Source organism: Hippoglossus stenolepis, chromosome 1 (genome assembly GCF_022539355.2).
Source record: "Hippoglossus stenolepis isolate QCI-W04-F060 chromosome 1, HSTE1.2, whole genome shotgun sequence".
NCBI classification, from domain to species: Eukaryota; Metazoa; Chordata; class Actinopteri; order Pleuronectiformes; family Pleuronectidae; genus Hippoglossus; species Hippoglossus stenolepis.
This window is the reverse complement of record NC_061483.1, coordinates 7,924,994-7,997,082: the sequence shown is the minus strand read 5'-3', so window position 1 is coordinate 7,997,082 and position 72,089 is coordinate 7,924,994. Positions and strand designations below refer to the sequence as shown.

Sequence of the window (72,089 nt, the reverse complement as noted above, 5' to 3'; positions counted from 1 at the left end):
CTCACAGATCTCCTCACGCAACTGGAAAAATCTTTCCAGCACCTTTCCCTGGCTTAGCCATCGCACCTCTGTGTGATAGGGCAAGTCACCATATTCTGTACTTAACTCCTCCAGAAAAGACTTGAACTGGCGGTGATTTAAACCTTTGGCTCTGATAAAGTTAACCGCTAATGTTATGATGCTCATCACATGTTCCATTTTCAAGGCTTTGCCACACAACGACTCCTGGTGTATGATGCAGTGATAAGCTGTCAACTCACTTGTGACGTTTTCCTCCTTCATCTTTTCTCGGATCCTCCCCACCAATCCACTCTTTTGACCGCACATCGCAGGCGCTCCATCTGTTGTCAGTCCCACAAGTTTATCCCACGGCAGCCCCATTTTATCTACACATCTGGACACCTCTTCAAAGAGATCTTTCCCGTAGTTCTTCCATGCATTGGGTGTAATCCCAAAACTATTCTGTTACGCACAGGCTTGAGTCCACTCCACGGATGAAAATTGACAGCTGGGCAGTATCAGAAGTGTCGGTGCTCTCATCCGCAGCAAGGGAGTATGCGATGAAATCTTTTCCCTTTCCCACAAGCTGTTGTTGGAGATTGGCAGCAAGGTGACGCACACGGTCAGCAACGGTGTTTCGGCTTAGGCTCACATTTAAAAATGCTTGCCTTTTTTCTGGGCACACGGCGTCGCAAACTTTAATCATGCAGTTTTTGACAAATTCCCCCTCGGTAAAGGGCCGGGCTGATTTTGCAACCTCTGCTGCCACAATAAAACTGGCCTTAACAGCAGCCTCGCTTTGTGATTTGGCTTTAGTGAACATAGCCTGCTGTGACACCAGACTTCTTTTTAACTCCTCTACCTTCTGTAGCCTTTGTGTCGTGTCCAGATGCTTGTATCCATCTTGGTGCTTCGTTCCATAGTGTCTTCTTATGTTGTATTCTTTCATTACAGCCACACTGTCTCCGCACAGAAGACACACAGCTTTGCCCTTTACATCCGCGAACATATACTGTGCCTCCCACCTGTCTTGAAAACTCCTGTTTTCAAATTCCACCTTTCGTTTAGCCATTTTTTGGGGAGAGGGATAGTTGAAAGTTGACACAAGTGGTATGTAATACAGACTGTGAGGCGCGCGTTCGCGGGCCCGCGAATGACGTGCCGACACACGGGCAGTGCATTGTGGGATTTGTAGTATTATCGTGGTGCGTGCGATATACCGGCGGGCCAGCTCAAATAGTAAATAGATTTTATCATGCGGGCCAAAGATAATTCTTTCACGGGCCGGATGTGGCCCGCGGGCCTTGAGTTTGACACATGTGCTTTATGTTGATCCACTGGTGCAACGCTGCCGAAGATACTGGAAATCAGACTATAATACGAATGGAAAAGCATCCTCCTCCGCTCTTGTTTTGTAAGAGGGCCCGTTTGTTTGCAGGGATGCGACGTGAATGAGCAGTTATACATCATAATTGTTGAATACACTGAGGCTGATTAAAGAGGATGAGTTGAAGGCCCAAAGCTGCTTTTCCTAATCCTTGAGATTAGTCCAATAATAAGAGGACTGTCTTCCTGCTCACACTCACACAGAGACAAAACTGTGGTTTTGGCTTGTCCTGAAAACAGAGCTGGTATCTCCACTCTCTCAGAACGGTCCCTTGGCCACAGTAGTGACAGTCCTGACTGGGGAGAGCCACAGCGAGCCAGTAAGGCTTTTTCCCAGACCAGTGTTTCCAGTGGGAGCTGTGTGTAGCCCAATGCTAGGTTGGAGATTAACCTACTGGCACAATTGAAAAAGTTCCAGGCCTTTTTCTTTCAGACGCTGCTGCTGCATGTATTGTGCTGCAAAGTCTTCTCTGCGTACTGAGGCTCACTTATTCAGATTTGCCTGGGAACATGCACACAGTCACAACAGTGTGTACAAACCTGAATTCGCACACAACTCGAGGCCTAATTGCTAACCTCAGGGGGCACGACTCAGTTATATCACCAAACACAAAAGCTACATGAATTTAAAGGTTTAATTTTAGTCAGTGAAGCAGCTACACTTTCTCTCAAAGAGGTCGGAATATACATGGTGGACAAATCCTTTGTAGGAAATAAGTAGATGTTGGACATTTCATTCACTAATTCCTTGGACAAAGAAGGCAACACTGAAAAAAGGAGATTTTAATGCTCAACACAAACAGCGAACCTGTGCAAACACAAGCAAAGAGAGATGCAAAGCAGAGAAAATAGAAAATACAATTAGCCGTGTCTGCTTGACCCCAGGGGATCCACAGTATAAAGGATCTAATTCACTTGCAGAGGAGTTGAGCGGGATGTAAAGCCCGATTCACCGTGGACTCAGACCATGAAAAAGCCTCTTTTCCTCCAACCTTTCACACGGACAAAAAGCTGAGGCATCTCCACTCTTTGTGAGGAGCGCAGCTTTCAATCTGCATGTCGGACAGAGGCTCCCCGGCTAAAAAACAAACACTCACCATGAGCGAATATATACGTCTGCTTTATCCTGAATGTCCTTTCACGGCGGCACTGTGAAAGCGGGCAGGACAGCATACGCTTCTGAGGATCGGCTACTTGCCCGACATTAGAGGGAGATCAGGGAGTGCATCTATTAACGTATTCTTTGAGAAACAGCTACTCAGTGGACTGTGAATTAAGTCTTTTCACAGGCGTCCATCTCATACTGGTGTGAAATGAGGTGAAAATAAGCGGACTTGAAAGAGACAGCTTCGCAGGACGTCTACCCCAAATGTCTGCGGAGGTTTGCAGAGGTGACCCAAACAAATCAGCTTTTGAAGGGAGTCAAGGGTGAATTCAGCGCACTGGGAAACAAACATACACACACACAGAGGCTCCTCTCGCTGTCAGCGGATATGCATGTCAGAGCCAGCGCTGTCATTTTCTCTTCGCGAGGCTTCTTCGTCACGTGGTTCCCTATCGGGGCCCTGTGTGCTTGCAGGACTGCGCTCGTCCCTGCACGGCCAACTGCAACCACATTAAACTCCAGCCTGTCAGACTGATGCACATGCACACAAAAACAAACACGCACATACACACAAGCAGTGGTGTGGTGGTGCCTGGAGTGCCTTCAGTCAGTCCAGCACAGAATAAATGTTTTGTGTTATAAACAGTGACATGAAAGATTATACTAATGCAGTTTGTTCACCCAGAAATGGGCAAATTGTAACTTAATTTGTGATGCAGATGCAGATTTAGTATGAATGCTGGCCCACAGACTTTAGACTGTAAGATGATGCATTTGTGTACCACCTTAATAAAGTTAACATTATTTGTTATAGTTTGGAAATATGACTTTATAAATATTACAGTTTGCAAAAATTACAGTAATTACTATATAAATAACTTCAACATAATTTACAAGGTTCGGCCATTCAAATCTACTCACCAGTCAGAATCTCTGTCACCATCAGCTTCCTCTCTGAAGAGGGGTGGGGGACGTGTGGACGGAGCGCGTACCGGTGTGGGCGCTGAACTACCACCCTGCTGACATTTTAGTTTGGTAGTGCGCTTCATATTTGAATTTCCTTATAGGCCGAATTTATGATTGAAGTCATATTTTCTTACCAGGAAGATATGACCCACTCTACTTGGCCTCTGATTGGCTGACTCTGATGTTCTTATCCTAACTAACCAATCAGAGGCAGAGTACGACAGGTGATGCTTTCAATGTCATAGACTTCAGGACGCAAATTAATGATGCACCCAACAGGCGATTTAGAAGTGGGTATAAATTATGCTGATTGAAATATAAATGGGTAAACTGCACCTGTGTATACCCTTCACTACATTTCTGCACACAAGGAATACCAACAAACACTTTCCCACTTTGCCTCTAAACTCCAAATATTCACGACAATTAATAAGTTCTGGGGAACATAATAAACTAAGTGGGACCTTCTATCTGCAGCAGAGAGCAGTTCCATACGAGGGCATCTGTGTGCTACATATTTATCAAAGTGACAGCAGGCATCAGGGATACAGGGGCTCCAACATAACCACTTACTCACTAATGGCTTACACAGCCACGGATCATTATCCCTCACAGCATTGCACAGCACAACACAACACAACCGAGCAGTGCACAGCAACCCCCTCGGTCCCTGCGTTACACTGACTTGACTGCAGTGTCAAGTGTGGAGGAGGTTGATTAAATCTTTCTCCAGGATGTTTCCTCAGTTTCAGCATCAACATGTTAACATGGGTTAGTGGAATAGCTCGAACTTGACAGACCTGCTGTTATTGATTTAAAAAATATATATATTTGTAACTTGGTTTTGGCAACGATCAGTTAAAATAACCTTGGAGTCATTGAAAGCTGCATTCAGACAAATCATCCGGAGGGGCTGTTTGTGAGGACGCAAATGTCTGAGTCAGAGGCTCCAGATACTCTCTCAGGAGTTTCTCTTGCCCCCGAGTGAAGACTCCTGATAATGAAATCTCATTCTTAATTCTGATCTAAATCTAAGTCAGAGGTGACATTTTGTTGTGCAGCAACAAGTAGAGATATACACTTCACGTCAAATCAATAATAGCAGCTTTTAAATTCACACACTCAATAATAAATGACACGTATGTTTTTTTTTTCTTCCCTTCTTCTGTCTCAGATATAACAATGCACCACCTCAGGCCCTGTTAGACAAACAAGCTCACAATACCGACAATACACACACGGACACACACACATACACACATACACACATACACACATACACACACAGATGTCAAAACATATTCATGGTTCTATCAAAATATGTTTTTCACTGAGAGCTACAGTAATAGTCATGTTTTTACATGTATGTTGAATTCTATCTGGTTTTCATTTGTTCCGTGGCCTTTGAAGGAAAGTGGATCATTCAATTCAAAAGTCTCAATTAAATTATTCTAACATAAAAAACCCTGTTCTTTTTTATGAGAAACTACATTTTACTAAGGTAGTGAAGGTCATTAAAACTCCTTTTATTGCTGCCTATGCAGTTGGAAATAGTTTCTCTTGGCAGACATTAAATACTAAAGACGTTTTCCAAAAACTTAACTCGATCCATAACATCATAAAAGATAGATTCCAATTTAAAACTTTTATATTTAGCACCAGTGTTTGGAAGGTAGATTCAGCTGGAGACTGTTATGGACAGTGTGAATGGGATAGAAGATGATGTGTGAGTGGACAGAACAAGAATAAAAAGCTAGATTTACATAACTATGTTTTTGTTTGAAAACACGTCAACTTTGCTATTTGATGCGTCTGCCGTCCACTCTACTCTTGGTTTGTTTTAAAGCCGCTAAAATGTGAAGGTTTGCATATGCCGCTGGCCCCGTTTAAGTTTGAAAACCCGGGGCCGCCCTTTGGTCTGGACGGGCAGGAACCAAGATGTTTGGAAACAACCTACTTGCTCATTTGGTCTTTTCGGTCACAACGTAGCCTTCGCTGATAAGGCTCCTATCACATGACCCCCGTCTGTAAGAAAACAACCGGCATTAGCCTTGGTGACAGTGTACAACGCAACATGGAGGATCAATTACGCTGTTTTCAAAGTGAAACGCAGTAGTGTGGATGTAGCCAGGCACAGTGTGTTCCTTCTAGGTAAACAGACTGATGATGCAGTGATCATGACAGGGTTAGATGAGGGGGGACAATGGAGAATGAAACGTGGAGAGAGTGGCAGTGCCCCATCTGTTTGCTGCAGGCGAGAGAAACAGTCATGGATTCGTTGTTCGGCCAATTAAAATTCGGAGGGAGGGAGAGAGAGAGAGAGAGAGAGAGAGAGAGAGAGAGAGAGAGAGAGAGAGAGAGAAAGAGAGAGAGGGAAGGCAGGAAAGAGGAGAGAGAGTGTGGCGTGTTGAAGAGCCCCCGTGAAGAGAGTGTGATTTCACAGGACAAGTGTGAATGGCTAACACTACTGAGCGAGGGGATGGTGGTGGGGGTGGCAGCATTCAGACCCTGAGATGAGAGAGGGACGTTCTGTCGGAGGGAAGAAGTGCTGGGTGCTCGGTTGATGAGGGATTCAGGATGAGGAGAGCGGAAAAGGAGGCTGAGACCATGTTTTTTTTTTTTTCAAAATGGTGGCTCTGTGGTCACCGAAGCAGCTGAGTTTAAAAACACACATCTCAAGTTGTAGCACGGATGAAGAGAGAGTGAGGCCTTTGAAAACAGTGTTCATAATTACATCAGGTGCATTTTGGTGTGGATCTGGATTTTCTTTTATTTCCACTTTCTGTAACATTGTGAGATCACTTTGCCTTTCTGCCATCTTCAATCTGCCTTTCCACCCCTGTAGAGCTTCTTTTAATCGACTATGAACTTGGCATAATATAATAATAATACATTTTCTTTATAGGCGCCTTTCATAGCACTGAAGGTCACGTTACAAGGCAGAGATAAAAAAAGATCAATAAAATTAACGGTGAATAAAACGTTATGTAGTTTGGCCAAATTGGAAACAATCAGACTGAATATGCCAGTTTGAAAAGATCTAGATCCCACGGTGGTAAAGCGGGCATGTGGTACAGTGAGGTGGATGGAAGAGGAAGACCTGAGAGTTCGCACACATGACATTAATCTATTAAAACAACAATATGACTCCGTTGTTGCCATCGCATACAAATAACTTCTCAAAAACAGACATCACATACAAGAAAGTTTGTGTGAACACAAACACACTTCGGTGTCTGTGGGTCTTTTGTAAATATTTGGTCACAAAGGCCTAATTGCACTTGTGGACAGAAATAGAAACTACCTGAGGGAACAGGGACGAGGGGCGAGCGCCAGGGTGTCAGAAGATGATGAGTGTTTCTGCAGGAATGCGACTTGTAAAGAGCGAGAGTGGCAGCGGGACACAGACATTGAGAGAGAGAGAGGCAACAGCCCGGCCCCGTTTCTGACAGCTCTGCCCTCCCAGCTGACCACAGGAGGAACATCACAATATACGCCTCCCCGCGGAGCCGCTGTGTTTACTCTGACTGCTGCGCTGCTCCGAGGCGCTGCCGACTTATTGCTGCCACAGCACTTTCCCACAGAGACTGCCGGTGTTAATTCAATTAACCAGACACTTTGTTATGGGCTCCGCATCACACGTCTGCATGTAAACTGACTTGCTCACCTAACTTATGAATTCTAAATGATTACTTTCACATGCTGTCGTGCTGCAGATGTGTTTCTCCTGATACATATGTAGTCTGGACGTTGCACATGTATTTAATGGCGATTAATGTTTCATAGAACAAACCTCACAGCAAAGAGGAGCCATGTTAGAAAATAATTAAAATAGATCATTAATTACTGAGGCGTTACAACAACCTGCGGGGCGGTTGTGTGTCAGGAGTCGTCCTCAAGCCAGAAGGCCCCAGTCTTCCCAATTCTGAATGCCGAAGTGTCCTTGGGCAAGATACTGAACCCCAAATTGCCCCTTCACATAGATGCACTGAATGAATGTGTGTGTGAAAAACTGTACTGCGAAGCACTTTGAGTGGTCATCAAGATTAGAAAAGCTCTATATAAATACTGACCATTCACAACAGGTCAGAGAGGCAGATCCTTGTCTCTTACCCTCTCAGTCCTTCACTCCTCCATTCAGGGAAGAGGGAATAAAGTTACACCGGCTCTGTCTCTTTACAGGTCTTCAAGGTCCTAGACTGGTGGGCAGCGACGACAGATCCATTTCTGTGACCAGCGAGCCTTGAAGAATAGAGAGAATGACCTCTAAGAGCTGCCGAGACAGAGATGGAGGACAGAGAAAGCAATGAAAAAGTAATGCGGGGAAAAAAAAGTCACAGAGGGAGGGACATGAAATGATCTGGACTCTGTGAGAGACGGCACCGAGGGGAAGTGATATGACACACACTGAGTCACTAATGAGACTGTGGAGCTGATGGAGGCTGACGAGGACGGAAAAAGATATTTCAATATATCCTCGAATATTTGAAATAACTGAGATTCACCGGTTCAATGGATGACTTTGCTTATTTCCAGCCTTTCTTCATGAATTAGTCATAGAGGTGTTATGTTAATAGCATGTGCTGGGCAGCAGCTTTAGCAGTAACTCTCATGCTCTCCTTTTATAAGTGATAGTGTGATTTGCACAGGGTCATCATACACCTGTCTTCACAGACGTGTCCACCTGGTTGCGCACATCAAACCACCACTTAAGAGTCTTCTGCTGTGGCAGACCAGCATCTGGAACTGTCAGGATAAAGAAACTAGAAAGCTTGTCTCTTTAAAAAAAAAAAAGTTTAGTTTTCAAACTGAAGCATCAGGATGATAATCATGCAAACTTTTCCAGCTTTGGACTCAAGAATCTGCAGCTGACAATGTCAAGCACGTGGTAGACACTCGAGGAACTGTGGGCCACGTCTTTCTAATGGACAACATATTGCAGCACAGATGCACGTCCTCAGTGCTGTGCCAACGCTTCCCTTTATTCTTACCAAACACAAACTGGTGTTTCCCCTGATAGAACAGTTTCTTTTACAAAATGCTGCCTTGTGAATTTTTTCCCTCCCTCATAATATGTCTACATTATGATGTTTTGCATCAGTAAAGTGGCATTTTGGCAAGGACACGAGTCAGATACACAGGCACACTCAATTATGTTTACTTTAAATAAGCAGCCCACAGCAATTTTGGAATCTGTCATTTTCTATGCAGTATTCTTGGCTCAATAAGGGACGTGGATGAAAAACATTTAGTCTGAAAGATGTCAAACGAATGTCATATAAGAAGCACAAGTCAAACTGCATGGTGGACGTCCCCTTCCTTACACATATGCAGAACGCAGGAGAATCTCCCATCAGAGGTATTCACAACAACACAGAAATATCAGCAGTGTTCAGGTGAGGGGTGGCACGAGGCAGGATGGAACTTCTACTCTAATTCTGCGTGGAGATGATGTTTTGTTCAGAGCTCATCAACAAAGGCTTTGGCCCTTATCACCAAAAGCTCTTGAAACTCAGTCTTTCTTCCTCCGTGTCGTCTCCTCATTTTCATCCTGAGATATTTATATTCTTTTAGTTTTTTCAGTTTTGTGTCCATCGCGTTTTCTAAACGTCATCACCCCACGTGTTATTGACCAATACAGAGACATAAGGATGGACTGGATTGTTCCTATCATGATATTTAATCTGTGATTAACTGGTGATAGTCGATGGTATAACAGGAGAGCGACAGACAGACGAGGACAGTGACAACAACAGAGACACTGGAGAAGGAAAGCTGGAGCCACAGTGGGGGGGTTGTCACTCTGCCCTGCTGTCCTTGCATGAGGCTGAAAGATAATCTGTATCCAGTAGCAACTAATGAGCAGAGGCGCTGGAATCCTTCATTTGCTGCATTCTCTCACGAAGAGATGTCCGAATGTCTAATGAAATTCTTTAGATGCTATATAGTGGACTCGTTGTTTCCCATAATGCATCATGAAAAGTAGCGCACAACCGATGGTCACTGACCGAGCAATGTCTACCATCATGCACTGGGCTCACGGCGGAGAAAAGTTTTTTTTTTCTTTTGCCCTCGAACTCACTATATCGTTCTCTACATAGAAGTCAATGCACTTCCCAGCTGATCAGCTTGTTGCCCACTTGGTCAGTTAATGTTCACTGACACCGGCTATACAATCAAGATCTGACTGATACTATCCCCACGGCGACCAAGGTCACTTTCCCGCTCCTATTCCTAGATCTTCATGCTACACTTCCATATATTCATATTAAGGCGTGAGGACGTATGGGAACACTTTTAGAGTTATTCATGTGCACTGACATGAAGGCACCCATAAAAACATTCAGTGATTGTGAATCCATGGCTGCATGAACAAATGTGTACAGATAAATGCATATATTTGGATGGATGCATTTCGTCACATACACTAACGCACTGTATGGATGCTCGCAAATGTACAAATGCATGCATGAACACTTAGAACCAACCAAACACTCAGAAGCGGAAGCAAAAAAGCACAGATACATGAATATTCTCATACACCAATACACACACACTCACACTGTCCGCACTTGAAGTGACTCAACTCACACACTCGCAAACACTGAGAGATGCAGAACCACAAACACACACGTAGAGCATCTGTGTAACTGCCAGCCAATCTTAATCGGACCGGCTATTCCTGTCCAAGGGTCCAACCTCCTGTCTTATCCCTCCACTCCTCCTCCTCCTTCTCCTCCTCCGTCTTCCAAACATTTCTGGCTCCTCTTTTGTCCTCTACCCACCTCCTCTGTATTTCTATTTTGGCTGCAGTTGAGTCGACCTTTCTCTCTTTGTCTATCTGCAGGAGATCCAGAGTTCCCATCAAACATGACCTCTCAGCGTGGCCTCTCCGTGTCTCCCTCCCGCTCTACTCTCACGTTCTTCCCTCTCCTCCTCTCCTCTGTCTGTCCTTCTCCGGCTTGCCTTTGTTCTCCTTTACATCAAGTGAGAGGGACAGAGGGTTGGGACCTGCAGCAGCGGGTGCTGCTGAGCAGAGGCTTTGATCAGACACGAAGCCAAGAAAGGTCGCTGACAGACTGTTAGAGCTCATCCCTGGCAGCCTTAAGACGTGAACTGTAGCTCAATCCATAGAAAACAGGGTGGCTGTGCTTTTAGCTGCGATACTCATACATACAGACAGTACTTTTGAAAATGATAAACATAGCCCAGCTTCATTATGTTTTAATATACCAACCACCTCCTTTAATATACTACTGGAATGTTAAATAATTCACATCAGCATTCTTCCTTTGTTAAAAGTACTGAAAAAGGCTGATTCATGGTTCTGCGTCGAAGCTACAACATATCCTACACACGGGGTCTACACCTCTGTGAGCATTCATAGTTGTGCGTAGGTGTGCGTTTGTCGCGCTGCAATTACACTGAAACGCTAGTGGGCGTGGAGCCAAAACGCTAGTGGAGAGTTTCTATGCGACTGTGTCTCTTCCGCTTTCTAGTCCACTTATTTACAAATTCTCTGGTGTCTCTGTTTACTTCTTTGGAGTTGGAGCTGCTAGATGTTGAAGAACAAGACGTCGGAGGAGATGGTTGGGCCAATCACAGCTCTTGCGGCCTGGGTTGCATCAGGTTACGGCGTCGGGTTCCTCGTAGGGTACACGTCTACACACCAGCGTAGATTCGACCGAGAAGCATGAATCTGGCTTAATGCTTTACCACAGGTTTAATGTCATTTTATATTCATGTTACCCAGTAGCTGCAAATAAGCTTTGGGCTCAATTTAAAAATTTTACAAATTTAGCTCATGCCACAGAAATCTTCTCCAGGCAGACAGACACCTGAAGTAACCTGGGGTGACACCACAGGACACATCTATATTCACACAATATGGTGAGAAAGCGACAGAAGGTTCCAGACAAGCAGAACTTCTCAGATGAAGGTTTTAAAAGAGGAACAGAAGTTAATCATTTTGTTCATATACTTTAAAAGGGTCAAGAATTATGTCTTTTAAACAGGAATTCTGGTATTTATCAACCTGGGACCTATGTTTATAAATTTGGGTGTGTAAATTAATTGTATTCACAAAAACGAACCAGTAGTTCACGTCTACCGGCAGACAATATAATCATATGGGGCAACTATGTAGTGTCACCAATAAAAGGCTCAATTCTTTTTCTGGGTCTTCGCCAAGAGTCTGGCAACATAACACGAGAAGTCTCACTCACACGGTGCATCAGCTCGTTGTCTCTCCTCCGCTCGTTGCCACTCGGTCCTCGTCTCACGAGACTTGGTTGTTGCAGGAAGACGGAGGAGGAAAGGTGAGTGAGAGAGACAGTTGGAGGGAGGAGTGGGGGATTTTACTGAGAAACTATTATGGCTGTTTTCCCTTTCACTCATTAAAGTTGTTGGTATTATAAATAAATTTAAAAAACAGTAGCATGTACCACGTGTGTTTGGTAATGTGAAGTTCCATCACAGTTATAAGAAGTGAGGAAAATCTCGAAAGTTAGTTAAACTTTCATTAACACCAGAGGAGTCGTTGAATACTCAATTTAATTAGTAACTTAATTAAGATGAGAGGCCATGAACTGGGATCATTGATTCCCAACAGGAAGCAGCAGAAGTAACAGGTGTCATTTTTCAAAGCTTATTTAAGCCGAGAACGTTCAGGCAAATTTTTTATTCTGAAGTTATTTTTTATCCTCCAGTGATTTGGAAGAAGTCCATGATGCTTTTATCTCTTCTCCTTCAAGTCAATACGATTCCCTGCCTTTTCTGTCTGTTTCCAAAATGCATCATTTGAGATCATAATTACATTTTGCTAGTTTTGCACCAAGCAAGTTACAGCTTTAAGTATATATGTCCCTACAGGATATTCTGAAATATACATTGCTAAGAAAAGACATTTGAAGTTTTGCTTCTGGGGCTCCAGATTACACTAACCACAGGTGCTTCAGCAGTTTTTACTGTTAATAAATCCTTAAACGAGCAGTTCCCACTGCACTAGTGTTTCAGCTCTTACTCCCCAAAATGTGATTTGTCTTCCCAGGTCAAAGCCAAGGATAAAGTAGCATTTTCAAACCGTTCATAGTTTAACGTGAAAATGTCTGTGAGCATACATTTTAAAAATATTGAGGCCAAGCGTCTGTTTTAACAATCGAACCACGTGGGTATAAAGCAAGTGCATTCAGGGTGAGTCCAAACACACTGGTTTAACAGTGGAAAATAAATAAAGGCTTCATGTTGTTTCTTAATTAATCATGAGTGTGTTTTGAGTACAACATGTTGTAAACCTACCAGAGTGTCATCTCTCATTCACTTTAAAGTCCAGGAATGCTTGCACCTTGATGAATTGCTTTATGAAGTGCGTAATTGCCAGATAGCAAGATGTCTCCTTTAGAGTAAACCGATCTCACGAGCAGTGCACAAGCAGAACATCTGTGAGCACAGTGTTTTATGTTGTACATGTAGGTACATACAACTATCTTGATATCTTGCACAGTTAAAGTAACAGTGAAGTACTGCACCACTGACTTCAGACCAGGGTTTTGATGGTATATCACAAAATTGCTTTTGCCTGCCCTTCAAGAGAGATCAAAGATAATGCTTCTGTCCACACCTCATTGTAAGATGGCAGCTGGATGGGAAATGGACAATGAATCAGTCTGAATCATCACGCTTCGTACTGGGTGTAAAAGTACTTGAAATACTAAGTTTTTAATCTTCAAATATAAAGTTCACCTTAAGTTCCTCAAACCTCCAAATTCCCAGAAAAGGCAGAAACATTGGCAGCATTTATAAAAAAACATTTCATTCACTTTGCCCTAAATGAAGATAAGTGAGGAATGATTGGGGTCTGCACAAAATAACATGCAGTTGTTGCTGTTTTGCTGACTAAATATAAAAAATAAACAGGACAGGCTCTTGAATGTGTATCTAATATCGGAGGAGAGGCAGAAAACAGGAGTCTGCATTCTTCTGTTCCCACACTGAGAAGCCGATGGACTCCACACAACTTACACAGCTCCAAGGTTACGTATATCAGGTCCAGAAATACCTGAATGCTGTGTGTGCAGTGTTTGTCAAAGTGTGTTTGTACCAACGTTATAAGTGCTGAGTCGAACAAAGGAGGCCTGTTGAGACCTGCGGTAGTCAGTTAAACGGTGGGGAAATTAGGATGCTAAGAAAAGCACAGAGAGGAAGAAACAAAAGGAGAAAATACAATCAACAACTGGAAAGTGAGCGAGAGGACGGAGGCTTGTGTGAGAAGTGGAGTGGAGGGTTTCTCTCCCACAGGGCAGCGGGGGCTGAGTCAGGACGGAGCACAGGTGAGTGCTGGCCCAGGTGAAGCTGTAATTTCCTGTCCGCAGTGTGTGTGGGATTTGCACCTGCAGAGAGGCATCCTGAAGCACAGCTGCTCGCCCTCGGCCAGGCCCAGGCCAGCGAGGTGATAACGATGGGAACAGTGGGACTCGCTCACACACTCACAGATTTAGCTTCAATCTGTGCCGTTTCATCCGAGCCGCAAACCCACGGCGTTTCCAGTGGGCCGCTCTGTTCAGCAGCCTGGGAAAGAGGAAGGGAAACCAAATGTTAGATTTGTACTAAACAGCACAGACACATTGGCCTTTTGGTGGACATTAAGCAAATGCTTTGAACAGCCGGTGTAAAAGAAACCAATCACAGTTGGAGGTCCGGAGAGAATACTAATGATGCGGTTTGACCATTTGAACATCAGAGAGTGATCTAGCGACGCCTGCAGAAATCAGATCACAGGATACATAGAAGCTGAATAGCAGAGGAGTGGGTTTTCTGTACTTTTGCACAATTGGAATGGGCCGGTTAAAGTATTTTTTTCCCAATCTCACAATTACCTTTTGCATATGTAAACGGAACATATGTTTAGCCAGTAGCTGTGTCTTTCAATGAGCCGATGTATTAGCTTCATAAGATGATCATTACATTTAGTTCCATCCTGAGTGTGCTAATCACCCTGAAATGTTGTTCAACATCTGGAGGAGAATTTCAAATCATATCACTGCACACACACTGTGTTGTTCAGCACTGGTGTGAATATTCAAACAGACACGTGATAAAATAGTGATGATTGGGGGGGGGGGCTGTTGGATGTGGCTGGAATCGGAATTGACAGTTGTGCAGTGGGGAAGTCTATAGGAACATCAATAGACAATGGCCCGAGGTGTGAGGGAATCATTCTCAGAGTGAGGGTGTGACATGTATTGTTTTCTCTCTCTCTCATTAGGGAGACACACAATGTGGCAGGAGCCTGGCTGCCTTGACTTTGATTGTTTCCTGTTTCTCAGGCGGAAAAAAACCCATTCAAACCATTGTATGAAGTCATTCCACCTCATTTTCCCAGTGAGCACAAGAGCCTTTTGGACTGACAACTGTCCTTTTCTTTTTCCCGACCGCCCAATCAAATAGGTGGATCATCTTTTTGTTCTCTTAACTGACACTGGGCCGGGCCAATCACATCTTTGAACTCCCTCCCACTTTGGGCTCAGTGCCTTCATTAAACAGCACATCTGCAAAAAAAAAAGAAAAAAAAGAAAATGGATGCCAAAAACGGATGAGACAAAACACAAGGGAGCCGCTGAGAAAACCAAGGGCCAAGAAAACATTCGGGCCCTTCAGGCACATGGTGCCAAATGGGCAAATCTTAACTGTTATGTTTCAGCAGCCGATGATGGAGGTTGCAGGATGAGGAGAGGGAGAGAGAGATGAGGCAGAGAAGCAGCAAAGAGAAGCCAACAAGGCTGCTTGGCTCAACACCACGCAATAGTAGAAGATGACAATTAGCATCAGGCTATCCTACCCTTTTCTTGACAACTACAATAGCATGAAGAGCAAACGCCTCCTCCAAGGACCAACTTTTTAATCGATGCACCAAATACACGTCTCCTAAAGGTGCCTGATTATTTTCATTAAGATCCATGAAAAATCTGTGAGAAAATATACATTAAAAAAGGCCATATTCCGCAATGTTTAAGGAAGTGAAGAAAAATTCCTTTATTCTATCCGTTTTCTTGGCCCATGTTCCATCCGTCCACCAAGATTCACATCCTTATCCATTGGGCTTCACGGGGTGGTTGCTGGAGAGCCAATCCCAGCTGACACTGGGCGAGAGGCAGGGTGCAGGATGCCAGCGTATCACAACATACAGAAACAAACAACCCATTCCCACTCACATTCACTCGGATCAATCTAATCTCCGATCTGCATGTCTTTGGACTGCGGGAGGAAGCGGGAGTACCCATGCACACACGGGGAGAACGCCACACAGAAGCCAACCTGGGATTCAAACCTTCTTGCTGTGAGGCAACAGTGCCAACACCCCCCCCCCACCACCGAGCTGCCCCTTCATGGGAATCCATTCCATCATTTCTGCATAATCCTGCTCATAAACATAACAAACCAGTAAGAAACAAGGGTGACAAGTGTGAACGAGGTAAAAATGAACAAAAACACAAGTAGCTGGTGTTTACAAAGTCGTGTTGAAAATATTTAAATTAAATAAATGATGTATTGACAACAGGTTGAAACTATTTAAATGATCAATTAAGAACAATTTGACCATTACCTGTATTGTTTTTTTAGTGCTGCCTCTTCTCCTCTTCATCAGGATATCTAGTAGTTCTGGGGCTGATTGTATCATAAGCTGCTTTCAGACATGCACGGAAAACCGGAGATGTACCGCACTGTCGCCGGAGGAGGCGCCTGTGTGATCGCAAATGTCCGAGGCAGAGTCTCCGGATTATCTGCGGACTTCCTCTGCCTGACCCCCCAGTATAAAGTCTGCAGAGTCCAATGTGAGCGCACAGCAGGGTGCCCCCCCGCTGGATTGACTGGGAGCGAGTTTGTGGTGATAAGAGCCGATGCTGGTGCCAATGTGCTGTAAACAAAAACACAAGATCCCTGCAGCGGAATGAATACGCTATTTCTTAGCTCTCACCCGGTTGCTCCACCCCTCACCTGAAGAATGCAGAGGATTTGTTGCTGTTGAACCCCCTCGCTGCTTTCTGCATGTGTGAACGGCAAACTGCCAGTAGGAGAATTGGCTCCAGGCTCTATCCAGAGGTCATGTCTGAAAACGGCTATAATGTTAAAACCTGAGCTGATGGTGTCTCTCGTCATGTCTCATTACACCAGGTAGAGTTAGACTCTCCTCGAGCCCTGTGGGGGGACGACGCCACATCGTAACACACACAGATAAAGATCAGCTGAGACGGACAAATTGGACATTTCCAGATCCACTGACAGCGAACTGCAGCAACCAGGAACTATCACGGCCATTCACACCCTTTTACAGGCTGAGAAAATAAACTTCTCGTTTCTGTTTGGATATTTTATTTACAATGCAAGATGTGTTGTAGCCTCTTTGAAAATCATTATAATCCCCTTGTCCTACATTTCTTCCCCACTGCTGGAAACAAGCCTCAGAGAGAAGGATGACACTGTGTTCCCAACCAGTCCATCTCCCCCCCCCATACTCTTTTTTTTGAATATACAAAACTGGTTGTTCTACTTTTGATGACAGCAGTGTGTGTTTGCATCGGGTCAGCGCTTTTTTTTTACTTCTGGCTGCATGAAGCAAACATTTTCAACTGCCTGAGGCAGAGTGCTCTACTGTTTGATCTGCTTCAAAACGGCTCAATTTTCCTCACCCAGATCGCTGGAAACAATTCCCCCCCCCGTAACTGGCCTCCATAACTAGTGGCCAGAACAAGGTGTAAATACTAAAATAGCTCTTTGTGCTTCATTTGGGTGATTTTCAATCCAATCTCTGTTTTATGACCTTTCCAGCTCGAGTCCCTATTAATTTCTAACACTGACTTTCACACACACATGCACAAAACCCCAGTGAAGCTCGGAAGTATTTTTAACACCAGAAGAAAATGTAAATGGTGGAGGACAGACTGGAGGTGGGAGGGGCTAGAAAACTGGCGGAGGTGACAGACGGAGGATGAAAGTGGAAGATGGAGGAGGAGGCGGCTTCACAGTAAGTGGTGCTCCTGCACAGAGGAGGTGGGGGGGTCAGTGGAGGGCTAAGTGTGGTAATTGGCATAAGATGCAGGTGCAGGTGTTTTTCTCAGCTTCTCAACTTGAAAGCGCAGACACACGCGAACATGCACACATACTCGACTACAGTCTTATAAAAAGCAAGAAGGCTGCCTATACGCCAATTAGCTGGTGGTGAAGGTCAGCGTGTGTTCGAGAGAGATAAGTTTCCCATTAACGGGTGAGTACCTGCACTTGACTGTATAGGGTCTGAATCACTTTTAGTCATGCACACAGAAACACACACACACACACACACACACAGACACACACACAAACACACAAACACACAAACTAACCACAGTTACCGTAGGTATTCATCCTAAAAAAGACATTCTCATATCCAGCCAGAGCCTTGTTTTTGTTTGTTGACTTTCCCGCAGCTCAAGAGGAAAGTCAAAAATAGAAGCTGTGTGAGACAGAGTGAGGCAGACGATACGTCTCTGTTCTGTTTTATTTCTGCCATCACCTCTTATTGTGTGTTTTCCTTTTGTCTTAACCTATTGTTGCACTTGTATGTTTGATCAGTGATTGATTTTTGGATTTTTTAATTTGATTTTCCTCTTTAAAATAACCACATCTTCATTATCTTTTTGGAGAATTGGGGAGGGGGGTCTATAACTTAGGCTTGATTGATTTGAACGTGCTCTTTGTAATAATGTTATACTGAACAATAACAGCTGGATATGAACATAATTTCAGACTTTTGGCAGTTATAGGTCACATATCCTGCCTCCCCATGTTGATGGATGGGAGATGAACCAAACTAAAATGTCAAAGTTCACGTCAAATATATTGTTCTGTCATTATAGGTTTGTTGAAGTGTTCACTTTTTCCATTTTTGTTTTTATTAGTTATTTAATGCTTTGAAAATGTGGTGAAACACAAAACATTATCATAAAATATTTACAAAAAATTACTTAATAGTTTGAAGTGAGCAGCATCTGGACTCTAAGTCAGTGAGTCAACATACATAAACATGTGTGTTAATCTAGAGGCTGTATGTATGTCACTGTCTGTCCTAATGTTTCCTTTAGATTATATTAAATTACATTTTTACTTGTCTGCTTTATAAACAGAAAAAACGACTTGTAATCATGTTCAGGGAGGCACTTTCAGGTGTTTGGGGTTCGACAGACATTACATGACTGGATCAACTGCTCACATCAATACTCCACATTAAAACTTCCCGGACACTTTAGAGAAGATTTGTCACAGACATAGAGCTGTTGCTTGTTTCTCCATAAAACACAGAACTCAACAGATGCTATGGGACACACAAACGTTCACCATCACATCTCTCGCTCACACTTTTCACTTTTCCACTCCAACACAAACTTCCTCTCGTTTCCGCAACTACAATTTCCACCTATTCCAACACCACCCCTGCTGCTCCCCTTCCTTGTTTCATGATGTGTCTCCCTCCTCCCTCCAACGCACCACAGCTTTACATCAGCTGGTGAAGAGGAGGGTGAAGGAAGAAAGGGAGCGAGCGGATCAATAGACTCTTTACCCAGCCCTGTGGCAGGGCTAGAAATCAATGGCAACGGGAAATTAAGCTGTAGTCTTTGAATAAATTGAAGATACTGGAGCACGCAACACAACAGCTTGGTGCAAAATGAGTGAACCCCGGTCAGATTAAAATGTAAAGGATGTTTGTTAGGCGGAGATATGGAATTACTTTGAGCCCAAAGACTCTATTTGCTCCTGCGTTCTGTCTGAGGAGAGATACTGAGGCCTTTGTAATGCTGGTGTCCTGGAATAAAAAGATAACCAGTGTATTGAGTCTCAGGAAAAAGGAATAGCTGGAAGAATCGATGGGACTAGAAACATGAGGCCGCATTGGACAATACAGGTAATATATGCCAACAAAGAGAAAGGTTTCTGCAGAGAGGAGCCTAATAAAGAAGAGAGCATTGAGCTGTGTGTGACGTGGCTGTTTCTCACCTGTTTCACTTAGAAGAGAGAAGGTGTCTTTATAACAGACAAAATAACTCCCTCCGGGGTTCGTATTAGAGACGGAGGAGAGAGCAGCCCGACGTCTTCTCAAGAGCAGAACACAAAATAACACAAAATAAAAGAGAAGCTCTTATTCAGTAAAAATCCGCATGTGAGGAACAAAGACTCGGGTCAAACATCTTTTCAAACAAACAAGGAAGCACGGATGTGAAAAGAAAGTGGGGTATTAAGTTGATTTAGTATTTCCCCGAAACAGTCATGACAGGAAATTGAGCGATAATGCCTCGGTGTGGTCTTTTCCTTCGCTAATTAAAAGATAACTGTAACCCTCTGCAAATCGTGATTAACAGGAGTTTTACCCGTTCCCTGAAAGTCTGCACCATAATCAATAATTCATCTCAACCCTGGCAGTTTATTCAAATCAGTCAGCTTGGAAAAACAACATAAACAGAAAAGGGGAGAAAACAAGGGAGCGTGAGACGGAAAGAGAGAGAGAGAGAGAGAGAGAGAGAAGAGGGGAGAGAGAGAGAGAGCGGGAGAGAGAGAGAGAGAGAGAGAGAGAGAGGAGAGAGAGAGAGAGAGAGAGAGAGAGAGAGAGAGGAGAGAGAGAGAGAGAGAGAGAGAGCAGAGTGAGAGGGAGAGAGAGAGAGAGAGAGAGAGAGAGAGAGAGAGAGAGAGAGAGAGGGAGAGAGAGAGAGAGAGGAGAGAGAGAGAGAGAGAGAGAGAGAGCAGAGTGAGAGGGAGAGAGAGAGAGGAGAGAGAGAGAGAGAGAGAGAGAGAGAGGGAGAGAGAGAGAGAGAGAGAGAGAGAGAGAGAGAGGGAGAGAGAGAGAGAGAGAGAGAGAGAGAGAGAGAGAGAGAGAGAGAGGGAGAGAGAGAGAGAGAGAGAGAGGGAGAGAGAGAGAGAGAGAGAGAGAGAGAGAGAGAGAGAGAGCAGAGTGAGACAGAAGAAGAAAATAATAAGACAGAAAACGAGAGGTGGAAAGTGAAACAGAGGGGCTGTCAGCATGTTGAGTGAGAGAAAGAGTTAGAGAGAGGTAAGCTCTGTTATTTCTCTGAGGACCTGTGTGAAGTAGCTCATACGAAGGCCTCTGGCACCACATCACTCCAAACAGCCTAATTGCAGTCCAATGGGAGCGGAGAAGCCTCGTAGAAAACCCACAGGAGTTCTGCATAAAAACACAGCACCAGAAACCAGGAACCTCGTGTTGCGTAACCAACTTAAGTAGTTTCCAGGATTTGGATGATTTTTCTCTGCCTGGTGTTTTCCAAAGTGATGTCGGCAATATCCAGAGCAGAAGAATCAGGAGCTGGGTCACTGCACATCATGGGATGGAGGCTACACAGGGCTCGTGGAGGACATAGGTCTTCAGCCGTCTTCTGACATGAACTCTGGAGATTGTCCTTAACAACTGTATCCAGACTTTCACACATGAACAACACAGCAGGAGATTCCTCAACCAGGCACGTTCACAACTACACGTTCAGGTGAGGTGACGCTGCATGCGGATGTAACGTATGAATTCCGCGGCGTCGGCCCTGATCACCAAAACCTCTTGACATCTTTGGCTCAGCTTTTTCATCCTAAGATCTTTGTATTCTTTTTTTTTATTTAAACTTTTTCAACAAGTTCACTCACTGGTGGTGAATCCTGCAGAGAATCACCTCCTGTGTGATCACATCAGCTCATTCAGATATTGTCAGGATTACATATTTAGGGGCTGACTAGAGAAACTTCAGAGAATATCAGCAGCCTCTAACTCGGACATTTGCATTTTCACATACAGAGAATGTCAGGAGGTTCAGTGCATGTCTGAAAGCAGCTTTATACTGTAGAGGTTGTAGGCAAAGACAAGTTCCGTGGACTCAAATAGCCTCTGTGAATGTTTGAATTCTGCATAAAGTTTGCTGCTTATTATTCAAGGCCTCGTGAATATGCCGCCATGTTTGTGCCACATGTTTAAAAGATCTTTCTCGATCACAAATGCACCGATTACCATAATTACCAATGGTAATTATGCAATGGACATTGACATTGACTTGCAATTATTATCCATCCATCAGTTTTTCCACTTATGCTCTCAGGGTCGCAGACAGGCTGGAACTACTCCCAGCTGACATTGGGCAGGAGGCACCAGCCTATCACAGGTGCAGGTGTTACACTCCCCCGACCAATCATGAGTCAGTCTCAGCTGTCAATCATGATGTCTCACTACATTTTAAAAACAACAAATCACTCATTAAAAACGAACGTGTTAGAAACGTGATGACTCAAATGACAAAAAATATCTTTAAGCAAAATAAATTTGTGGAAGCAGGGTTTATAACCTATACTGCATACAGCCACCAGGGGTGATCAAAATGTTTTGGATTCATGTCGTCTAAACACATCCCTGTCATTAATATCATTCTTTATAATTTTGTAGCAACAGGATCCAAAAATTCTGCCAATGAAGCAAAATAGAAAACATGTTTGATGCAGACAAAACAGAAATGCAGAGGGAGTAAAGGTTTGCCATCTGGAGCAAGAGGATGTGTCTGAGACTGGGGTAAAGGGCTGGAGGGGAAGAGTGGGAGGCAAAATGAGGCGGGATGGCAAAGATATCACTCCATCTAATCAATATTCGTTCCTGTCATCCCCCCCCACACACAGACATCTGTGACCTGGAGGCCACTGGTCACCAGCCAAGGTCTGTGGTTGTACGTATGTATATGTGGCAGGATTCATGTGGTGTGATGGATAGCTGGGGCTGGGGATGAGTCTGGATTAGTGGGAGCGTCTCAGAGCAGAGGATTGAATATAAATACATGTGCACTGTGAGCTTATTTACAGAAGGATGAGCCAACGCAGCAAATTATCACAAGTGTTACTCTCTGACTTCAAGCAACATGTAGTGCAGAGGTCAGCAGGTTTAGCAGCTGGTGTTTTAACTAGGTGTTAGATTTTAGACTTCAGTTTCATTCTGTAAAAGTCAGGTAGCAGATGTCTGCTGAGGAGTCATCTTGCATTCAGTTTGAGCCTCGTTCCACCCACACGAGACATTTCTGAAAAGTAAGGGAGGTGAAGAAATGAAGAAAGGTGAGGCTCGCAGACGACGTCAAAGAGAGAGGAAAGAGACAGATGTGATTATTTTACACAACAGGGCCGGCCCAAGCCTTCATGGGGCCCAAAGTAGAATTTGATTTGGTGGACCCCCCCGACACCTTGGTGCTACCAATTCTACTGACGATTGTAGAGTCGTACTGAAGTGCTGTGTGACTGACGTGCATGCAGAGAGTTGTGGAGTCCGAATCTTTCACATGCAGACTATCAGTAGAGGCAACAATTTACGGATGTTCCCTCAATGTCTCATATACACACTATTAGTCGATCCTGTAGCTGTGCACAAATAAGCTTCTTGCTACTGCAGCACTTGCACGCAGGTAATTTTCCACTGGCTCTTGGACTATTGCAGAAAATAACATAATGTGACAAACAGTTATTGTGCATTGCTGAGTTGATCCAACTGAAACCTTCTGCCACTACTGCCTCTCATTATATTTGTATTTAGTCAGTAAGGAAAGAAAGTACCGACATTTTAGGTCTTACCTAATACTCATAAACCTTTAAAAAACGGTTAAAAAAAGAACATGCATCCTTAGTGATTAATAAAGTTGCCACCGTAAAGTAACACGATCCATGTATATAAAAACGTGTATTCTGATCAGTACACTTTCCTTTTCTTAGAAATTTGCAGACACAAATATAAACAGCACCTTCTCAGAAGTGTTAATAGTGTTACTATGGTTTACAAGAAAAGTAATAACACTCTTCATACTTCATAACAGACTTGGCTGCAGTGTCATTTTATAAATATGAATGTAGTTGTACAGTATCCACAGTATTTTAATAGAAACTATTTTCAGTATGTACCAGTAAGTTAAAGCTGAATGTGTTTGGGTGGTAGAAGGACTCCCAACATCAACACGTGAACTAAAATAAAAACCCAGCCGAGCTTTTCATGGCTTCTCTCTGTCTCGTTTCCTTTCAGCTCAGACGTTCTCCTGGCTCCTCTTGGTCAAAGTTTCCTCACAGCGCCATGTTTTTCTGTCTTGCCTGTGTTTGATGCCTGAAGCTGTGATCATGTTGTTCTTTTCCATGACCTGCTCTTCCAGCCAGCTCACTCTCTGTCCCACGGCGTCTCAGCCCTTTTTCAAATCGCTCTCGAGGGCAGCTCTGGTCCTGCCTTTGTCCTGCAGACAGGCGCGACCCTGACAGTGTCTTCCTTCCAGAAACCATCCCTCCACAGGGACTGAAATTCCTGTTCAATTCTCTCTGATCTTCTCAGCCGTCTTCCTGGTCTAGATTTCAAAACTGTTTTTCTTTGGCTTGATAACCTTCCTGAAATCCTGTTCACTGGATGTAGAACAATAATAAGATCTTTTCATTTACTTATTTCTCACTAAACTGACAATCCACTCCCTCACTGCCTTGTTTGATATGTTTCTCTTTGTCATCTCAAAGTAAAAAAAACAAATGTCATTGTTAAAAGCTAACTTAGCATAGGTCTACATGAGAGCATCAAACGTATGTTAATAATTAATTCTTCAAAAAAAAATATTAGCTATTTTTGTAAACATAATGCAGAGCGACACATGTATGAACACGGACACTTTGATATCTAAAAAACATTATGTAGCTACACATGAAATGAGATGAAGGATGTTCTCACACAAAGTGCCAACAAATCAAACAACAACAATAAAATAGTTGTATAAATAAATATTAACTTTGGCTCCAACAATCAAACTATGCCCTGTAACATGTAAATTATAAAGCAACTCGTGTAAACATCATAATCGAAACAATGTCAGAATAAAGTCAATATTCAGAATGTGTCTATCCATGTGAAGGTAGTCAAGGTAAAATGTCTTACAAAGGATTTAATTGTGTTATTGCAAAGGTAGAGAATGAACAACATAACCACGAAGCTTCACTCTAAGACACCGATACATCTGTTTACATGTTACTCATCTACTGAACAAGATTCATTAATGTACATCAGTGCAAACTGGGAATGCCAGAACAATAATGGACTGCTGTTATACATATTCAGCGCTGTTTTCCCATAGGCACGTCCTATATGTACTGTACACACAAATTATATTCTTCGAGTTGTGTGTCAATGTGTGTCTCTGTGTGTGTGTGTGTGTGTGTGTGTGTGTGTGTGTGTGTGTGTGTGTGTGTGTGTGTGTGTGTGTGTGTGTGTGCACATGGGGGGAGGATGCACATTAGAAACGTCAATCTGTGCAAATTACTGGGGGGAGGAAGTTAATTTAGTTAGAGGCTAATTAGTATGAATAAAAGATAGCACGGAGTCCCTCAGGGTACGACACACTGTCAGGCTTCCCTTCAGCCTCCCTCTTTACCTTTCACCAGATTCTCTTTGACTGCACAGGATCGTTACCGTCAAAGCAAACCTGGCACATATAGATGTGACTGAAAGGTATTACTTAAAGGTCCAGTGTGTGCGATTTAGGTGAAAGGGATCTATTGATCTATCTAGTGTGTTTCATCTAAATTGTACAAATGTTTTACAGTAGCCCAGACTGGACAAACTAAACACCTTTTGAGTTTCTATGACGACTGAAGGCTACCACAGGTTCTTCATGTTTGGAAGTGGAGGGTGAGGTGAGGGGTATTCAGCTGCAACATGCAACTTTACCACTAGATGTCACTACATTCTACAAACTGAACTTTTAATGGGGTAACTGGTGCTATTTGTATAAAATGTATGCCAAACCACCAATCAACTAAACAGCCTCATCTGTGTGTGTGTGTGTGTGTGTGTGTGTGTGTGTGTGTGTGTGTGTGTGTGTGTGTGTGTGTGTGTGTGTGTGTGTGTGTTTGTGTGTGTGTAGTCAAAGCAAGATGATCATAGGACACAAGGAAGATATCTCAACAGTAGTTGCATTTGAAAACTGATTGCTTCAGCGGCACGAATAGACTTTTCCCATTTCGAAGGCTCCTTCAGATGCAGCCGACGAATGCATCCCTTCATCCCCGAGAAACAAAGGCTCCAATGGGTGGATCCTTCCCGGGCTTAACCTATCCTGGAGCTCACTGCGCTTCGGTGACAAACCATTTCTCAAAGAGATAATGGCACCGGCAAGACATCCAAAGATTGAGTCACACTCCAAATCAACCCAATAGTTAACGGTACACATGTTAAAAAACCAAAGTGCAGTTTATACTTTCACATCGTGTCTGTAGACCAGACTGTCTCTTAGTAGTTTGGCGATCTACACAGCAAAGTATTGAGGAGAAACAGACATATCTCTTTTCATACATAAAGGCAGCATAAATGAGCCTCAAGCACTAAATGGGTGAACACTTCCCACTGGTTGATTCATATAAACATATGTCAGTGTTCAGACAGTAAGTACATCTTCATGCTCAGTTCTTCCTCTAAGAGAAGTTTAAAACATCAACATCTTTAGCTAATGGCTTAATCTGAGAACTAATTCTTTGATATGACATGAGAGCAAATATCCATAAAACCCAAGTGGGCAGCATTTAGAGGAAGTTAGAGTTAACAGTTATTGCAATTAAAAGCGAAATCCATCCTCGTGTCTTCAGACAGATCCTCAGTGAAACCTCACCAAGCTGCGATTTAACTGCAAAGACAAAAATATGCTGCAGAGAGAGATTTTACTGTCAAAATAATCAATAGCCACAGTTACTCTAAGATAAGTCACAGTGAATAAAGGTATTTTACTCTGAAAATATTAAGTGTTGTCAGTGGAAACAGGGAAATTATTCAGCTGAAAATTTAATACATTAAACATTTAATCCTTTGAACAGGAAATTATTGCTCTCAGCGCAGCCATGCTTTTATGGGGCTGTTATGACCAAACAGAATGGGTAAACATATCAAGTTTCAGTTCAGTTTTGCAGGTTGTGTAAAAATTAGGGAAGCGTTTTTTAAATCCTTCTGTCAAGAGGGTTCTCTGATCTGAAGGATCTGATGAAATCTCACCGAGCCTCCGGTCTGTGCTTCCATACCGAGCCGGCTTCGCAGTTTAGCCTCCCGGACTCCACCCGAACCGATCAGCCGCACATAGAAGAGGACAGAAGTGAGTTTCAATTATGTGATCACAGTAATAATGAACTTTTAATGAACATTTCTCAGTTGCACCAGTTTATAAAATGGTTACGCAATGATGATACGGTAGATAAAGTAAAGCTCTGCCTGCTGTGTTGGGGTCTGTGTGCAGCTGATGAGGCAGAATAAGAAACGTTCTGATGAATGTGTTTCCTGTCGGTACATGTGACCCGATGTTTACAGCAATTAGCTCATTTGTCCTTAGTCAGAGTTGAGACTTATAAAAGAAAAACGTAGAGGAATACTTGAATGTTTTTAAGCTTTTAGTTTGACCCAAGGGAAATGAACTACAGGTGTGAACTCAACCCAGTGTGTGTGTGTGTGTGTGTGTGTGTGTGTGTGTGTGTGTGTGTGTGTGTGTGTGTGTGTGTGTGTGTGTGTGTGTGTGTGTGTGTGTGTGTGAGAGCGTGCGTGTGCGTTACGTACAAGGGATATGTCCTATATTCTAAGAAAATCATACTGTGGGGACTTAATTTGTATTAAGTCTCTTCTTTATAGGATTATTCGTTGTTCTATTATATTTCGTACTTAGTTGTGTATTCTAGTACTTTATTGTGTATCATTTACTTAGGGAGTATGTTTAGTTTTTAGTATTTTATGTTTATTACATTGCTATTTTGATTATTTGTGTCTGTTGTATTGCTGCTTCGCTCTATGTGCAATGCCCTTGACATGCATTATGGGGACTTGTCTTCCTTTTTGGGACACAAATCAAGTCCCTATAAAGTGAATCATTAAATTCTAAGGTGAAGATGCATTTTAAGGTGAGGTTAAGTTTAGGGTTAGGAAAGTAATAAGTATGGTTAAGGTTTGTGGTACAATATGAGTGTGTGTGTGTGTGTGTGTGTGTGTGTGTGTGTGTGTGTGTGTGTGTGTGTGTGTGTGTGTGTGTGTGTGTGTGCTGTTCTCACATTGCGTGTCAGCAGGAATATGCACTGAGTTTCTCTCTTATCTCTCATTCATATAAAGTGCTTATGCAAGAACAACATCCAGGTCGGGGATGTAAGTTGTATAAATATCACGACTGTCCCTGTGCAGTTGTGTGATGAACATTTAAACCTCCACTGGAAATGTATTGGGAGTGTATATTCATCAACTGGGGATGTTCATTCATTTTTTCAGCACTTTTTAGCTGAGGTCTGCAAAGTGGAATGATGAAGAAGATGTGAAAGTCAGTCTTCTAATCTCCTCCTCTTGCATGTTCCAGAACAAGCTGAGGGCCGGGACATCCTGGGCTCCATGAAACAAATGAGCCCTCTGCACACAGTATCGAACAGGATCATCGATCTCCTACTGTACGACGGCGGGTTTTAGAGCTGGTCCAAGGCCAACCCTGGTAAAGTTCCTTAATCTCCAGGATACATTTGACTTGCCCGAGAGAAAAAGGATGTTCTGTTCAAAGGTGAGCGAGTCCACATCTATCTAGATTTCACTGCTGGGTTCCTACTTAATCGTCTACAGTTTTTTATTCAATAAAAATATTAAAAACACTCAGTGACCTGGACATGGGGTTCTCTCCTGCTATGCAGAGAGTTACAAATAAAAGCTTTTCAGCTGCCAGGGTGAAGCTTTGTGACACTTCCAGCACATGACATGTTGATCTGTATCTGGTGGATGTTTAAATAAGCAACTGGTTCTTAATGCAAACACCATAAAGACTTAAAAGGTGCTAATATGATAGTTTTGCCTCCACGGCCAAAACAGTTTAGGAAAGAAGCTCCTATTTAATAGTTGAAGGTCACAATAATTAATTCAAGAAAACTATTAAGTAATCAGATATGGACTTATGTACTCAGCTGAATAATTTGTGGACGTAAATAATTCAGTACAGGGTGCAGTTTCAAAACTGATGCACAAGGAATTACTAAATTTCCCACTCTTTCTACCTGCTAGTCTCTGTCATAAGCTGTTTTCAGACGTGACCTCCAGAGGATGTCTGCAAAATTGGGTCCAGACTTTCTCTGGAGTTTACTTTGCACACATGAACAATGCAGTGGGAAATTCTCAGCTCAGACACGGTCACAACTTAACAGAAATCTCCGGAGAAGACAGAAGGCCGGACGTAAGGCATTGATACTCCTGCAGAGATCACATGTCTCTTGACGTCTTTGTCAGTGTCTTCTACATGCATTGCTCAGATTTTTCATTCTGAGATATTTGTCTGTCTCATGTCAGAAATGTCATCACCTCGCTCACTCGCTCGTGGTGAATCCTGCAGACATTCTCCTTGATTCTCACATCTGCTCCCGTGGTCATTCTGTGGATTGTTTACCAGGCGGCTGCTTGGAGAAACTCTACAGAAAGTCCAGATGCTCTCTCTCAGACATTTGCGTTCAGACATTCAGCTCCTGTGGAGAATATCTGGAGATTCTCCGGAGTTCACTGCATGTCTGAAAGCAGCTGTATAAAAACTTGAGGAAAACTTGATTGTGCATTCGTCAGTCTCTTGTTGTTTAGCCACATACAGCTAACAGTGTATTGGTTTAATATTTCAGAACGTGTTTTATAACTGAGTGTGTGTCTTAGCCCTGCTGTCACACTTTGAGTTGCACCATACCTAAAACCAACCATCACTTCATTGTTTACCAACAGTGATACAGTCGAGCATATGAAGACAGGCACATAAATGCTGATTACAGATCTGCATCACCAGGGGGGTCATGCTAACGGACTTGGAGTAAGTTTTATGATCCTAATTACAGCCTTGTAGCTCCAGGAGGGTAATGTTCCCGGGTGCGGGGAAGCAACAGCAGATGTGTGGTGTTTCTCTGTCATATCTCATGTCTTATTCTGTGATCTGCCTGATGGATGTGATTTATATGGAGCATGGGGGAAGAACACTTCTCCCCTCTGACATTCACACCCACCACACTCCTACAAAACATGCACGCCGCCACGTACACGCTCCGCCGTCTGTTCGCAATTCCCAAATCTGACATTTTGTTTCCGCTGTTTTGCATTTCCTGAACTCGGTCGAGACGATTCTCACTCTCTCTCCCCGCCGCCTTCCCTCCATCCCAGCAGGGACACCACAAGGTGACAGCATCCATCACCCATCCACCGTCACATATCATCCGCCGACTGGCGTCTCAGAACAAGGAGCCTTAAATAAAAGTCACATTCATTCCCGGGAATTGGATTTGAAAGTTTGTATGTGTACGCATGTGTGTCTGTATTTGCACTATCGCACCAATGAGTGTGCGTAACATCCCTCAGATATCCTCTGCAATACACATGCAAGAATGACTGACATACACACACACACACACACACACACACACACACACACACACACACACACACACACCCCCACACACAATGACATTCCCTTCTGTCCTTGTCAGATAGCTGTCAATCGTGTCATTGCCTGACCTCCATGTCTGCTTGCCTACGTTTGCTCTTTTGCTTCATTAGCATGATCAATACAGTCACATAATGGCTTTCTGCATTAGAAGATGAGTCAGTGTGTGTGTGTGTGTGTGTGTGTGTGTGTGGTCAAGACGTGGACAAGGACATGGAACAGCAGCAACAGGAGAAACGTTCAGTTCTCCCCCACACATACTTGACAAAGTAATTAGTCTGTTTCCTGAAAGAATCGTGTAATTAAACCTTCAGAAATCAAACGCTCTCCGTGTTGCTCACAGGAGATGAAGCAGAACTACTGGACCGTCCAAGTGCCTTTTCCTGAGGAGGCCGCTTCCTCCGAGAGTATCATCGTGTTTTGTCAGTTTTGGGCCGAGCTGCCTCGTTGAGACAACAGCCCCCCTGACAGGCCGCATGTAGAGGAGAAATACAAATTCCTACCTTCAGTCAAAAGCAGATAAACAACTGGACACATCCTTCAAAGAGCTGCATGTGAGGACTCCTGAGGAGAGCAGAGGAGAGGAGAACAATCAGCACCGGATACACACATCCTGGAGCCAAGCAAAAGACAGGGAGCAGTGACACATGAAGGCTTAATTGGCCCTTTCAGAGAGAGACAAACTATCACCGAGCCGACGTCTCTGGAGCTGGAGACAGTCTGACGTCCTCGGGATGCCAACACAGACAAACAGAGACACTCTGTACATCCACTGATCCAACCATGTATAGGGCATTTGAAAGATGTGGATTATGACAATATTCACATATGAACAAATCAATACGCTCAACAAATTGTTATCTGCATGGGCTTATCTTGGGAAATTAATTATTAAAGGGTCAGTTCGTATAAAACAAAAAAAAAACAGATTTTTTCTCTATTTTCCTCACTTCTGTTGGTGTGGTTTTTTTTCGTGGGGTCTATTTCTTTGATCCAATGATTGCTATTTGCAGTGGGATCTGGGGATTATTCAGAGTAACTGGGACGTGGTTTCTGGAAAGAGATGTTGACATCAAATATTTAGATGCAATTTTGTGATTCTGTGAGCACCGCAAACAAAATTTGATTCACCTCTACTACACTAAGATGGAAGTAGAGTCTAAGACCTAAACAATTGTGATGATTAAATACCACAAGTGGTTGGTGACCTGACTTTTGTAAACTCAACCTTGAAATGCTCACGTGCAGGTCTGAGGGGAAAAGCACCAATATTCATCTCATGGCTGCACACAGGTTCTAATACTAACTAGAATGGCACTCAAAGGCCCAAAGGTCTTCATATGAAACCACGTTTAAATTCACCAGATCCAGATTATTATTTGGATCTGCACCAAATTGCACACAACTAAATATCAGTCCTAAAAACACGTCTGTTATTTTCATCAGGGTCCATGAATTATTCACTGAGAAATCAAAGAAAATGTTGAAAAATGCTTAAAGAAAGTAAAAATAAAATACTGGATCTGGACCTGAACCAAATATAATGTGTTCCTCTCTGACCCATGCTGCATCCTTCCGTGTGTGTGTGTGGTACACATGTATATTTTCTTCTGTACATGAAGCATATTAGGAGTATGAGTATGCCCCATTTAATGTAAGTGTGTGTATCCTGTGTGTGAGTGTGTTTGCACGTGTGTGTGTGTGTGTTGGAAGACCACAGCAGCCTCAAATCCAGGCTCGGAGAATGGGAAGCCACCCAGAGGGATCACCTGCTCTTTAAAAAACCCACAGCCACACAATCTCTGTCAGTGGTACACAACACAGGGTTGTGATCAGAGAAGGAGGGAAACTGGGATGGGATGAAAACTGTTGAGAGAGGGAGAGGGAGTACAGAGAGACGAGATGACGAAGAGCCGAGCTCTGCACTGGTATTCCCAGGTGCGTGGAAATGTGGAAATGGAAAGAAGATTAAAAAGCGAATTTGACATTTCAGTGTCCCCTTTTCTACTCAAACGCCTACTGAGGGAAACATCATCACATAGCTATTTAAAAACATGCCAAAATGCTTTTACTGAAATTAACAAGAGAGAGCATACTGTATTTTTATTTTATTTCAGTCTAAATCAAGTGCAATGTTGTTGGCAGCCTCAGGAGATTTTAAAAAAATCAGCTTTACTCTCTCTGCTGTTTGATGTGTTGTATTTTAGACCTTATCACTGCAGGGAGTTGCCGAACTAAAAATGAATAATTATTGTTTTTCAGTCTGTACCTGTTCCTATTATCTCATACTCTTATTCCTGCACACTGTTAGCCATCAGAGGCTACGAGGCTGAGGTAGGAATAAATAGCCTTCACCTCCTGTCCTATATTAAGGTTTTCCTCAAATCCACTGGAGAATGACGATCCCCGAGAATATTGTCATCAGCATGCTAAATATATGGTTGTTCTTCTCTCAGAGAGCGAGACTGTGCGGCGAGAGGAGAAGGGGTGGGGTGGTGGGTGGAGCAGCTGGAGATGGGGAGTGATTTTTAAAGGTTTAGTGTGTAGAATTTAGTGACATCTAGTGGTGAAGTTGCATGTTGCAGCTGAATATCCCTCACCTCACCCTCCCCTTCCAAATATGAACGAGAACTTGGGGCAGCCTTCAGTTGTCATAAAAACTCAAAAGGTGATTAGTTTGTCCAGTCTGGGCTACTGTAAAAAACATGGGGGCCTCTGTAGTGAGGACCCACTCCTGATGTAAATAAGTATTATAGTTTCATGAGTTATACCTAACTCATGAAACTATAAGAAGCAGTATTTATGTTGTGAACACTGATTATCTATGTTTAATTACAGTATATATATATATATATATATATATATATATATATATATATATATATATATATATATATGCATATATATTCTTTCACTTACAGATTGTGTATTTTAAAGGCTCCAGTTTAAAGCTCTGAATGCAGCTAAAAGTATTAAATTCAAATTTAAATTGAATTCATGTGTATTGTGACAAATATAAACATTATCTGAAGGAACTTTACATCAAAAGGTCATGACCTTTAAGAATTAAAGAAACCCAACAGTTCCCAAAATTAACTATATCAACTATAATAATCATAATAATCATAATAATTATGATTATTATGATTATTATTATAGTTGAGATCGTTTCAGATGTGGATCCTGCAGAATGAAGACAGAGAGGAAAATCACGACTGTAGAGAAAAAACTCAAAGTTAATGATATGCATTAGTGTGATATAAATTCACAGGTGAGAGAGATACAGTGAGAGGGGGAAGTTCAGAGGCCCAGTGCATCATGGGAGTTCCCCCAGCGGCACAGGCCTATAGCAGCCAACCCGAACTACAAGCTCAATAAAAAAGGAAACGTTTAATCCTAACTTAAAAAGCCTGTTAAACCCACATTGGGAGCTGATTCGACAGAAAAGGAGCCTGATGGCTGAAGGCTCCAGCTCCTGTTCTATAGGAACCAAAAGTTTACCTGCATTTTTAAAAGCAAAGTGATCTACTGAGATACTTTGAGCTCATTAGATACAAGAAACCTGGTCAGTACGAGCTTTTAAGGAAATGATTTTGAATAATAGTCTGGATTTACAAGAAGCAGATGCAGGAAAGCTTGATGAAATATGGACTCGTTTTCAAGTTCCTGTCGCGCTGCAGCATTGTGGATCAACTGGAGCGGTTGCTGGGTCATCATGATGATAAAGGAAGTGCGGTGGGTTTACTTTCTACTCGCTGGATGCAACCTATGTGCAGAAATAGCATCTGTCCACCCCCACTCCACTTGTCAACCAGTGACAGAGTCCCTTAAAGCTCCCAGATCATAGTGGGCTTCAGTGGGCTCACAAAACCACAGCTGTGAGTCCCTGGTGTCTTTCATCAAGGCAACCAGCTGCTGACATCAAACCAATAGTCTGCATACATAAATATCCCCCATTATACTGTACTCGCCCCTGCTAGAGGAGACCCGTGATTAAATTGTGCACCCGGATATAGATCACTGTCATCCATCTTAAGCTGTCAGAGGAGCACCAGCCTTACCGTGCAGTTTCCAGGATGCTCTGGTCCCAGTGTGTCGGGATCCCTGCCATCCCATCGGCTCGAATATCAACACAAACTGGTGTTCATTAAGGAAAAATCCACCCAGCATTGTTGGTGCCTCGAGCCTCCAAACATGACACATCCCACTATTTAGCAGCAGCAGCTACTTAGTAAGGAACCAGCACAATTGCTCAATGCACACAAGAGTCAAACCCAGAAATAATTACTCAAGTCAATGGGTGCTACTATCTCTGTGAATGGTTGAGTGCTCAGGCGAAAGCTATTAAGTTTTTCTTTCAGATTTCAATTAAAAGCCGTTTGAAATAGGGGGGGCCTATCTTTAAGAGATACACCCCCAGAAATCCCTTCTCGGGACAGGACCCATTGTAACGTCCTCATCAACACTCCAATTAGAGTTCTCCTATTATCTTTTATCATAAAAATAGCGTATTACCACAAAAGCACCTTATCCTGCTCTCCTTAAAATAACTCTTCAGCTTTTCACCCCATAATTCCATTACAGGAAGATAGTCATTCATCAATTAGAATGGTAATTTTCATTAATGACGCCTGGTCTCACTGAATATTGAATAAATTGTCCGTTCAATTGGATCCCATGCTCTGACTCAGTAATATCTCATGAATACATTATGAGATATGAATGCAAATACTGGAATACCTGTGTGAAAATGGAGGGACAAGTTAGAGAAAAATAAAAACAGACGAATGGAATATAGAGATTTATATGTACCTTTAACATACTGCAGTTAATATATTGATACATGATAATCTTAGCATTTGTGTTTACAGATACAAATCCTCCTTGTTATAGTGTTTTCTTTCATTAATTTTGAGCTTAACTGTGCTACCTCTAATCAAAGTCCTGTTCTCGCCTGACAGCAAATTAGCCTCCAGGGGAATAGTCAATATTTTGAGGCTTCCGTTGTAGACATCAGGAGAATCAGGGCCATGACTCTGTTACAGTCTGACAAGTTCACACAACGTTTCACCACACAAAACACTCTAACACAATAGGTCAAACTAGAAACGGAAACCATAAGGCTTGTCCCTCGCCTACAGTTTGTGCATATTCACATGCAGAGTCTGTTTATAGAGAGGAAGCATTATACAACCCAACCTTTATTCATCAAATATCACCTCTCACATTTACGGTTTAACAGGGCAGCTATTAATCCAGTGTTTCCCAGCATCCATGCTTTAAATAGTTCTGAATAATTAATCAATCTATCCCTCCATCCATTATCTGTACGGTCTCCTTGATGGTCTCAGAGAGGCTGGGGCCGATCCTGGCTCACATTGGATCAGAAGTCAGAGTACTTCATGGACAGACCTCTTTCGTATCACAGGGCAACCGAACATTCATGCCCACGTTCACACCTACAGGCAAATTATAGTCTCCAATCAACCTGAGCTTCCTGTCTCGGGACTGTGGGAGGAAGAGCCGGGAGAAAACCCACGCAGGCACGGGGGGAACATGGAAACTCACAGAGAAAGGTCGAGGTCTGGATGGTGGTGCAGAAAAAGGTTCTGGGTTCAACCTGCCGTCCCACCGGGGCTTTAGTTCATAATGAGAAATTATATAAGGATTTACTACTGACACAGAACTCTCACATCAGAGGAGAGTCCGATGTGAAAAACCTCAAAATAGCAACAAACAAGCAGCACATCTGAAACTGTTTTCTGGCTGAAATACGTCATAGTGATGCAGTTAAATAAAATATTTTTCTATTTCAGACACAAGAAAAACAGTGGGTAAGCCTCTGCCTGCCGGAGACGATCAAACAGATTTGTTCTGAGGCCTCGAGGAAGCAAACCTAAAATCATCCCGACGACAGGTGTGGCTTTTTTTTTTGCATTTACCGAGTCCCTGTGATCCAGAAAGAGGAGGGCACACTCATTAAAAGATCTATAAGGACACAGGTTCAACGAATCTGTCGGAACATTTCACAGAGGCGACTCGGTCCAGAGCGCCGCGTCACAGAGAAAGAGCTCAAACTATTTGAGGAGGAGATTTCACAGCAGCCGCACGAGTCGTGTTGCTTGAGACTTTTTGAATGAACAGAAGTAGTTTGGGAGTTGTGAAAGACATCTGCCGCCTCGTATGCAGGAGACGTCCTGAGACTCATCCACACGACATCAAGGGATGTGTGTTATCGCTTGTGACACATGCTGCGTATTTGTTTGTCTCCAGTAATGTGCTGCACAACACTCTATTCATCAGCCCTGATTTTTCCCCCTGGCAAGCAGGTTTGTGTGCATGTGTGTGTTGGTGTGTGTCCTGCTGAGGCACTAGCCTGGGTGTTTATTGGTCCCTCAGTGCAAAGGTTCCCAGCCTCATTCGGAGCCGTTTGACTGGGCTTGCTGCGCTGTGTTTACTGCAACCAGTTATTTCCTAAACCAGACTCACATGGTAACGGCAGCCTCATCGTTTTTGGACTTTGACAAGGTTACGATGCCTGATTTTACACATCGTTGTTGTGTCTCTCTGTTCTGTTGCTGCACTTACATATGTTGACTGTATAGAAAGATTGACAATGTGTCTCTGCTTCCTCTCACGATCCAGAAATGAAGCCGAAAATGTCCAGATATGAACGGGGCCATCTCACGCATTTGGAGCCCGAGTCTGCAAACAAACGTTACGGAAAAAATGTGTGTGTGATAAGAACTACCCAATATTCGAGATAAAAATGTATTTGACGTGTATTTGACTTTTTATTTTGGTCCTTGTCCCATCTACTAACATGGAGGAGGCAGGGCTTATGACCAATGCTGCAGCCAACCACCAGGTGGCGATCAAGGCACTTTGGCTCCAATGTTACTTCAACTTAAATTTTCATCTTTACTTTCCCCCAAAGGGCATTTTGCATTTACAGCAAGGGATACAACCCATAAAGACATAAAACATAAAAGAACATGAACATGTTCTTTTATGACCATCCAGATCACCAATTGAAATTTTTGACACTAAATAATAAAGAAATAGTTTTTCCAAAAATGTGAGCCAAATTCCATTTTCACAACTGTCACTTAAGGCCGCGTCGTGTGATCGGATGATAAATGCTGCATTAACTCAAGCGCCGGCACAGTCCGTGACCCCTGTGACACATCACCAGTCAAACATCCCATCTATCCATCACCTGCTTCAAATGGTTCTGCCATCCCCTCCGAGAGAGATGCAACTTTCCCACCTGTTCCTGTTTTCCTCTGCTCGAGCGCGAGGAGAACCTGGAGTGGAGGCGGCTTCGGGGTTGAGGCTGCGCTAACAGGGAGAGAGCACATTCCTCCCACACTTCCATTCCCTGTGCTGTCAAGGAGCATCAATGTGGAACACTGATGATGGGAACCTTGGTGCCTCCCCACCCCGACACCTGCTGCTCCTCCATCTGCTGCAGCCACACGGCCCCGCGCTCCTCCTGTTTATCCCCACACATCCATCCATATATCCATCCATTCATCAATCCTCATCAAACAAAAAGGAGTGGGCTTTAATACTTTAAAGGCTCTGCTCCTGGATCAGGCTGTAACAATGAAATTACAACCAAGGTCACATAGTCCATATAACCCTCTGGTGCATAGAAAACATGAAAGTACATTTACTTAGTTATTCTACTTAAGTACATTTTCCAGGTACTTGTACTTTTCGTAAGAAGATTTTTTTTTTACTCTACATATCAGCGATAATGACCATTGTAGTACCAATGAAGTACCAATGACCAATGTAGTAGACCATTGCAGGAGGGAATAGGTTACACTCAGCAAGTACTTTTACTTTAAATACTTAAAGTGCATTGTAAAGTAAATTCACTCAAGTAGAAAAGTTAATGTGTTAATTTTTCACTTAATTTGTGTCTTTTTTTTGGTATTTATTTGTACTTTTAGTGAAGGAAAATGTTTGAGTACTTCCTCCAGCATAATGCCTCCATGCCAGATACTTATCAGCTCCAACATCTGAATCGCTGCTTCCATCTGAGGTAAATGAGAAAGAGAGGGAGACTTGGTCAGCACATAGAAGTCTATGTGTCAGCAGAGAAGAGGGGGCTGTAAATCTGATAAAAACACCATTGCACAATGATGTCTCTAAGGAACAGAAGAAATGTGCATCCTGCAGTAAAGCAATAATAGAATTAGTGTTTTGTTGAAACACACACACACACACACACACACACACACACACACACACACACACACACACACACACACACACACACAGATAAAAAGAAACACACTTTCATTATGCCCACAGTTGTGAGCAGTTATCTGGTGGACTACAAAGAGCATAAAGCAGGTGTCTTGTGTTTGCCTGAAGCATCTTCCCTCAAAACAACCCAGGTCTTGCTCTTTCGATATCGTATCATCAGGTGTTGTCTGAGCTTCTTTTCATCACAGGCCCTAATGAGCAGCTGTATCTCGGTGAGTGTGTTCGCTCCAAAATATAACTTGACTCCTTCAAGAATGAACCGGCTCGGCTTGATGGGTCCACTGAGAATCTCAAAGTTTCTTACGTTGTGTCTGTAGAGGCTGTGATGGTCTGCACGGCTTCAGTTATAGTCCATTAAATCCAGAATATCATTACAGGCCGTGTGTGTGTGTGTGTGTGTGTGTGTGTGTGTGTGTGTGTGTGTGTGTGTGTGTGTGTGTGTGTGTGTGTGTGTGTGTGTGTGTGTGTGTGTGTGTGTGTGTGTGTGTGTGTGTGTGTGGTCCATGCATTAGTCATGTTGTACGGACCTTAATCTGTTTCCACGGTCACATCATGGGGGACTTGTATTCCTTATAGGGACAAAAAGCAAGTCTACAATGTAAATCATTAAATCTAAAGGTGAAAACATATTTTAGGTTAGGATAAGGTTAGTTTAAGGTTGGGTTAAGATTATGTTATGGTTAGGTTTAGGTTATGGTTAGTCTAAGGTTATGGTTAGGTTCAGATTAGGTTAGGGTTAGATTAAGGTTATGGTTAGGTTTAGGTTATGGTTAGGTTTAGGTTATGGTTAGATTAAGGTTATGGTTAGGTTCAGATTAGGTTAGGGTTGGATTGAGGAACAGGATAAGGTTTAGGTTAGGTTTAGGTTGAGGTTAGGTTCAAGTTAGAATAAGGTCAGGGGAGGTTAAAGTTAAATTAAGGTTAGATTAATTATATGGTTAAATTAAGATTAGGTTAGGCTAGGTTAAGGTTTAGGATAGGTTTTAGGTTATGTTATGTGAAGGTTAAAGTTAGGGTGAGGTTAGATTAAGGTTAAGGTCAGGTTAAAGTGAGATTAACGATATGGTTAGGTTAAGGTTAAGGTTAAGGTTAAGGTTAAGGTTAAGGTTTAGGTTGAGGTTTAGGTTGAGGTTAGGTTATGCTAAGGTTAAAGTTAGGTTCAGGTTAGATTAAGGTTAGGGTTAGGCAAGAAGTGATTATGGTTAAGGTTAAAGTAAGTCTTTGTGTATGTGTGTGTGTGTGTGTGTGTGTGTGTGTGTGTGTGTGTGTGTGTGTGTGTGTGTGTGTGTGTGTGTGTGTGTGTGTGTGCGTGTGTGTTGCACTCACACCATCAGGTCTAATGAATTAGAGTGAGAGGACTCATCGTTTTTTTGGACCAAAGCGAACAGCATGAGCGCACGCTGGGATCCTCGTCTATCCTCGGAGAAGCTTTAATTTTCTCATTAATAATTTGCTTTAAAACAACACACTTTTCAAACAAGCATCTTAGATTTTATGATCGAAAAACTCCTAATTCATTATTAAAAAACTCCCACCAAACCGTGATTAAACATTAATATCAACCCAGTGAGGAAAAGCGGTGTTGTTGTTAATGCTGCATGTCACACACACACACACACACACACACACACACACACACACACACACACACACACACACACACACACAAACACGCTATCTCAGCCCTATTGCTACATCATGTTGTGTATTCTAGCTCCTGTAATTCAGGATATCAGACTACAACCGTTATAACAACTGATATGTTTACACTGGAGTTTTCTCACAGACCAAAGAGAAGTCGTGAGGCGGTTCTACGACTTTGTGTTTAGTCTTTGTGACATTTTGCCTGGGAGAGGAGAATAAGTTTGGTTTGCTGGCGTAAGGTCTGACTGAGGTCACCTCTCCTGACTGCATCTGTCTTAACTTTGCTCTGTGGTTTTTCTTTGAGAAACACTTCAGTGGATATTCTTTCTCTGAGATTAGTCTCACAGGCTCAAGGGTAAAACTACCTTGGGTTACATACTGCTAGCAGACACACGCACACACACACACACACACACACACACACACACACACACACACACACACACACACACACACACACACACACACACACACACACACACACTCAGGCTCCAGAGGAACAGTGACAGGCAGAGATGCCCTCAGTTTGACCTGGGAGCACTGGCACCATGCGAAGGGTGTGACAGCCTCAGCGAGTCCTCTCGTATCACGGCTGGATCCCTTGGTAACACACATCCAGCTGCAGGCACAGATGCACACACACACACACACACACACACATGCAGTCACTATCAGACACCCACACGAACAAGCCCGAACAGCCATATGTGCGTCTCTGAGGCTATACAGTGATTTGAGCTAAATGTTGATGAATGACGACATGCCACTGTAACACGGGGATGTTTTTCAGATCATGTTTACCATCTTAGTTTAGTATGAAAGCATTTTGAGTAAGTTTGCTTAGTGATAATTAGAACTAAACAATACATGTAAGCTAATGTTTATGTGTCAGTATAAAACAAATTGAAACTTTGAGCCGACACTAGATGGAAAGTTAAATAATCGCCAAAGATACTACAGTTCATCCAGTGGAGACAATGAAAGGTGTTATAAGTGATGTGATGCACTTCTTTCTTCTTCCTCATCTCAAACAGGAAATGGCCTTTTCAGCTGACGCCCTGAATGAAATCTTTCAAAATACCGACGTGCTGGTGGCAAGGAAATAAGAGGGAATCACCAAAGTCAGAACCACGTTTTATGCTAACTTTTGTCTTGTTTGTGAGAATATCTCAGCGAGTATTTTTTCAATTGATCTTTGACCACAAAATGTTACCGTTCCTTATCGCTTCCCTTAACGGTTGCTGGAGATTTCTTTCCCACTATTTATCACAAGCTTTCCTATGATATACAATTCATGAATATTTATTTAAAGACATTTATATAGTATTTTTTCACCCATTCACAGCATAGTCCTTCTACACGCAGCGCTTTCTCTATCGCACACCATTCACACACTGTCAGCACAGCCATCAGGGGCCATATAGGGATCAGTATCTTGCTCAAGGACACTTCGGAATGCGGGGATCGAACCCCCGACCTTCACAGTAGTAACACACGTAACGTCTCGTATCTGACGACCCTCTCCACCTCCTCGGCTGCAGCTGTTGTAGTTTAATCATTGGTATGAACCCTTTTCTTAGATGATTTGAGATCTGGAAAATAATCTTAATAAATAGGTGGAAAGCATATGTTTGACTCACGGCTAATGAAAGACATATATACCCTGAACAAAAACTCACACTTCAATAATTCCCTGTAATCATTCCCAGGTCTAAAATGTGTCACCGCTGACGAACCCATTGTGCTCCTCCCTGGCTCTGTTCTGCTTCCCCCTCACAGTCCAGATGCTGGGCGTGATGAGCAGAAATCTAATGAATGTTATTGCAGTGCTGATGGCTGTGGGGGTCGGAGGCAGGTGTGCCGAGGAGCCGAAGCCACGCACAGCAAATGTTTGGCCTCCGTTTCACACAGGGATGAGTCAACATGACCAGAAAAAACCACCGGAGCTTCCTCAAACACCACTGACCTCTGTGTGTGTGTGTGTGTGTGTGTGTGTGTGTGTGTGTGTGTGTGTGTGTGTGTGTGTGTGTGTGTGTGTGTGTGTGTGGCCTGTTATATGGGGGAGGGGGCATAAGTAAGAAGGACCTTGAAATATTTAAATGCAGCCATATCTCCTTCTGTGCGTGACTTTCCCATCCCTGGTTTTAAGACCTAATATCAGGCTCTGTCGGGTATATTTACAGATAAGACCCAGATGCATGAAAATGAATTCACGGCCTCAGATGTTAACCCAGGTAACGTCTTGCATCTGTCTGGGAATACCGCGAATATGGTGTTTATGAAATGCTGATGCGACCTTGTCTGGGTGTGCGTGCATGTGAGCATGTAGTTAATGGCTGCAGGTTGGCATGCGACACGCTGCTTTGTCTTCATTAGAACAACATCAGGCCGCGCACCATCCAGCACAATGGCTTCATTTAGCCCCGCGATCTGCCGAGAGCTGCTCTGTAATAACACAGGTCAGGACCTGAGTGGGAGTGAAGCGTCACACTGCCACTGCCCTCCTCGGTGATGAAAGACGCTGTCAACAATCCCCTTTGCTGCTGCGCTAATCTACGTTGCTAATACGCCCGTCTCCTTCCCTCGCTCTAAGCTTCCCCTCCTCGCCGCGCTTTGAGCTCTGCCTCTCTGTTCTCAGGCTGTGCCTTCCTGCTGCCTTTTACTCTCATCTCTTATCTGCTGTGCTTAATCGTTCTTTTATTCTGCAATCTTCCCATACACACGTCTCCCATCTCGCTCTCTATTCCCTCTTCAAGCTTCGCTCGCTGTGCTTCCTTTTTCACTTTCATTTATTTTTATTCAGCCTTTTTTAAGTCGCTTTCTCTATCTGCTTTTCTAACCCCCGCAACTTTTTCTTAGTTTGCTCTGTTGCGTCGAAGAACAAATCAGCTCCTCTGGTACTCGCTTGTCGGTACCTTTTCATACAGAGTGGGAAAGTGCAGGAACTGTAAGTGTACGCACATGCATCATACTTGAGTTAAGCTTAGTTTGTATTTTGCTTGGATATCTCAACTTTGTTCAACTTTCTACTTACTTCAGAGCAGAGCACATTTTTTAAGGTTACAGTTTGCTTTGCAGATAAAAATGAACACATTTGATTTGAAGTCTTCAGCAGGAGCCATACAATTCAGTGCAGGTCTAAAAGAGTTCAAGTCACAAGGCAACATTCAAGTCTTTCAGGTTTCTGAATGCCGACCGTTTAAATGACACAACTTTTGAACAGCTTTTCTTTCAAAGGTGTGTAAACAGTATTTTCCCCCACGACTACAGACCTTGTTTGTTTTATTGAACATGGATTTTACCAGGTCAATACATTATTAAAGTTGATACAATCCTATTGATTAACCCAACAGTGGATATAATTGTAGAGAGTGGTCAGAAATAGCAACATCTGAGACTTCAACAAGACTAATACATGTCATACACACTATCTTGCCAATAATGTAAAGAATTATTAGTGTAGCCTACTTCTATTGATTATTTCTGCTTCTAATACTGAAATACATTCGCTGCAAACAAGGAAATGTCAATACAAGACTTGTACTCGTGCTGTTGCTGTGCAGTTCATCTTTAATGTGTAAAATATCTGAATACGTCTTCTACTACAGCTCCAGAGGTAACAGGTATGTTTCTTTGTAAACGTACAGTGGACTTTTGGATCACACTGTATGACCTGACCGGGTTTTACTCAAATGTCAAGTGTTCAGAGATGAGTGACTTCCCTCTCTGCTGCTTCGATACATCAGAAAATATCAGTCCTCTTTTCTGCATTAATTACCCTGACTACCCTGACCTGCTCCTATGATCTTGTGCCGTGTTAGGCATCTATCATGGTGCACATTTTTGCATTTGTGTGTATGTGCATGTCCGTGGCTGTGCACACACACATGCACCATGCAGGATTGTTTCTGCTCCTTGATGGATAAAAGCCTTTTACTCCTGATAGTAGCTTTCATAGAGATTCATGAGAATGCACACACACACACTGACAGTTGGAGAAATGTGTGAGCTTGAAAGCAAACCTTGGGATGGAGGGGGGGACGAGAGGCAAAGGAGATTGGAGCAGAAGGCAACCTGTGAGCTACTCAGATATAAACAGGTGAATGATTTTCTGTTGCCTCTCAGATTGTTTCCTCATCTCTCAGCCTGGCCCGGTCCACAGAGGGATGGGCTGGAGCTGCGGTCCCTTACTAAGCAGCCTTGGTAGACTATCTGGCACAGACACACAGCTCAGCTACTGTCGCTCCTTCTTGCGTTGCTGGCCGCCGTGCGCCACTGGCCAAGCTGTTAAAATGCACAGCCTTATTCCCTGCTCTGAATCGCATTAGCTCTGGGGCTGTCGTAAACTGATACAAGCAGCAGCCCTTAAAGGTACAAACACTGTTGAAGGAGAACACCCTTTGTACGCACACATAGTCCTTCACTCATACACACACATGAGCAACTGCTCCACACAGGCCTCAGTTCACAAATATGAACCGAATCCCCGAGGACCAAACGCTCTGACCTTTTGCAAAGATTCATCTTTTTTTCTGGAAGCACTTTCGTTTCTTCTGCATTTTCCATTCCATTTGGCTGCAGGGTAACAAGAAATACAGTAAAGGGAAGTTTGATGTGAAATCCAGGAGTTGCTTCTCATATGGTCAGAAGATTGAATCAGCCTCACTAGGACAATGAGATTTCCAGGCACACACCTGCTGCAGGTCCAGCTGCAGAGCCGAGCAATATCTTTTCTTTTTCTGGATGATTGAGGGAGTGTTGAAAAGTGGAGACATGCTGTACAATATTATGAAACAACTCCACTTGGTTGTCTGTGTGTGTGTGTGTGTGTGTGTGTGTGTGTGTGTGTGTGTGTGTGTGTGTGTGTGTGTGTGTGTGTGTGTGTGTGAGTGTGTGTCAGATTGGAAGTCATGTTTCATAAAAGTTTGCTTATACAGCTGCAGCTGCAGCTGCTCGCAGTAGCGCCTATACACTGTTCACAGCATGTGTGCGAGTATGGATTTGCATGTATATGGGCCTATTGCTTGCATACAGCTCGTCAATCCTTTAGACTCGTAAGTGTTTAATCTTTTATGTGTTTTTCAATTAGGACTCCACCTCCAGGGATTACATCTGCTAAGAGAAAAAGAGATGTTTGTTTCCAGGTGAGATCAGAAACTACCAAGTACACAATGTTTAAACGGGGATTTGTGTTGAGAATGAGGCTTTTCCTCCGTCCCGTCTACAGGACGCCACGGTGAAAAGACCAAGTGAACAAACAGGCTGAGACAACAGCCAGCCTTTCAGGCAGAGTGGCAGTGACACCTCTCTCAGCTAGTCTCCGAGCTGTCAGTCCCAACTAGGCTGTCACCTCCCCCCTCTCCATATCATTGACTCGCCACTGACTTAAAAGCACGTTTGCCAAGCCCCTCTGAAATGATGCATTGTGCTGGAGGAGTTATCATAGAGGACAATATTCTCCCGAAACGCACTCTGTAAGTGGAGCCGGGAGAAAGGAGCCGGCTTCTTCACTTTCTCTCTGCGGTTGCTAGGTTAGCTCCCCACACAGAATCACTGGGGCCTTTATGGGCAGCTTGGCACCCTGCGACCGCCCCCTGCCTCCGACCGCTCCTCGACTGTGTGCATGAGAGAAAGGGTGGGTGGCAGAGAGAAAGTCATTCCTCTCACTCAGGGGGGCGTGCTAGGACTTCCAATGCTCCCGCCACCCCTCACGCCCCCTTCTCTCCACAGGCGTTCCCCCAAGTGCAGCTGATAGCTGGTTCCTGCCGCTCGCTGGCGCTGACCTCAATCCGTCTTGTTAAACCATAATTGGAAATGAGCGAGACTTTTACCTCTCTGGATATATATCTGTGAACTCGCCCTCATCTGGGAAATCTGTACCTGCGTGCCCTCTTGCTAAATCAAAGGCTGGGATTTCTCACCTACAGCGAAAATCATTTAGGCAGATCTGAGGCGAGGTGAAGGCTCGCGCTGTCACAGAGAGATACAGTATTTCAAAGAGCCTGCCCCAAGGCACTACTTCTGTACTGCTCTGGAGACAGAGGGGCAAAATGACACTGAGTCCCCACACTGTATTCTTTTGGGTGACAAATGGAGGTGGGATTCAATTCAATTCAATTCAGTTTTATTTGTATGGCGCCAAATCATAATACACATTATCTCAAGGCACTTTACGTTGAAGGTCAAGACCCTAAAAGCCACAATGAGCAGCACTTTGGAGAGAGAAAAAAGAAACTCCCTAATTAACTGGAAGAAACCTCTGGCAGAACCAGACTCTGCCATCTGTCTCGACCGGTTGGGGTCAGCAGGGAAAAATGGGAAGGAAAGGAGAGAGAGAGAGAGAGAGAGAGAGAGAGAGAGAGAGAGAGAGAGAGAGAGAGAGAGATAGGAGGGAGGGGGAGGAGAGGGGGCCGCACCCTACACTGTAACAGTTTGACACCATAAATAATTGATAGAAAATCGTGCACAATCGATGGTGTACTGTTCATTCTGCGACAGTAGTCATGCTGCTTTTCAATATTCTGCTCTGCTGCATATTACATGAGGAGATGTCCCATTGCTCCAACAAAGGGGGAATCTCATTGCCCCGAAGGCAACACTAATACCAAAGAGCAGACACTGCAGTATCTCACTTCTGCATGTTAATGTTCATTAGTTAAGTTGTGCACGGAAACGGGGCCGTGTTTTCACAAGTGTGCACCATTGTGTCATGAATTCAAGACGCTGTCGGTGTCTTTTCTAAGACAAAGATACATGAAGCCACACACTGTACACGCACACAAATACACACAAACACACACACTCCCCGACACGGTCTTTCCATCCCTTTCAGACTAATCCCGTACACACCTCCAGACTGACCGCCTCTATCAGAAGATCGATGGCAGCGTCCTTGGAACCGAAACCACAAGGTCAGCTTTCCCTCTCTCTGTAAGTACACTATATGCAGCTCGTTCAGCCATGTCTGTTTGTGCATAACAACACCAGTGACAGACCTGTACACAAAGTACATGTGTCTGAAAGCACTAATAAAATATGCTTTTGTCTGTGCAGCAATTTAAAAGGAAGCACGTCATTGTTTATGCAATATACGGTATATATGTTTAAATATATGTTTACTGACATATGTCACATCGTGCTGATTCTTGGAAACGTACTTGCCCAGAGTTCTGCCGGAGTCATGACAGCTACAAATATGGCTCGTTAAAGTGAAACAAAGAAAATAAAAATAGTCAGGAAAATCTATAGTGTGTCTGGAAGACATGTTGGAAATTCCTACAGAATTTTAACTCAAACTAGTTAAGTGGTGTCTGGAATATGAGAATCGCTCTCTATTCTAACAGTGAGCCAGAGAAAACAAATCCAACGGGCTGCTCCCCCCCTCCGCTCCTCATACTATCATTCCATGCACTGAAAAAGCTCTTAAACATCCACATATAGTGTGTAAAAACCCCCCCAAAAAAACGCATAATTGGAAAACAGTGAATTACAGATATTTTTCATGGGCATAAACATAAAACAATGACTCTTTTATCTTGACTCTGAACATCAAAGAACAGCAATTCTATCAGGGTGAAGCACCCTGAGATGAATCTCATGCTTGAATAATAATAACCACATTTTTCTAAATATACAGACCTGTTTTTCCCCATGGCTGAGGAAAATACATATTTATATGCATATTTCTGTACACTCATTCACAGTGCATGATGAATTTATATCTAATCCATATTTTGTCTTTATTATTGTTCAGGCCATAAAGAATCCGATTCAGCCCAGCAAATCACAACATAAGCCGCAGTGTGAGCATTATCAAACAGGTGAAGTCAAATAAAGCTATGATTGGTGTGTGAAATGAAATTTATGTTTGCTCCCTCAGCACCTTTACTGTCGCAGAGCGCATTGCATATACTGTGCAGCGTTTCGCCGGAGGGGAATAGTTTGTGCGGGCATGCGATGGCAGTTGCATATAAATGGACTTTTATCATATCTTAGCTCTCTCGCTGGCCTTTGTCATCTCAGCTAGGAAGACGCAATCTGAGAAACACTGGGGCGCGAGCTGCTGTACAGTACAGTTCATTCAGTTCTAATGTCGGTGAATCTAAAAGTAACTTATGGTTATTAAAGTCACGTGCGAGCTTAATTGACAAATTCATTTTCTTAATTATCGTAAATGACTAATCAGAAACTATGGACGTTAATGATCTCACAGATCAAATTGCCCACCTCGGTTCGGAAGCATCAGCCTCTTCGCTCTCCTGAAACCAGTGACTGACCTATTTAAGACTCATTATGATGATGAAGCTGCCGAACTAATGACCATTTCCCTATTGCATTAGAAAGTACTTCCCCTCATTGTGGCGCAGTGGCGTCGGCTAAACGAATAAGGCGGCATCAGCTGTCTGACACGCTCATCCACCCACATGGTCCAGCAGGACGTCGTAAGAGTGGAGATCATTTGAAATGTAATTAATGTGTATCAGTCACTCTTATCTTAATGTATACCCTCCTCGATTTCTTCTCTTGGGCCGAGACGTTTTTACATTTCTGATACAGAGCGAACACAAAGAAGAGGAGGAGATGGAGAGGATCAAAGGATGATAACGGGAGGAGAGGAGAAGCCTCGTGTCTCTTGTTTCCTGTTTCTTCTTCTTTGCTGCGTGATGAAGAGAGAAACATCTCACCCAGCACCTGGAACAAAAGTTAAACACAAACCTTTATTTATGTGTGTATTACTCCACGCAACACACTGGTGAGCTGCAGATGCCAGATGCCGACATGCCCTTTGCAAGGAGATGCTTGTACATCACTTTGTAAACAAACAATAGATTCACTTTCAGCGATGGTGCTGTCTGTGTGTTTGTGGGCTTGTATCTGATCTGCCCACAAATCACTGTCGCTGTCAATCTGTTGCTGGGCTTTCAGGTCCTCTGCCACATTGACGGCTGATCTGAAACCGTCTCATCCGGAGCCTCTCAACCGAGCTGAGCGTCACATCCGTGGACAGTCAGACATCGTGCGACTGAAGCGACGCGCGTTGTCAAAGTTGGTGGAGCAGACGAGAGGAGCTGGAATCAGATTAGTCCGTTTTTGATCTGTTTAGCTGCTACTCAGGGGAATACAAGTGGGTCCACATGGGTAGATGAATGCGAGGGGCGGGTTGACAGAAACTGCAGCTTACGCCCTTTTATCAGGAGACAGAGAAGCAAAGAGGACCAAGACGTGGACGGGTGAGTGAGAGAGAGAGACGAGACATGCAGAGACAGTGTCGACTCGAAGCAAGAATGTCCCCGGTGCGGCTCCCGGGGTTCGGGGGTCTGTGTGGGTCCCACAGTCAAAAGACATGCAGACTGGGGTCAGGTTAATTCCAGACTCTAAATCGAGTTTGTTTCTGTATATTGGCACAACCCTAAAAGGAGAAGCTGTGAAGATAATGGATGGATGGATAAACAAGTACTGGAAAATATCAAAAATTTAAGTTTGTCACTCCCCTATTTTTTGGGAGATAGGCTGATGTGTTACCTGGAGTTGGGTGAGGGGACGTATCACTTGTGTTCCTGGTCCCTGCCTGAAACTTCCTCTGAAGACATCATTCCACATTTCAGATTAGAAGAGAGACCAAAGTGACAATCCAACAAGCACCTTCATTTTCAGACTAGATGGTGAAGGTCTTTAAAGATAACGTTTCTACCAAGATCCCTTTTTTCCTCCCTCACATAACTACTGTATTTATGTCCCTGTTTGTTGTGTACAGAGCCTTTGAGACACTGTTGTTGTTGTTCTGCCCATTTGAACAATTATCATGTCTGGCCTCTTTCAGTGACGACAGGTTTTTCACCCTGGCTTTGAGTGTGGCTGTCATCCAAACTAGTTTGTTTCATGGATCCGGCCTTTGGAGCAGGGGCCTGAGACCAGATGATGTCCCTTGTCTCAGGCCAAAAGAGAAAAAGAAATCACCCTTTGCTGACTCCTGTTGTATTTACATGGTATTTCTTCTGTCTAGAAACTCTCAGGTTCATCTGGGTTTTCTTTGGAGCTGTGAGGGAGCAGCTTTACAACACTGGCACACGTGGGCACTTTTGAGAGAAGTAGTGCAATGAGTAATATAACAAACTACTACTACTACTGAGTAAATAGTACACTGACGAGTAATACATGACATTTTCCAAGTTGCCCATTTCACACACACGCTCCCCCATGAGAACCACCTCTTAGTCTCTGCCTCTTTACCCAATGCACCCTGACAGACAGGAAGGACACTCTGAGCATCATAAATTCACAATTCCCTTCCTGTCTTGGAAGTAGTTGGTCCAACAGAACTACCTGCCCCACCTTCCTGTATCAGTATCTCTTTTTATACTAACCATTACTTATTCCCTTCAATCCCAAATGTTCATGCAGTCTCGGTCCAGACCACTGGGATGAAACTGCGAGCGTATTTCCCTGACGGGAGCCATCTGCCTGCTTCTCCCCTCCTGTCATTAGCCCATCTCTGAGATGATTCCCAACACATATCATTGGCTGCAATCTGTCTGTCTGCATTTACCGCCAACCAAACATCTGAACAGCCCAACTCTCTGATGGGTGGAGGGCTGGAAACTTCTCCTGCCCGTCTGCCTGCTCTGCTATACCTCCCCCTGTTTCTTCCACCTCTTCATCCTTTCCAATCTTATTACAAAAAACTTTTGCTTTGTTTCATCTTCCGAGTCGTCGTCTCCGATATTTTTTTTCTTATTCTCATTTCTCTGTGGCCTTCCCCGCTCCTGCTACCTCATTCCTCCTCCACCCCCTCCTCCATCACCCTCCTTCTCATTTTCGTTCCTGATGGCGGGGTGCAGCCATATATTCGCCTGTTCCTGTGAGGGAGTGAGCGATGTGCGTGTCGCCCATGGTGGCAGAGGGAGCAGCCGAGCCTAACGTGAACATACGCTGTGAGAGCTCCCATTTATAATGCCTCCTCCTAATGAGCAACACGCCGAACGCAACGCGGATGCGGTTACCTTCAGTAACTCATTTTGAAAGGGATAAACAAAAGTGCTCGCTCTCGCCACAAAGTGGAAAAGTCAGAATGGATGCTAATGGAGCTCTGGCATGAGAAGAAATGATAGGAAATTGAACTTCCACGCTAAAGAGGCAAGCACTTGGACTGTGGAACATTTCCTCCTCTCCAGCTCCAGGCCTGGCAACCTGAAGCTGGGTCGAGTCACAGCCAGTTTTGCCATCTGCATCCCTAACCTCACAGTGAGAGTCAGCCGGCAGCCTTGGACCTCTCCTCTCTGCTCCATCATCATTGCAGTAACCTCCATCTTTCTTGTTCACATGACCGAATCAGTTTTAGAGTTTAAAAAATATAACTTTTGCTCGCAGCGATTTTGTTCTCAGATTTTTCCCTCTGTGCTGCACCAGCCAGAAACAAAACTCCCTGTGAAAGATCGTTGACGGCACAACCAGGGTAAAACTCTATCAAAATAAAACAGGTAGGTGTGCATGAATGTGCACGAGTGTGGAAAATGAATCTTCAAAGCTTCAGAGCTCAAGTTGTCAGTTGTCATCTGTCCCTCTTTGCCCACTTCACACCCTGCTTCTGCGTTCCCTCCCCCAAAATGTCGACAGTAAGGAGGCATCAGTAGGTTAATTAGCAGGGAGAATATGGTTGGGGGTTTGGAGACTGAAGAGACAAACAGGAGGCACTCGCTCTCCTTGGCCCGTCTCCTCGCTGGCAGATGCTGCCACCGCCGATGCCGCGACCCCACTCAGCTCACTCCTGGAGAGAGAGAAAACTGGGGTGGTGGGGAGACGGTTGGAGGAAAAACCAGCTTTGGTCATATAGTAAATGGATGACGAGAGAGATTTTAATCAGGCCCTGAAAATAAATCCGTCTTGCTGTCGTTTATGTCCATAAAGCTCCTAAGTGGTGGAGTGTTGGTGTGTGGGGCCGGGTCCATATGGTCGACTTGCATGGCGAGTTGCTGCAGCGACAGACAGAGACGCTCCCCGGGGGACCTCACATCCTGACTGAGCTGTACGGCTGAAGGATCTCAAGGTCATTCAGTGGAGAACAATAGCGCGCGATGACAAGACAACAGAATATTAAGTGATAGAACACAGGAATCAGTCCACAGTGACGGAGGGACAGTGCGTTTCCCACCGAGCTGCTGTGAGATCTTGAAGAAGGAACAAGTTAAAGATAAAATATGCAGTAGGAGCGAATGTTGTCCTTAAGCGGTGCAATGTAGCTCGTCCACAGCCGTGTTCTATTGTCCTTTTAGTGAGGGATCGGGAGGTGGGTGGCAGGTACAGGTCCGTGATAGAGTGGCTTCATTACCTCAAGTGAAGGGCAATCTGGCTTCATGTAGAGGGAGAGAGGGAGAAAGACAGAAAGAAATAAGGAATGAAAGAAAGAAGGAAAGACCAGTAGTACCAGTAGTACCAGTGAAACAAGGTTATCCACATTTGCAAACCCTCTAAAATGACGACCTTGTAAGATAAAAAGTTGTATCAAGAAAATGTGTTTTGGGAGGTCGCAGAATATTCCCATTTAATGCTCTATTTACTTATTTCACCTGTGCCCACATTTCAGAAGCAAACTAAAATGTTTTTTTCTGCATTCGTCTGTCTGTTATTAAGTAGCATCAGACAACTACTATTCGTACAATCTTGCTGCAGATCCAGGAATTTTCTATCACTTACTTTCACATTTGGTGAAAGGATGTTTTTCACATTTTTGTTGAATTCTAAGAGCATAATTATTGAATTTTCATTTTAAAAAGATGAAGATGGAGAACCCATAACATTTTGGTGCGAATCCATGAACGTTTTTGCTTTTTCTTGGACGTGGGGAGATTGGGCATTAGCCTTGGCGGAGGTATGTGCTCACTGAGTGGCCTTCTAGTTTTTACAGTAACATGGTCTTTCTTTAACCACATCTACTTGACAGAAAGAAACCTTTGTAAACCTCTTGCACTGAATTAAATTGCATTAAATGTAATCCATGGTTTTGCAGGATCCTTGAATATTAGTCTGACGACCTGAGATTTGGATTAAAATGCCGGCCTACATCTAAAACAACAATTATTCTGCCATGATCTGATTTTCATCTTGACACTGATCTTATTGTTCTGAGCAGTTACAGACATTACCCTCCTCAACTGAAAAGGTTCTGATTACATTATCATGGGCACACACACACACACAAATGGAAAAGTAAAGTTATACCTCCATGAATAAACCTTTGTCGATGGAGTAATGAGCTTTCCTGATGGCAAGGGACCATAATATCCTCTAAAGAGGTTAAAGCTGCAGACTGAGAGAATGAAGAACATGCTGTGTGGGGGATGGGAAATGCCAAGACAAGACTGAGAAACACCCAGACACCAGCTTCAGTTTAGCATTTATGATAAAGTGATGTCTTCGTCTTCCTTTTCTCTTTTCTCGCTTTGAGCCTGCGTCTCTGTTTTTCTCCGCCCTTGCCTGTGAAGAGGCGGCTCACTGGGCATACCCGGCGCGAAAGTAATGATCTGTCCATCATCGTTCAGCCCCTGGCCACAACTCATTCGACTGTGGAAGCCGTAGGACGCATGAGGAAGGGAAGGGGGGAGGGAGGAAGAAATCTAATGGGAATAATCAATGCTACTATATCTGATGACTTCATTCGCTCCGCCTGTTTGCTTTGATTTAACAGTGCATAATTCCGGCAGCGAATACAGTAAATACAACAGTTGAATCGATAAGACAATAAAGCCTGATGAAGGAGGCGCAGTGGTCAGTCGGGCAGGGTGCACACTTGAAGGATATGAGCACACGGCGGCCGGCCGGGGGGGGAAAGCGATATATATGAAGGCACTCTCATCTCGGCTGGTCTCACACTCTGCTGAACATCATCAGTGTAGAATTCCACCTCAAACTGAATCAACCCACTGCGGGGTTTTTTTTTTTAACCGTCGTCTTTCACATGCCTGCAGTGCTCGTCGCTATCAGAGAACAGAACGAAACCGAGATCACCCGAATGAAAAGTCATCGGCCGGACGAGACGACGCCGTGGAACATATTTTTTGGGCTGGAAATGAAGCGGGAGGCGCCGACGCAGAGGAGACGTCCCCTCACCCTTGAAGATAATATTTTAGAACGAATCAAAACAAAAGCGAGTCACACGCAGACAATGTAAAAAAAATCCCAAATCTTGTTGGAAGGGCTGTTTCCACGTGAGGCAGGATGTCCCTAACAAGGCCTGGCATTTAGAAAGAATAATAGTAATCTGGTGTGTTCTCATGCATCTCGGGCCTGACGCAGAACAATTCCATTAGCCGCCCTCCTCCAGCTGAGAGCTCCCCGTCTGTCATTCATCACCAGCTGCAGCACAACACAGTAAGAACAGTGATGGAAATTTCCCCACTGCACTCATCCACTCGTCTATACCTCTCCCGTTCTCGCTCTTTCCTCTCCCTAACTTTTCTCCATCATAATTAACCTCTAATTCATGCAGTTTCTATTCCGTGTGTGAATAACAAATGGGAAATGGTGTCTTCCCATGACATCTGGCCACAAGCTGCTCCCTCTTGATACTACAATTACAAGGGGGAGGGATGAATATCAACACCGATGGCATCAGCTCCGGTCCAACCCACTGCAACCGCAGCAGCGTCTTGTTTTGAAAGTGTAATTTCGAGCAGGAGAATAAGTCCTTGTTCTTGTAGTGATGCTCGTAGAGGATACAACTGTCTGTGGGAGTTTGGTTCTGCACCTTGGTAGAGCTGCTTTGTTCCTCTGTGCAAAAGAACAAGCAGCAGAGAGAGTTCCTGAAGGATCTCAACACAAACAGCTGTTGCACACCAGAGGATCATCCACCAAATTTCAGGTCCAATTTAACCCGTCCCAGCGATCGTGGGGTCGTCGTCGATTCGATGCTGATCTGATAGATTATTCATTCAAATGATCTGAATCCCTCGGTTGGAATCCTAACTACCAAACATGTTCGATATCCGAAATTAGGGAGACTGTTGTAGCATGAAAGGAACAGTGATTGGGCGAGTGAGCAGAAAACCTGCAATAGCCGATGAAAGCGAGGTGATCGGGTGGCGTCACCGACCACATGTTGCGTTCTTGTTGGGTTTAGAACCTAAACACCCCTACAGAGTAAATCAGACTTGTGTCTCCCGTGCCAGGTGGACAGTAGAGACTGTGGCCAAACTTGTGGAATCGTGGCAACAGCATGAGTCATATTTTAATGTGTCATGTTGGGGGAGCTGACGATGCTGGCAGTCCGCCTCCATGTTGAAGTCACGTTTGATCAAGCAAGTTTCTGAGAGTCCCCGACGTCTCGGAACCTCCACTCAGAAATGGTCTGTTTAAAACGCCAAGTGTGTGGTCCTGCGTCTTGACTGGATCGTGAAGTGTGTGTGACGCGTTCTAACAATGAAAATATTACAAAAAGGTAATGTCTGTTGTTATGTTTATGGTCTACCATTTTTTAAATTAGTTTGATTTGAAAGTTTGATTCGCAGCAGGCATCAGATGCACTTTAACTACTTGCAACCCTCGACAAAGTCACTCCCTGATTTTGTGTGACCGTCTCAAATTCACCCTCACTGTTCCTCACTCTCTCTCCAAGTCACTTCTTTCCCATCGCTCACCTAATCTCTCTATCTCTGTATCTCCCTCTCTCCCCGGCTCTCTCCTTACCTCTCCGTAGTCTCCGTGTACCGTCTGAGTGACAGATTTGGTTCGTGGTTCAGACGGCGAGAGGCAGGTTCTGTTTCACAGGCTCCAGTTTATTCCAGTTGGATCATGACTCTGACAGGTGCAGTGTGATCTGAGAATCTACTCCACCTCAGAAATGATGTTTCAGGGTATCATAGCAGTCTGTCTGGATGCCTGAAGGCCAGATACTGTATGTCAGTGCTGCTGGAGGCTGTAGAGATGTAACAACGCATGCAAAGAGCGGTTGTGCAGACACAGTGTACAGCTAATAGTTTTTATTTTATTTTACAACTTTCAACTTTATGTGCGCACACACTGACACAATAAATTAACGTACATATTGTTATTAATATATGATACTTACAGCCCCACCTGTTCCCTATAAGCTCAACTGATCCTGAACTGATTTAGTTGTCCCATCAACCAAACTGGAAACTGAGGGTAACTGATGCTTTTTCAATCACGGCCCCTTTGTCTGTGGAGCAGCCCCCCCCGCCCAGTGAGAGACCCTCAGACTCAAGATGGTCTACACTTAACAATAATAATAATAACTTTATTTGTATAGCACTTATCTAAACGAGGTTATTACAAAGTGCTTCGTCTTGTCTCTGTTATTAGAAATGTAATGTTTTTAGATTCAACTATTTCGTGGTATTTTGATTAATATAAACTATTCTGGATTTTGATCATTTTTGTTGCATATTACATTCACTTGAGGAAAAAAACAGATGTTTCTCTGAATTATCTCAGAAAAACATATTAGGCAAGCATTTTTTTTTCAAGGAAACTCATCTGTGGATTTTTTAATGGGGTTATTTCGATTTTAAAAAAAATTATCCTGGTTTGTTTTTTCGGAAATAACAAAATAGTCTACTATATAATCCTATATAATGTCCTGCCTGTTTAGTTCCTTGCCCGTGAGAGCTTCTCGCAGGATTTTGACGTATGATTATTATTTTTTTACGTATCTCGTTGATTTTCAAAAGATTTTTTTTCTGAATTAAGTCGTTTATTCATAAAAAACATTTTTTTTAATGCAATATGCTTCCGTAAGTACTTGTTTTCTTATTATTTTGGTTTCTATGTACATGAGCTTTTATATAAATACAGTAAATACTCACTTGATAAAACAATTTCGTTTTTAATCTACTTTGCTAATCCCACCTGCCTTAATGGAGCATATTGTTCTTATAGCCACATTTTATCCTTTTTTTAATCTTGTTAATCACACTTTGTTTTTTGTTGTCCTGGCCACTGTGGACTCGTTATGTGTGTAAATATCCTGTTGTTTATGGGTTTACCAAAGTGTGTGTGTGTGTGTGTGTGTTTGAATGTGTACACAGGCGCACACCTACTGACTCCCCTGTGGGCCACTGGGTGGCCATAAACACAAGGACACGTTAATTAACAGTTTGAACGTGTGTGTGAGTGGGGCTGCATCATCCCAGAGTGGCCGTGCATCCATGTGTGCACGACGGGGGAGGAGAGCCACTGTCTCTGAAGGGCAAGAGGCAGAGCGCTCCCTGGCAGCTCGAGAGGGAAATCGGTCCAAACAGCCCTTTGGCCCATTGTTATGCAGGATAATCCAAAATCTGGCAACCAGCAGCAGCACCAGGTGGTCCTATCAACACACAGAAGAAGATGGACTGGAAACGGAAATCGAGCACGCGGGGCCGGCCCTGGAGGAGCGAGGGGGTCCGAGCAACACCAGCTGACACAGGAGGACAAGACTGATGTGTGGCTGCTCACTGTAGAACGAGATGCCACATGTTTGTGACATATGACCATGTCCTTGGTCATGTGAGCCTTTGTTTGGGAATATACATATATATATATATATTTATATATGTGTGTGTGTGTTTGTGTGTGTGTGTGTGAGCTTGTATGTTTTCATGTGGGAATGCGAGAATGAGTAATGAGTGGCGCAACATATGTTGGATGCATCACTGAAAAATGTGACCATTTTTAGCATTTTTGTGTGTCTGTGTGTGTGCATATGTGCATGTGTGTGTTGTGTGTGTGTGTGTGTGTTTGTGTGCATGAGTGCATCTGTGTGTGGTAGTCCTGTAAACAAAGATTGCTGTGTAAGATTGTCCTGACACTGACTGAATCCAGCTCTAAGTGAGTGTGAAGGACAGAGCGATCTCCAGTGAGAGCTGAGACTGTACCACAATTCTGCAACCTCAGGGAATGTGCGCTGATCGCAGCAAGTAAACACAACAACAGCAAAACAACACATGACCCACATGTATTACGATCCTAAATCTACGGATTCAAGCTGCTGATGTGAGCTGACACTGGCTGAACAGGCAGCAGGGAAACAAGAGGGAATAACAAGAGACCGGAGCTTTGAGGCAGATGACTTCACACCCATGTTAGGTCACATGTCCTCTGCTTGGTGAGTTTTCTTACACCACATACACAGCACGTCTGAATCGGATCTGGCTCCGTTCCTGTGTGCAAGAGTCTGCTCTTATTCAAACCAGCCCTGCAGTGTCTCTGATGGCTCGGGATACATACGTTTGTTCTCCATGAGGCCCAGAATAAATGATCCAGCCAAGAGGAACTCTCATTGCTCACAGGCTGCTCTCATACACCATTAGTCAGCCCTGATCGGCTGGATCTCCACCTCCCTCCCTGTTCCAGAGAGGCAGGAGGAGAAATGAGCGGAGATAAACAACCAAACAGCCAAATTCAAAGTGGTGTGGGAGCGAGGGAGACGCTCAGAGGCGAGGAATGGGAGGTTAGAAGAAAACAGAGAGAGAAAGAGACAAAGATGTGAGAGATGAAAGACTAGTGAAATGGAAATCATTTACTTGGAGAACACTGATGTTTTTCTTCTGTTTGTCTCCTAAGAAAATAACTAATTGATCTGTCCACTGTGCGATTACCTCTCATCACATCCTGATTGACTGTCTGTCACATATGCTCACTCTCTCCCAATGCTCAAATGCACAGGGCATCCATCTCAATCAACAGCACACAATCTGTGGGTGTGTGTGTATGTGTGCGTGCACGAGCCCTGACAGGCACCTATCACACATCAGCATCAGTCCCACTCTGCTCCTCCTGCAGATGCAGCGAGAAGAGACAGTGGAGTTTGACAAATGACGACAGCATTGTTTCGATGGGTGGTGTCGAGATTATAACCGAGTGAGCATCCCAGGCTGGCTGACACATGGTGTGGGGTACGGGACGTCACTTGTGGGTAAGGGGATGTGTGGGGGGGGAGGACCAGAGACAAGCACACGGCAGATACATTTTCAAACTGAATTACCAGTCAAGAAAATGAAAAACTGACAGAGAGCGAAGGTCTGTCGGTGAAACCTGCGTAAGATTGACATTTTTGAAGGTCCAGATTTTTATGACCTGATCTTGCACCAGCAGCGGTCGCACAAGTTTTCCCAACTATTAAAGAAGTGAGTGTGATGGTTTTGGTTCATGAACGCAGCGTTGGGCTGTGTGAAGAGCTCAGGGTGGAAATGGATTGACCCTGGCGGCGGCCGTCTGAGGTTAGACTTGCTGTTTCAGGGTCAACTGAGCTGTGGCTGTGCTGAAGGAGTGGTCAGCCCAGTCTGACCCGAGACACGAACAAAAGAGAGGAAGAAGAAAAAGAACAGTTAGTTATTCTTCTAACAGCTGAATTTGACCCATAAAGCCGAGACACAAGCAGCATATCTCACAGCCGTGGCTCCGGGTGGACACGCAGAGCAACTGACACTTTTATATTTCATCACCATCCATGTTATTTAGCCCCCTCCATATGCCAAACAATATATATACTGTATTTGTTTTCATAGAAATGTTGGTGCTTATTAAAGACGGAGCAGACAGTGAGTCCACTGTAAAAGAAAGCCTGCGGTACATCTCAAACAATCCAAGCCAGTCAGAATGATGTAATTAGGGCTTAGTCTGGTTTGATGTGTGTTGACACTGAGAATCTCAGCGTCTCAGCTCTGACATATTGCATGCTTCATGCTCCGGTGTTCATGGAGTCAGGGTGAATTCAGGGGATCGGCTGTCAGAGGCTCAGCCTTCCAGGATGACTGTAGGGTCAGAGGTCATGTTGGGACATGGGTAGAGGAAGGAGACGCAGCTCCAGGCGGCAGTGCAACACGGCTCAGAGCTGCGTTTCTGGGCATACCGACTGTCACACTGCCCACCAGACTGTTATCATCCTGGCTTATTCAGTCTGAAGGGGCCCCTGTGGAGGAAGTAGATTTAAATCATCCAGCTGTGAATGGATGGAGGCCTAAACCTCGGGGAGAGGAAGAAGATGGAAACTGAAACTGAGCCGATGTGAATGGTCAGTTCGGACTCTTATTGTTACTCATGATCTAGTTTTGTATCACAGAAGTTTAAATCACTTTCCGGTGCTGCAGTGTTGAAACATTTGTAATTATTCATATTTATTTATTTAATAGTTTGACATATAAGGGCGATTTGAATTAATACCAGACTACTTTACAGTGGCTGCATAATCTTTCTTCACCTCATGTTTAAAAATAAACTCCATTAACTCAAACTCCATTTAAACCCCTTTATGGTGATGACAATCATCATAATGACTGATTTATGTGGAAATTCACGAGCGTGTACACATTTTTTTTTTATAGTCGTTAGGAGACACAGAAACAAAAGCAGAGGAAACGGGTTTAGTTTAAGACACCCGACATACGGCACACACATCTGGCATATGTTTCCTTTTGCAACTTTGCCAAAACTTTTCCGAGGACAGCGAGGAGACGGGAACTTTTGCAGGGATGCGCTTCACTTCCACTGGTCCTCAGAAACAGGAAGGAAGGGAAAATAAGATAATGAATGTGAATGCAGAGAAAGACAAAGCCGTTCAATGGCAATTACCACGCACTGCCTGGCACAGCTGACAGTTTGAGAGAAGCGCTCTCAAGGCGTTTTTATTCTTGCAAACAAAAGACAAAAGACTGTCTTACGCAGATGTAAAAGAGCTCGAGTGACAAAGCAGCTCAGAAGCTGCAGCCTTTTCATACGGGGGAAAAAAACCTAGCTGGTGACCCTGTGCATGACCCCCGATATAATGCTCTAGTGACCTCCAATATTTTTTCTGGCAGAAGTATTTCCATTGTTGCAGAAACATTGAGGCACAAATAACCCTTTTCCTTCCTTGTAATTGTATTTTTGCCTCAACAACAACAACCGAAGGTCTCGTCCACTTTCACTGTCACTATTCACCTCAATCCAGCAGCTGCTGCCGTGACATAAATGTCCTCCAGCACTTCCTGCCAGTCCTGAAACTTCCCTTTCAGTTCAGTGCCACTCCATTCCCCCAAATTACTTCTTCACATGTTCATCAGCAGCTCTGACAAACTGTGAACAAGTGCCTCACTGCTGTCTTTGTCTCCCTTCCAACACAACACCCCCCCCTCCAAACCTTTGAAACCACCACCTCCACCATTTTTGTCGCCGTGGCACGCCGAATCCAGAATCACACGCAACGATGTGGGAATCATAGGGGGAGGCATGGTGTGGGCCGCCTCTCTGCAGCTACTACTAATGAGCTGTAATCGGGAGCAGCAGGAGGCGATGCCTGCTCGAGGAAATTGCCGTTGCTCGGTGCATTTGTTCTCTAACAGAGAAAGGAGGCAGCAGATCTTAGGTGCTCATTTCCTCAGAACAAAGGAAGCAGAAGAGGATGGTGCTAGAAAGAAAAGACAAACTTATTGGGAATCATTAGTTTCCTGAGGCACACGGGCCTACGAGGGGAGGAAGCCGGGCAGGTAGGCGGAGGCTGGAAAAAGATCCACAGAGCTCTGAGTGTGACCCCTTCTCGCTGCGCTGCATTTCCCACCAGCCACCTCCCTCCAGCGCCTCGGTTCTGGTTCATGAAAAACACTGTGACTTCCTCTTTCCGACTGCATCTCACCAGACCCCACATCTTCCCGCCTCCCCTCCCTCTGTGTGTCCTTGTGTTTCATCACCCACCAGGTCTGTCTGCGATGTTTGGGGGGCTAATAGAAATGGTAAACAAAGATGATAAGTTTTTCAAAAGAAAAAAAAAGATAGCTGTCAACATGAAATGATTCCTGTTATTCATCCGCAGCCTTGAAAACATGACGCCACCTGTGCAAGGAGAGCGGGAAACAGAGGTAATATGTTTCATTGACAAGTGCTGACTGCCGTGGATGGAAAAGGTTTATGTCCACAGCAGGAGCAGCATGAGACGAGAGAAGAAATAAATTCATTTCAATTCAAAACCCGCCTTGGAAAAAATAAAAAGAAACAGCAGTGTCACAGGGGTACCAAAGGAAAACAAAATGCTTCGATGGAGAAGGAGGAAATGAGGAGAGAGCAAAAAAAAAAAAAAAAGACGGAGAAACAGGCGGAGGGAGGCTGAGCAGTTTTTTCCACCTCAGGGTAGCTCGCTAAAAGCTATCTGCTCCCCTGGTGATGGAGCACAGCACAAGTTCTGAAGCTGGAGAACAGGAGCTTAAGATAGGCTTACACGCACAAACACACACACACACACACACAAACACACACACACACACACACACACACACACACACACACACACACACACACACACACACACACACACGCACGCGCTCCTCCCTCGCCTCCATCAGTCTTTTCACCATCCATTTCTTTCCGCCCTTCTCTTTCCATCATTCCCCATATACAGTAGCTTAGCCTGGCCCTTCACCCGGCCTGTCAACACTTCATTAGCCGGCATCTGTTAGTCAGTAATCTCATCTTTCTCCAGTAGAAAGACCCGGCCTCCGCCTCTCACGCCACTCTGCTGTACCCAGAAGCAGGAAAAGGGCCGGGCTCGTCCAGCGGCCGCAGCTTCAGCCCCAAACAGAATCAGTCCTCCTTTATTACATGTCAGAATCTCGTCCTTTCATTTTTTTGGGGGTCTGGGGAACAGATTATGCCCCAGGCCAGAAAAAAAAGTGAGGGGAGTGGGAGTCGGTTGATGGTGAGAGGAAGAGGAGAAGGGGAACGCTCTGGATCTTTCATTGCTCAAACCACAGGTGTTTCTTTAATACCTTTCCTTGTTGGAGGTGATGAGGAAATGAGGGGGAGGGTTTTCCTTCCTCCCTCCTCCCCTCCCTTCTCCTCCTCCTCTCCCCTCCAGGGCTCCGTCACATTCTCTAGATTTCTCTCTTTTGTAGACAAAGCCAATTTCATCTCCACTTTGCAACATATGGTGCCGCCCTCCCTCCAACACGCCTGTCGCCCCGCGCACAAAGGGCCGCTCTCTCAATATATTCTGCTCCAGCTATTACAAGATTCATCAAAAATTAAAGCAGCAGTCGAGGAAGGCTGTAGGGGAACACAAAACTCCTGCAGCAGGACTCACACTGCAGATATACTGCAAAGGCTGAGGAGATGAAAATCTGCTCGGCTTTACCATATTCATACAAAGCCACAGCTCCACATATGGTGGGAGAAAGCTCGGTTGCCCTGTTTGTAGCTGGCAGGCTGTTATGTGTGAGTCACTATGTTCATATTCAACATGCCGGGCTGCCGCCACCCGCCCTCCTCCTCGCTCTCATCTCACTTGGTGATAAATACGAGTAATAAAGGAGATACATTAGCAGAGGGTTGTCTTTTTTTCATTTAGGCGGCTGACAGAGATAGATATTGATCATGTGGTGAGACAGTGTCTCAGCAGGCCAATCTGTCTTGCACTGCAACTGGTAACACATCAGCAGTAATGTAAAGTGCTGCAGGGGGATAATCGTTTTTCTGTACATGCAGATATTTATTTTTCACGTTTTAGTGTCAAACAAGTTGCAAGCTGTAGTCGAGAAATTAATTTGACCTCTATGAGCTGGAGATGATAAGAAAAACACCGTGACCTCAGAGCACTCTGCATGCGATCCAGGTATCTGCATGTGGGTTTACTAATGTGCTGCTTCATATTCATGCCCTCAAAAACCTGGAATTGCACAAACTGACTCAGTCCAGGGATTGTTATGCTAATGAATTCTGCAGGCAGATCTTGGTAACTCATCCCTCGTCTGACAGAGGTGAGACGCAGAGCTGCATCTCATGCATCCGCTCTGATGTCCAATCCTATTTGCATGAATGGCAACAGTGGCTGTTTATCCACGGTTGTGGTTTGTAGCAGCAGCAGCAAAACTCTGCGGGCGCACGATGAAACCATGAAGTGTTGTGTTAAAAATTAACTGTGTGAACATGAACACACCAGTTTGACAGGTAATCCGGTCACAGAATGCACTCTGTCAGAAAAAAAAGAGAGAGGGGAGGAGACAATGTGGGAACAGGCGAGGATTTTTACAGCTCCAGCAGCAGGAAGCACCTGCGCCACAAGTGACCTTCCGGATGTGTCTGTCAAATCTGCTTCCCAGGTGGCAGCCGAGTGTGTGTATATGTTTGTGTAGACGTGTGCATGTGCGCATGAAAGCGCTCTGTTAAAATCCGAGACTGAATGTGCACACCTGTCTGCATTTGCAGGACCGGCAGATCTGTTTGTGTGCCCCTGTGACTGCATGTCTGTGTGTGTGTGTGTGTGTGTGTGTGTGTGTGTGTGTGTGTGTGTGTGTGTGTGTGTGTGTGTGTGTGTGTGTGTGTGTGTGTGTGTGTCCAGAGGTGTTCAGAGTGTGAGGGATAGACAGAGCTCATACACAGGTCAGGCCTGAAGGCAGCCAGAGGGATGTGCGCACTGGGCTATGACCACCAACAGTTGTGCAGGCCTTTACTGTCTCCATCCCTTCATCTCTCTTTCCTTACCATCATCCCCCCCGTTCTGTGCGAGCAAGGACACAGATGGTCTCACTCTATCAGCCAAGACTGTCCAACAGCAGAAACATTTCCTTATTTACTGGTCCTGGCTCAACAGGTTTACCTGCAGACAAACTGTCAGAAATACAAACGTTACGCTCCGGCATAGTTCAGTGGAGCCTGTGCCCCCAGAAATGGAAACGGTGGTGGGTCAGATCCATCTGCCAGAGCGAATAAATATGAGCTCGCTGATTGGTCTGGTTTGCAGGGTTAGGGAATCTGAGATATGGAAAGGGATTTATTGGCTGCGGAGCGAAATGAGTCAGAGTATTTTATCAACTTTGGACCAGATCCAAAAAGGAGCCGGCTGTAAGAACAATCCAGAAGAGTTATTCGCTTACAGGGGTTTACATAGGGCAGAAACAGATCACTGATTTCAGGTCAGTTCTCTGAATCAGCAGATGCAGTGTATGAGGAGATTCAGTAAATTTAATAAATCTGCAGGATTAGAGCTGCTGCAGGATTGTTTGCTCAAAAATCGCATTGTATGTTCAGGTGTCACTTTTCATTTAATGCAAAGTCGGTCATATCAGATTTGATTTGCATCTGACAAAGCTCAACCCGTACGAACGAATGACGAACTGACTCACTGGGCAGCGACTGGTGTTCACTCTGATTCTGTGATCAAACAATCTGGACTTCAGGCTCAAGGAAACATCAGAGTTCTTATCTAACAGAGATCCGACAGCCTCTCCAGCAGAGCTGATATTATGTTGTGCAGGCATCTTTAAGAAGGTCTCAGTCAGGCTTCACTTTTTGATTTCTATTTATTTCACTTTACAGTTCGGTGCTGCTGCAGATGATAACAGTTCCCAACAGTCAGTGTGGTTCTGGTGAAGAGCAGATGAAAACAGGTCCAGGCGTCTGTTTAAATGGGAAAAACTGTGGACTACATATATTGAAAAGTGTTAGATTTGCAGACTGGAAGACGGCCATTACTGGGTTGCATCATCTAATGGTGCTCAGACTTGCACTCGAACAAAGCTATCACCGAAATTTTTACATCTGAGTTTCATTTGATATCAGACTACATTCACAGATGGTAAAGAATCCAGTCTTAATGTAATATAATGTAATTTACCCATGAAACCAACTAAAATGCAATATTCACAAAAGGCAAGGTGGCTTATGATCCAATTTTTATCACATTCATAGTTTTTCACAAAATAGACAATTTATTTTTAACAGTTGGTTTTGAATTATTATTTTATTTTATTTTACTATTTTCTGTTGGTACTTTTGAAACTAATATTCCATAATTTTCTTGATTTTTGATTTGCCTCTCACCCAGTGTTTGCTGAGACCCTCTACAACGAAGGATAAGCTGGTAAAGATAACGATGGGATTGACTTTTGTTATTTTTTTTACACCGGATTCATTCACATTGGAGCCAGATGCTGTTTATTTGAATTTCCAAAGGAACATGCACCAGCAACTACTCACAAAGGAAGAGATGTGCTGTAAACAGGGCACCAGACGAGTTTGAGTCCAATTAAGATTTTGTATTTTACAAATATAACTGCAACTAGACGTGTGGCTACGTTCTGCTTGTCTCCTTCAGAAATACAAATACAATTTTGTCTTTCACCAACTAACAAAACTGAGAATTTATCAAAGTCAAAGACACATTTGATCTCTTCAGTCCAACTAGTCCAACAAACTTGTGGGTTTGACCTCAACAAAGGGCCACCTGGCAAATATTCAAAAGCTCACACTCATAGTAGTTTGCTGATTTATTTCAGCTTATACACAAAGTCATATATCCACCCAGCCGTCTTTCTTCTCCTCCAACATAAGGGGAGTTGATTTAAATGGATTCTTAAATGATATATACAGCCTTAAATCCTCTCCATAGAGAGCTGCAGAAAGCACACTAAGGCTGCCAGGTGGAAGTAGAGGAGGGGGGGTGGTGGCAGAGAGACGATGTTATTTATGGTGACGATAACGCTTCCATTTCCAGTCGAGGAGACAGTGGGTGAGCTCGAGGTACACACAGCAGGTAATGAGGAAACGTCTGCGGGGAGAACTTTCCGTTCGCCAGCTAATTGTGGAAAAGTGAGAGACATTTGTAAACATGTACAAAAATACACACACGACAGAATGAGACAGACGCACCGAACGTGTCCTGTCACGCTGATAGAATCCGTGTTGCCCGTCCAGTCATTGTCACAGAAACAAGAGCGAGAAATAATGCGAAAAGCAAATATTTCCTCCAAAGGTAAACATCTCGAACATTTGAGTTATTTGCACTCTGCGTGGAATCTTTTACTTCCAGACGGGCTCCCCCCCCTCCCGCTGCTCCCAACTTTTGGAAGTACCCATCTAGTATTTCAGCCTTTAAAATAAATACTCCGCACGCACAACCACCAATACGTTAGTGGCTATATGTAGAGCTGCTGCACAGCGAGGCTGATAGGTGTCAGAGATCACATGCATGCCCCACATCTTAAAAGCCATATCAATATTCCATATCCATCAAAGTGTCCGGCCAAGAGAGATGATGGATGAGTTTCTGTGGCACTGGTTGGAAACCGAGCCGAGGGAGACGCGGGGGCAGCAGTGAGTGAGCAGCGCTGCCCAAATAGCACAGGACTCCATTTAGCCACAACACAAACACGAGACAGATCGCTCAGCTGGTCCCAGCATTAACTAATGTCTGCGCGTATATGTGCGTGTCGTCGCTGATAGATGTACACAAACCACGCAGACGGGGGAATATGACGACGCTTGGATGACTCTGTGGACAACGTGTGAAATGTGGTGTAATTATATATTCATTTGGCTGTGCTGCAGATACCACTGGTTTCTAATGGCAGTTTTAATGGCTGTTAATATTTAGAATTCTGGAGACGTGGCAGCGAACCAGATTAAATATTCAAAAAAAACCATTACATGCATTTGATCCATGTCAGGGTTCTTACGTGAAATGGACAAACCCGGCTCTGGTTTTATAATTACAGTCATTTGTTATTGATGTTTGCAACTTGTCTGCACATGGAGTATACAATATTAATGCATAGAGGAACAATTCAATCATGTCTACAGCAGTGCATGTAGGATATTGCAAAAGCTTTTTATGTATTTATGCAAGATTATTAGACAGAATACGAAGAGTATTTGCACATCCTTTACTTTGCTCAGACAGCACACACACACACACACACACACACACACACACACACACACACACACACACACACACACACACACACACACACACACACACACACACACACACACACACACACAGGCAGCTTTCCACTTGATCTCAGCTTGTTTAGAGAATATTTGGATGCATTTGTTGTGTTATACCTGAGGCCATCCAGACTTGGTTAAAGTGGAGGCATCATGTCACATGAAATTGTTTTGATAAATATTAAAGTACAGCAGAGCCCAAAGCGCTCCGATCAAACCGAGGCAACACATGGTAAAATGACAGAGAGAAAGAAAGACGGAGAGAGAGAGAGAGAGATGATCATAGAGATGAGCCGACTACATTACTACCAACAGTATAGCCAACATTTAGAAAGCTGGCCTCCTCTTTTGTATTCACGTGATTCGATTGACTAGTTCCTGTGCTTGAATGCGTGATTTTGAACAGTATTTGATTGGCTGGTGTCTCCATTGCCACATGAAACCTCTGCTCAATTTCTGCTGTACTCATGACATCAACCCACTCAAAGTGAATGAGCAGAGTTTCAGTCGAAGCCTACAACACATTTGTGTAATGGCTTACACCTATGTCTTAATGAAAAATGAATATGACAGCTCATTAAATTGTTATTTCCTCTGTTTATGTAAACAAGGGATCACACGTTTTACACAGACATTGTGTTTGTATTACATCGTTAAAACATGCAGCTCTGCCTGGAGAGGAATCAGCATCGAGCTCAGTACTCAATACATTTGTTTTTAGATGTTTTTAGTACTTTATGATGCCAAAAGGCTCAGCTCCTTGTCTCTGTATCAAAGTTTCTGAACGTTCCCAGGTCTATTTTGTTTCTCTGTCGGAGCATGAGAATGAATCTTTCCCTGTGTAAAAAGTCTGAGCGTTAACCCTGTCCCTCTTTCTGAGGCTGAGCCAGTTCATGCTTCCCGGTTTCTTCTTCCGAACCTGAGCCTGAGACTGTTAAAGCTCGACAACATGAGCCTGAGTCGATTTCTACTTCTCAACCTGAGCCTGAGTGCACTTTTAAAGAAGTGCCCATATCTGCTATCTCAGCCTATGCTCAAGAGCTTGTCTGTTCTTTCCATCAGAATAAGCCTTCATCTTTCTATCTTTATCTACCTTCAGAGTTCACTCCAGTGCCTTCTTTCCCCTTTAAAGCCTGCCTTTGCTGAGTTTCGGTTCCAGTCTGATTCCAAGTAAGTCAGTGCCCTGGAGTTCACCCTTCGAGTCCGGTCCTCCCACATCCAGTCGTTTCGAGCCTTGTCATCCAGTGTGCAGGTTCCATTTTGTTTTGTGTCACATGTTCACTGTTTCTATGTGCGGCAGCTTGCTCTTCTGGTGTGTTTCACATGACTCTCCTGCCTTGTAGTCAACCTCTCAAGACTTTCTACCTCGGTCCTCAATTACCGGGTGCAAACCGCCTCCTGCTCTGCTAAATCCAATCATCTCCCCAAGGCCCAGGATGCCCTACAGAGCTCTTAACCAGATTCTCAATTGCCCAGAAAGGCCTTACGTCTTCAGCTCTCTGCACCTTGCTGTTACAACCTTGGACGTCAGGGTTGGTTGTTCACTCAGAGACTGCCACATTGGATTGTATCCCACAGGCTGACACCCGAGTTTCTGCAGCTTTTTTCATCCTGGTCAACACTGCTTCTTGCAACCTAATTGGTCCACTGGTCCCTCATCCCAGGCTCCATGTCTCCTGGGTCAAGCTTGTCTTTCTTGGTTCTCATCACCCACCCGGCTTAGCACCCGGACCCTGCTTAGATTGTGTAGCTTTCATCATCGATGCCCGTGAGCTCCCACCTTCTCTGCGTCTCTCCAGGTTTGTCTGTTCTGGGATTTTCCACATCCTCACCTGCTTCACTAGTCCTCCATTCGCCCTCAGTTGCTTTCCCTGGGGATCCCCTGACCCAGGCACCTGTCCGCCCCGGTTGCTCTTCATCACCTTCAGTGTAAATATGCAATTGTTCGAGTGTTAACCAGATGGACCCTGTTGCCAATTAAGCCGGCATAACATTTAGCCATCTCCACCACCTGTACCTTTTGGACAACAAATCTGCTTCTTGCCTGTTGCCAACATCTTAATGCCACTTGCTTGCCCTCCTACCTCAGCCTCTTAGGCAATAGGTCACCCGATGATCTGCGTCAGCTCCGACTTCTTTTAACCTTTGGATGTAGAATATTTATTTTCATCTTGTATCTGCTCTTACACCTGCATTGGTTCCAGTTGCACCCACCAACCAGAATTGTGACATGACTCTGCTCTTAAGTATTTTTTCTGTGTTCTCCACACAGTATGTCAATGGCAGTAATCAAGACTCTTAATTAAAAGAAAAAGTCCATAATGCAATCATTCTAATGTGTGCAGAGGCCAGTCTGTTCTGGGTAGATGTGTGTGTTGTATTCTTTTGGTATATTTTGTGATTTTCTTTAGTATGAGCCATATACATCGATACTTAAGTTTGTCTGGATCCAATTTCTACCATGTACCTGCTCATCCTGACTCTCACACAAACTAACTGTAGGCACAGCTTGCAAGGTCAGAGGCACAGAGAGGGAAGGAGGGTAAATGTAAATGAGTAGAGGAAAGACAGCCTTTTAAGCAGTTGGAGGGAAAGTCAAATGCATAGAAAGAGAAAAATCTCTCTTTTTAGATGCTTGACCAGTGTTGCTTGCAGCCAAATGTAAATTTGTATCCTCAGTCCCAGACACAAAGACGGGATCACCCACTGATGCTTTTTCCTTCACAATGTCCTCTCCTGCCGTGCAGAGTCCTTGGTGCAACTTGCAATATTTAACGTCAAGGAGGAAACTGCTGTAATGAGAAATGAAACACTCTTTGTTTGTATAATGTGCAAATTGCACAGAGGCAACATGCTGGATTAATACATTTGATACATTTCATTACATCTCCTCTCTTCTTCTTCTTCTTCTTCTTCTTCTGTAACTGTGGCTTTTTGAAAGATCAGGAACATGCATACATCACGATGAAATGCGATAAATGAAATTGTGTCCACCTATAAAATCGTGGCTGTAGGAGCTTGAATCTCCATTTAAGGACAAACCCTGGCTCTTATCATACAACAGGACTTAGTCGATAAACACACCAGTTTTTCTATTTCTCTTTAAACCATGTATAGGCTGTACAATAAAGGCTTTAACATTGTGTACTGGCAGAACCCTGATATATGGATATATTCAGCTGCCGTGACTGAACATATCTGTGAATCTTAAAGTTTAGAATTGATCTCACCATTTTTCCAGCTTCTGTGATCATTCTTTTAGAACTGATAATGATCAAGTTGCTGCCGGGTTGGGGATTTAATCCCTCTAACATCGCCTCACTGAGAAAGCCCAAGTATAGCTGCCTTCAAATCAATTGATCTTGATGGCAGGTAGAAAGTATTTGAGGAAGCGCTCCTTCCCACAGTCATCGGTTTTAGCCACACAGCTTTAATTAACATATTGAGTGCATGCAGTGATATTGAGCGTTACCTTAGCCATGATAAATAGCACTAACTTTATCTCACACACTCCTTTTCCCCTAATTGAATCAACAGAGAAATTGACATTGTTTTGTTCTTGCTGAACAGGACATTCGATTTCTCCTCTGCTCGCATGGTGAGAAGCGCCGTGGGGACGGAGGTGGTCAGACGACCTTTGGCTGTAGTACAATGAAATGACCTTGGCTCACGAAGCAGGATGGAGCAAAGGGAGGAAACACCCAGTCTGAGATGAACACTCATCATGAGCACTAACATTTCTGATTATCCTTCTAATAGAGTACAGCCAGCAGGTAGTTCTGGAAACCTGGTGGGTTCATCTTATTTGAATAATTATTTGGATTGTGTCCCAAAACTGCACGATAGCCTCTAAATGTGTGAAATCTGAAAATATTTTTTATGCTCCAAATAACAGTTGCAGCGACACAATTTCACACATTTTGTTTCAATTTTAGTTCTGCACACATTGTGCCAAAACACTATTTATCTTTCATTAGAGGAAATATTGTGAAATCAGGCACCAATTTCTTATCAGATGAAAGGAACAGGTGCCTCTTGTAATTCAAAACCTTTTTTAACCCCGGCTTAAATTGAATGCAGCTCCAATCACTTTCACAGTGGTGTTTTCGGTGTCCAGCTGACAGAGGCTGGTTCGGAGTGTTTGTTACGACGGACGAGATGATGTCATGTGTATTTATGAGGCCATTTCACTGAATGAACACGAGTGTAATCTTATTTTCAGTATCTATTTGGCGTAGTTGCTTTAACATAGCTAAGGAACAGACAAGGAAATGGACTCAGTACAGGGCATCTGGAGTGTCCCATTAGTGGGCGCTTCACTCGCCAGTAAGAAGTCAGTGCAAGTTCAATGAACTATAGTGGTCCAAACCGGGAGGCTGAATGGCAAATGATGCCATCATCTCTGGGAAATAAAACCACTGACCTCACCTCACTTAATGTCTGTAGTTGTCAGGGGGATCAGCTGCTAACTGCAAATGGTCCACTAAAAAAAATAAAGGATCACCAGCCGGCACTTGTTGTGTCGGGAGGATCTGTGAAGACAC

The 72,089-nt window shown here is 43.9% G+C and overlaps 1 protein-coding gene across 1 annotated transcript in view; it reads right to left on the bottom strand.

Moving 5' to 3' along the window:
- Window positions 1–1,201, bottom strand: part of LOC118100749 (general transcription factor II-I repeat domain-containing protein 2-like) — a 2,255-nt gene extending 1,054 nt beyond the window's left edge. Inside the window, 3 exon segments of the mRNA XM_035146111.2 lie at window positions 1–419; window positions 422–460; window positions 463–1,201. The exon segment at window positions 1–419 is cut by the window's left edge and continues 1,054 nt beyond it. Of these exon segments, the coding sequence (XP_035002002.2) occupies window positions 1–419; window positions 422–460; window positions 463–1,072 (1,068 nt within the window). The 5' untranslated portion in view covers window positions 1,073–1,201.
- Window positions 1,202–72,089: the final 70,888 nt, after the last annotated feature.